Source organism: Mercenaria mercenaria, chromosome 16 (assembly GCF_021730395.1).
Source record: "Mercenaria mercenaria strain notata chromosome 16, MADL_Memer_1, whole genome shotgun sequence".
Classification (NCBI taxonomy): domain Eukaryota; kingdom Metazoa; phylum Mollusca; class Bivalvia; order Venerida; family Veneridae; genus Mercenaria; species Mercenaria mercenaria.
Genome location: NC_069376.1, coordinates 42,446,496 through 42,499,882, shown reverse-complemented (window position 1 = coordinate 42,499,882; position 53,387 = coordinate 42,446,496). Strand labels below are relative to the sequence as shown.

The window sequence follows — 53,387 nt, the reverse complement described above, 5'->3', positions numbered from 1 at the left end:
CAGTACTTCTAGAACCCATGATGGAATCTATCCGGCTTTCGAAAGGAACAGATCTTATTGTGACAAGTTGTAAGTGTCGTGAAAATCAAATATAAAATGTCACTTCTATCATGTTCACATTAGGTAAAAATTACCAACTTTTGGCTCTTCCAGAGGTCAATCAGGGGCTATCACTCAAGAACCTATGAGTGGACCTGACAGATTCATCATGGAAACAAGATTTATTGTTGCTGAAAATATTTTGGAAATTCTTATCAAATCAAACCATAAATGAAGTCTGTATATGGCTGCAAAATATGGGATCCGGCCAATTTTCGAAAGGAACCGAGATATTATGCCAATACAAGTTGCGTGCAAGTTTGATTACAGTCGATTACAAAATGTCTCTATCGCATTCACAGACCAAAAATAGCAAATTTTGGCCCTTTAAGGGGCCATAACTCTGAAATCAATGATGGGATCTGACAAATTTTCAAAAGGAACCAAAATATGCCAATACAAGTTGTGTGCAAGTCTTATTAAAGATGATCGCAGAATGTGGTCTCTATCGTGTTCACAGTCCAAAAATGGCAAATTTTGGCCCTTCAATGGGCAATAAGTCTGGAACCCATGACGGGATCTGGCCAGTTTTCAAGAGAAACCGAGATATTATGCCAATACAAGTTAAGTGCAAGTTTGATAAAAAATCAAATATAAAATGTGGTCTCTATCGTGTTCACAAGGAAATTACGGACGAACGGACCACTTATGATCATTAAAGCTCACCCTGTCACTACCGGACAGATGAGCTAAAAAGATAAAGGACGTTGAAAACCGAATCTATACTAAAAGCTCAACAAGAGACACTGAAATGAGATCCATTTAAAGAAAAGATGGAACAGTATTTCATTTTGTATAACTTTACGTTTATGTCATGACATTTTACAGCAAAGACGTATATACAACGAAGTAATTAAACGAACGCACTTGCTTTATTTGGTAAACGAATTGTATTCTATAAACTAAAGCTTTTTATGATCATCAAAATAATCCCTTCTTGGGAAACAACCAGGCAGTAAACAATTTGTTTACTAAACAGTTCTGGATATCAATAATTTCACAAGCAAGCGACTGTTTACTTTTCCAAAAGTTACAATATTCCAAAGCTGATTTGTGCTGAGTTCATTGCTCTATGTTCAAAACGTTTTTTCTTGTATGAAAAAAAATATAGAGACACTGTCATTCAACACTTCGTTAGTGAAAATGTATTTGGAACCCCCAAACAAGTATCACCTATACACAGTCCATTTAAAAAGCATCTATAATCTATTTCTCACCTATCCCTCTTCTCCGTTAACGAAATGAAACTAAATTGCATTCGTGGCATGAAAGTGTTTACAGTATCTTTTTGATTTGCACATAATAGAATGAAATATTTAACAAATGAAAATGAAACAAAAAACAAAATTACTAATAATGAAAATCAAACTTTCAAAATACTCTGTTTCCTACAATCTATCGTACAGTTCATCATACAGTGCATTATTGTACAAAAGTGTTTCCGCTCACAGCAGCGTCATTCTTGTATAAACACAGGGCCTGTTCCGCAAGCACGTGCACAATGTGTCATGATCATTTCTTCTTTCCGGTTGCTTTTTGTGCCGCTTTGGTTGCTTTTCCCGTCTTCTCGGATTTCTCTACTTGCTTAATGACGCCCACAGCGACTGTCTGTCTCATATCCCGGACGGCGAAACGCCCCAAAGGAGCATACTCGGCGAAAGCTTCAACTACCATGGGTTTCGATGGAACCAACTTTACCATGCAAGCATCCCCTGTTTTAACGAACTTCGGATTATCTTCCAATTTTTTACCGGAACGACGATCAATTTTTTCCTTGATTTCTTCAAACTTGCAAGCAATGTGTGCTGTATGGCAGTCTAGTACTGGGGCGTAACCGTTCCTTATTTCACCTGGGTGATTCATTATGATAACCTGCAAGACATCAGTTTAAGTTTTTAATGAATTGCCCTACAGGTCAAAGATAAACTAGATGTGTGTCCAAAGGACACGGGTACCCCCACTCCTGTCACTGTACATGATTTCATGACTCCAGGTAGCATATGCAACACAATTAACCCTAGGTCAAAAACTTTTTGTGATATGTGCGACACAAACCTTTATACCCTTTTATAAATATTTGACAAAGTCAAGGGCAAAATCTCTGGTCTGGCTAAGTGATATCTCTAACTAGAGCTATCACTAGTGGCGATGAATGTACCCGCCCCCGCCCCACACCACTCTACATTGTAATTTGACGCACACAATATTGCATATGTATGTGCAGTGTATGTATATTGACTCTACGTATTATATATTTTAGTAACAAATAGTGTCCCATAACTCTGCAGAATATTAAAAAAAAAGAAAACTAAAGAGTTATCACAGGAGTGACGAATTATACCCACAATATATGGCCTTGTCACAGAACTAAGCCAATGTCAAAGCTGACCGTGCTTGATCTTTGACCTACTGACCTGAAAAGGTTTAAATGTTCCGGGTCACTCTGACCTTTGACCTTTGGAACTCAAAATCAATACAGGTCATTTGCTGGTCACGACCAACCTCAATATAAAGTTTCGTGATCGTAGTCCCAAGCTTTCTGAAGTTATTGTCCGAAAAGCGTTTAAATGTCCCCGGATCACTGTGACCTTGACCTGTGATCTACTGACCTCACAATCATTAGGGGTCATCTGCTGGTCATAACCAACCTCTCTATCAATTTTCATGATCCTAGGCCCAAGCGTTCTTAAGTTATCATCCGTAAACCGTTTAACTGTTTCGTGTCATTACAACCTTGACCTTTAACCTACTAACCTCAAAGTCGAACTTGACCTGTTTTGTATAATGGTACACCTGTGTACTAAAATTTATGATCCTAGACTCAAGCGTTCTCAAGTTATCATCCGGAAACCGTTTAACTGTTCCGTGTCACTGTGACCTTGACCTTTGACCTACTGACCTCAAAGTATAACTTGACCTGTATTTCATGATGTTACACCTGTGTACCAAAACTTATGATCCTAGGCCCAGACCTTCTCAAGTTATCATCCGGAAACCATTTTACACTGTCACTGTGACCTTGACCTTTGACCTACAGACCTCAAAGTCGATCTTGACCTGCATTTCATGATGTTACACCTGTTAACCAAAATTTATGATCCTAGGCCCAAGCCTTCAAGTTATCATCCGGAAACCGTTGAACTGTTCCGTGTCACAGTGACCTTGACCTTTGACCTACTGACCCCAAATTTAAACTTGACCTGTATTTCTGATGTTACACCTGTGTACCAAGAATTATTTAAATCGGTCAAGCTTTTCAAGAGTTATTATCCGGAAACCATGAAAACTAACGACCGACCGACCAACCGACCGACCAAGCTCACTCCTATAAACCCCCAACCCCAAACTTTGTTTTGTAGGGGTATAAATAGCATGCACCATGCACAAGTTGAAGTAAGGTTGGTACTGATCACTTGTGTAAAGTTTCAGTAAATTATGTCTGTTCGGGCGATTAGGTGCGCACAATATTGCATATGCAGACTATGTACTAGTATAGCATAGTAACAAAAACAAGAGCTGTCACTAATGGTGACAAATGCCCCCGCAGCACCTTGACCTTTGACCTGGTGACCCCAAAGTCAGTAGTGGGGGTGTACTCAATAAGTACTATCAGCATGTGAAGTTTAAAGGTCCTGGGTGCAGTGGTTCGCGAGTAAAGTGCCTTCATGCAAAAAGTTAACGTTGGCTCCTGTGACCTTGACCTTTGACCTGGTGACCCCAAAGTCAGTAGGGGTAGTGTACTCAAAGTACTATCAGCAGGTAAAGTCTGAAGGTCCTGGGTGAGGTGGTTCGCGAGTAAAGTGCCTTCATGCAAAAAGTTAATGTTGGCCCCTGTGACCTTGACCTTTGACCTGGTGACCCCAAAGTCAGTAGGGGTGGTGTACTCAATAAGTACTATCAGCAGATGAAGTTTGAAGGTCCTGGCTGCAGTGGTTCGCGAGTAAAGTGCCTTCATGCAAAAAGTTAACGTTGGCACCTGTGACCTTGACCTTTGACCTGGTGACCCCAAAATCATTAGGGGTGGTGTACTCAATAAGTACTATCAGCATGTGAAGTTTGAAGGTCCTGGGTGCAATGGTTCGCGAGTAAAGTGCCTTCATGCAAAAAGTTAACATTTGCCCCTGTGACCTTGACCTTTGACCTGGTGACCCCAAAGTCAGTAGGGGTGGTATACTCAATAAGTACTATCAGAATGTGAAGTTTGAAGGTCCTGGGTGCAGTGGTTCGCAAGTAAAGTGCCTTCATGCAAAAAGTTAACGTTGTGACTAACGAACGAACTAACGAACGAACGAACGAACGGACGGACGGACGGACAGTTGAAAACTAATATGCCTCCCTTCGGGGGCATAAAAAGCCGATAACTCTGCAGAAGATTTACCTAAAAGAGCGTTACATGCACAACTAGAGTTTGTACTGAGCACTTGTGTAAAGTTTTATTAAATTATGTGCAAGGGTTCGGGAGATTAGGCGCACACAAGACTGCATAAGCAGACTGTATGTATATAGCATATTAACAATTTGAAAGAATTTAACATGCACTTTGCACAACTAGGGTTACTACTGATCACTTGTGTAAAGCTTCATTAAACTGTGTTAAGGGGATGAGGAGAGATGGTGCGCAAAAGATTGTGTCTACGTACAGACAGACGGGCGGACAGACAAGACAACCAGGTGCAAAACTTCACAGGCTGATTAATATTCCTGCAATGTTTCATAATCCTAGGTCAAATACTTCGAGAAAAATGCGACAAAATCTTGGGCCCTTGACTTCAGTCAAAGGCCAAAACTCTGGTCTGCCTTATGAGATCCAAATTGAAACATTAGGTGCAAAACGTCTTATGCATGTCCGATGACTGGTCAAATATGTATTGCGATACGCACACCAATTCGTACGAACGAACGGAGAATGACCGATGGATGGACAAGGGCGAAAGACAAATACTCCTAAAAAATTGGGGTGTGGAGGCACAAAAAGGAAAATTCTAGGAAACTATTTTTAAAAAAGCTTTGAAACTTAGTAACTGACAGATATGTTTTGAAAACACAGAAAAATAGTTGTTTATACTATTATTTTCCATTCAAAGATGAAAATTGTTTGTCACGTGGTAAACTGTCTTAATAAAGATTTATAAGAACGGTCGTATAAACCTATGTGGTGTAGGCAGGACAAGGTGGCAGGCAAGTTTTTATTGCTGAAGCAAACCAGGTACGATTCTCAACTCGGACGATTTTTTTCAGACTTTTTAGGAACAGTATAGAAACAAATATTCAAGTTCTAATATTCATAATATGACCCAACTTTAATACTTTTTTAAAACAAGATCATTATGAGCGAAAATCTGAAGTCAAGTCCCTTCAACGTATAGTAAATTTTCAGCTGGGCCATCGGTATTAAGACCATATCTACTTGGAACCTATATTCCTTTCATGCAGACGACTGCAACATCATACAAATACGTATTTCGCTTCTTGGACATTTCTTGAAGCATTGGAATTCAAGAAAGACGCATTTCTATAACAATGTCATGAGTGGAAGCTCCTTACCGTATATTATCGCTTATAAGACACATGTTAGGGGTCGTATTTCCAGTTCAAAGAGTGGGGAGCATCTTTTAAGCGTTTACTACAAGGAAATTAACAGAAAAAAAACAGATTGCATGTCCCACGTCTTATAAAAATATACGTTAGATGAAACCGAAAATGTTACCTGAGCAACGAAGTGATTTGCTCCTTTGGGCGGATCGTTCTTTGAATCTCCACATACATTTCCTCTCTTGATATCTTTTATAGAGACGTTCTTCACGTTGAAACCAACGTTGTCACCTGGTAAAGCCTCAGGGAGAGACTCGTGGTGCATTTCGACCGACTTGACCTCAGTGGTCAGTTGTGATGGAGCAAATGTAACCACCATGTTTGGTTTGAGAACACCCGTTTCAACTCGACCCACTGGCACTGTTCCAATACCTGAAATGTAAAGAAGGAATATAGCCTCACTAAAACTACAAGGAAAAATGTAAAATGATTAATTTCAGTTTGCTTACAAGCCGCAAATGAAAACAGTACATGAATCACAAGAGTTTATCCCAAAATAACGGTTTTTAACCTTTAGCCTGCTGGCGGCAAGTGATTTTTCCTTTGTAAGCACTCAGTGCAGACCAAGATCAGCCCAACCCTACTTCCTGCAACCGTACAAGCTTTCGTGCCAACACGAAATATTTTTAAGATACAGATGGTTAAAGTGGCATTATGCGCATCTTACAGTACGTAGTGTGTTTTTGGCGAACGTTTAATAAAAGCTAGTTTTCGGTTGCTGTGCATTCAAATGTGTTTAACATTTTGTTTAATTAACAATAATGCCGCATAAGTATTTGAAAGTGATGCTTTAGAAATGAAGAAATCGGACTTATAAAAAATAGTTCATTTCTTCAGTATTGTACGCAATGATCTCCCTTACCTATAAGTAGAGATTTCTGAGGCTGAAGGGAAGCAACTCCTGCAAGCAGTTTGACTTTTCTTAAAAAGACTGCCCCAGTCAAAATAAGTAAAGTCATATTTAAAAAGTTATTATTTCGTAATGGTAACAGGAAGAGTTTGGTATACTGGGTTAAAAGCTATAACTTCCTCCACCCTTTTTACACACATATCTATTTGTGCTGTATTTTTACTTGAAAAATGCATATAATTCCACTTTAAGTACTTTTCATAAAATTAAGGATAAAAACTCAAGTCTGGCTAACTAAATCGCAAACAGAACATCCTTTTATACTTCATGACACTTAAGTTAAAAACTTTTAAGATACAAGCAACACCAATTGATGCCCTTTATGCATGTTCTTTTACTAAATCAAGGGCCATAACTATGGTCTGACTGACAGAAATTCCAAACAAAACTGCAGGTACACAACTTCACAATACTGAATAATATTCCTACTTAGTTTCATAACCCTAGGTCAAATACGTTTTAAGATACATACGACGCAAATGATATTTCGATTATGTTAAGGGCCAAAACTCTGTTTTCTCCAACACCAGGTGCACAATTTCACATGCTTAATATAATACTACTGTAATGCTTCGAAATCCATAGTAAATATTTTATAACATGCATGCAACACAAACTTAGGCCCTTTTTGTTAATTTTGACTAAAATAAGTTATTGGCCGCAAATCTGACCTGACTGTGTGAAATTCCAATTAAGATTTAGCAATATAACATCAAATCAGAGAAATATTTGATACAAGAGGGCCATGATGGCCCAATATCGCTCACCTGGTTAAATGGTTGCTATGAAGATTTGCATTTAAGCTTGACCCCGGGGTCAAGATTTGAACAAACTTTGTAGAGATCCACTAGCCAATGCTACACACCAAATATCTAAGCTCTATGCCTTCTAGTTTATTTCTAGACATTTTTGGAAGATTTTCCTATGTACAATCAAGTAACCCCTGGGGCGGGGCCAATGTTGACGCCGCGGGGGGGTCAAGATTTGAACAAATTTTGTAGAGGTCCTCTAGGCAATGCTACATGTCAAATATCTAAGCTCTAGGCCTTCTGGTTTATTTTAGAATTTTTTTTGAAGATTTTCCGATGTACAATTAAGTTACCACTGCGGCGGGGTCAATTTTACCCCGGGGTCATGATCTGAACAAAGTTTGTAGAAGTCTACTAGGCAATGTTACATATCAAATATCTAAGATCTGGGCCTTCTGGTTTATTTTTAGCAAATTTATGAAGATTTCCCTATGTACAATCAAGTAACCCCTGGGGGGTCAAGATATGAACAAAGTTTGTAGAGGTCCACAAGGCAATGCTACATGTCAAATATCGAAGTTCTAGGCCTTCTGGTTTATTTTTAGAAAATTCTGAAGATTTTTCTAAGTACAATTAAGTAACCCCATGGGGCGGGATCAATTTGATCCCGGGGGTCATGATTTGAACAAATTTTGTAGAAGTCTACTAGGCAATGCTACATGTCAAATATATAAGCTCTAGGTCTGGTTTATTTTTAGAAAATTTTTGAAGATTTTCCTATGTAAAATCAGGTGATCCCTGGGGCGGTGTCAATTTTGACCCCGGGGGTCATGATTTGAACAATTTTGTAGAAGTCCACTAGGCAATGCTACATGTTGAATATCTAAGCTCTATGCCTTCTGGTTTATTTTTAGAAATTTTTGACGATTTTCCTATGGAAAATCAATGACCCCTGGGGCGGGGTCAATTTTAACCCCGGGGTCATGATTTGAACAAATGTTGTAGAGGTCCACTAGGCAATGCTACATGTCAAATATCTAAGCTCTAGGCCTTCTGTTTTTTTGGTTTTTTTTAATTTGAAGATTTTCCTATAGAAATCTATGTAAAATCAAGTGACCCCTGGGGCGGGGTCAATTTTGACCCCGGGGTCATGATTTGAACAACTTTAGTAGAGGTCCACTAGGCAATGGTACATGTCAAATATCTAAGCTCTAGGGCTTCTGGTTTTTGATAAGAAGATTTTTTAAGATTTTCCTATGTAAAATCATATGACCCATCGGGCGGGGTCAATTTTGAACCCGGGGTCATGATCTGAACAAACTTGGTAGAGGTCCACTAGGGAATGTTTCACACCCAATATCTAAGCTCTAGGGGTTCTGGTTTTTGAGTAGAAGATTTTTAATGTTTTTCCTTTCGGTTGCCATAGCAACCAGAGTTCTGCATGGAATTCAATTCTTTGAACAATTTTTGTAGGGCTTCACCCAAGGAACATTCCTGTGAAGTTTGAATGAAACTGGCCTAGCGGTTTATGAGGAGATGTTGTTTAAAGTAAAAGTTAACGGACGGACAACGGACGACGGACGGTGAGTGATCACAATAGCTCACCCTGAGCCTTTGGCTCAGGTGAGCTAAAAAGAACAACATCTTTACCAACAATGTTCTTGTCCAATATATATTTTTACCTGCTTTCCCATAAGACTGGGTACTTAAACAAGAGCTGTCTGTTGACAGCGCACTCGACTATTCGAAGAATTGATGGAAGTATGGTGTCAAAATATATAATTACCATAGATTTTCAGACAAAAATATAGGTAAGAAAAACAATGCACCTGTATTTGTGGATTTTGGGTAAGTCTTGTACTAGATATGATTATGTGTGGCCATGAAGGTAAGGAAGTGTTACAAGTTTCAAAGCCATAAATCAAACAGTTTAGGCAATATATGGAATGGTATGCGACACTTAACTAATTTCCATTTCCAACAAAATGCAGTAACTATACTAAAGTCCTTGTCCTAGTTATGTAGTCTTGCCTACATGTGAAGACTATGATGGTAAACAAGTTGTCAAAGTTTCAAAGCCATATGACAAACAGATAAGGGAAATTTGGGACTGGAATTTATAAAATTTGACTGATTTCCAAATCCAAAACAAGAGGACCATGATGAATCGCTCACCTGTCCCCACATGATCCAGTTTTGAACTGAGTATGACGTCGTTTTTTCTATTATTTGACATAGTGACCTAGTTTATGAGCTCATGTGACCCAGTTTTGAAACTGACCTAGATATTATCAAGATAAAAAGTCTGACCAATTTTCATGAAGATCCATTGAAAAATATGGCCTCTAGAGAGGTCACAAGGTTTTTTATTATTTGACCTACTGACCTAGTTATTGACGGCACATGACCCAGTTTCGAATTTGATCTAGATATCAATGTGAACATTCTGACAATTTTCATGAAGATCCATTGAAAAGTATGGCCTCTAGAGAGGTCACAAAGTTTTTCTATTTTTAGACCTACTGACCAAGTTTTTGACCGCAGTTGACCCAGTTTCAAACTTGAACTAGATATCAAGATGAACATTCAGATCAACATTCATACAGATCCCATGAAAAATATGGCCTCTAGAGAGGTCACAATGTTTTTATATTATTTGATCTACTGACCTAGTTATTGACGGCACGTAACCCAGTTTCGAACTTGACCTAGATATCATCAAGGAGAATATTCTGACCAATTTTCATGAAGATCCATTCGAAAGTATGGCCTCTAGAGAGGTCACAAGGTTTTTCTATTTTTAGACCTACTGACCTAGCTTTTGACCACAGTTGACCCAGTTTCAAACTTGTCCTAGATATCATCAAGATGAACATTCAAACCAACTTTCATACACATCCCTTAAAAAATATGGCCTCTAGAGAGGTCACAAGGTTTTTATATTATTTGACCTACTGACCTAGTTATTGATGGCACGTGACCCAGTTTCGAATTTGACCTAGATATTATCAAGGTAAACATTCTGACCAATTTTCATGAAGATCCATTCAAAAGTATGGCCTCTAGAGAGGTCACAAGGTTTTTCTATTTTTAGACCCACTGACCTAGTTTTTGACCGCAGTTGACCCAGTTTCGAACCTGACCTAGATATCATCAAGATAAACATTCGAACCAACTTTCATACATATCCCATGAAAAATATGGCCTCTAGAGAGGTCACAATATTTTTATATTATTTAACCTACTGACCTAGTTATTGAGGGCACGTGACCCACTTTCAAACCTGATATAGATATCATTAAGTTGAACATTAGGACCAATTTTCATGAAGATCCATTGAAAAGTATGGCCTCTAGAGAGGTCACAAGGTTTTTCTATTTTTAGACCTACTGACCTAGTTTTTGATAGCACGTGACCCAGTTTCGAACTTGACCTAGATATCATCAAGATGAACATTCTGACCAATTTTCATAAAGACCCCATGAAAAATGTGACCTCTAGAGTGGTCACAAGCAAAGGTTTACGGACGGAAGTACTTACGGTATGATACTTAAGTGACTTTACAATGTTAAATTTTAGCCACATAAACCCAAAAATTAGTCACATAAACCCACTTTTGAACACTTTTTAAAGTGACTGTCATATACACCAAGAGTCCAAACACTAAACCGCTAGACACTCAAGTACCAATTTGTTAGCCCGGACGGACGCACGCACGGACGGACGGACGACGGACGCTGCGCGATCACAAAAGCTCACCTTGTCACTTTGTGACAGGTGAGCTAAAAAGGCCATAATTTAGCCAAAATAGTTGACAGAGTTATGTACTCTTGCCTACAGAAGGAAATCATAACGATGAACAAAGTTTTGAAGGCACATGTCAAATTCTTTTGACAAAAGGCTGACTTTGTACGAAAACTTTACCAAATTCCCAAGTCCAAAAAGGGCAATAATTCAGCCAAAATAGTTGTAGGAGTTATGAACTCTTGCCTGCAGATGAAAATCGTGATGATAAATAAGAGTTTACAGTTTAAAAGCCACGTGTCAAATAGTTTTGACAAAACGTGGACTTGTACGAAAACTTAACCAATTTCCAAGCCAAGAAAGGACAATAATTCAGCCAAAATAGTTGACAGAGTTATGTACTCTTGCCTGCAGATGAAAATCATGATGATAAATAGTTGTTGAAAGTTTCAAAGCCTGATTTCCAAATCCAAAAAAGAGGCCATAATTTAGCCAAAATAGTTGACAGAGTTATGTACTCTTGCCTACAGATGGAAATCATAACGATGAACAAAGTTTTAAAGCCACATGTCAAATTGTTTTGACAAAATGCTGACTTGTACCAATATTGTACCAATTTCCAAGTCCAAAAGGGCCATAATTCAGCCAAAATAGTTGACGGAGTTATGTACTCTTGCCTGCAGATAGAGACTTGTAATAAATGCCATAATTTAGCCAAAATCTTTAATGGAGTTCTGTTCTCTTGCCTAATACTGGTCATGGTGATGGTTAACAAGTGTTGAAAGTTCCAGCTTTTCTCAAAGACTGTCAAAATCTGGACTGGTACTAAAAACTTAACCAAGATGTGACGCCGACGCCAACGACGCCAACGCCAACGCCATGGTGAGTAGGATAGCTCTACTTATTCTTGGAATTGTCGAGCTAAAAATATTACCACCAAAATGTTCCCCTTTGGTATAAAAATGCCATTTGTTCAATATAAACAGGAAAATATCTTTCTAACCCATGGACTTTCCTCCCTGAAATACGACTGAATATGGCATTTCAAAAGAACAACTATATTTGTGTCCATAGGACACAGGGACCTTCCCCACCCCGATTCACACTCCTGTCACTTACATGGTTGCCATGCCCTAAACGCGTTTAAACCCCCAGTTTCCGTTATATAGGGTACTTCCCGTTTTAAGGTAGTGCCCCTATTTTCAACTGGTTTTCTGTTTGTCTTGTATTATCTGTTGCGTATGTTTTCTTGTTTGTTGTATGCGTTTTTTTCCTCCTCCGACTTTCTGTGTGATATAAGGGGATGTCTTAAAGTGTTTCTGACACTTCTTCCAATACCAAAAAAATGAAATCTTAAAGCGGCATGTCTCCAGATCGTTCGACAACAAAAAATATTTTTTTAGATATTTTGAAATAAATGCTATATTTCTTAAGACTTTAAAAATTAATTACTGACAAACTTCATGTTACGGAAACACATGAGAATTTGCTGTTTTTACTACTTTTTACGATGAAAATCGAAAAGCGTTTGTCACGCTTTTACTCCAGGTAAACTGTCTCGATTATAAATATTAATATTCACTACTTCAGCTATAGCGCTATTGGTTACGACGACGGAAAAATGTCTTTATTGCCGCGGCGGTCCGGGGCTCGATTCCCGACGCGGTCATCTTTTTTTCTTTATTTGGAATTTTTAAAATACTTTAGAAACAAAAATTCATATTCTAATATTCATAATATGACCAAAACTTCAATTTGAAAGAAAGATTATTTTTAGCCAAATCTGGAGGCATGATGCTTTAATGTGTACACGTACAAGTATTGAACTTGAAACCTCTTGTAATTACCTCCAATCTTGTATACGTCCTGAAGTGGCAGACGTAGGGGCTTCTCCGTTGGTCGGGTAGGTGGAAGAATAGAATCAAGAGCCTCGAATAGTGTTTTTCCTGAAGCTTTTTCATCTTCCTTCTTTTCCGCTTTCCTCTCAACACTCCATCCCTTGTACCATGGCATTTTGTCAGATGCATCAATCATGTTGTCACCATGCCAACCAGAAATTGGTACAATAGCTACGGCAGCAGGGTTATACCCCACCTTCTTCACGTAACCGCTAACTTCCTTTTTTATCTCGTTAAATCTCGCCTGGAAAGTGAGAAGAAAGAAGATTGTATTTCATGCCTGAATGATAACAGTTTTATGTAACAATTTAAAATGCACGTCTATTAACGTAAATACAAAGTTCTTTTTTTACAAGCACATGATTTGTTTTTGTTTTTGTTTTGCGTTTAACGCCGTTTTTCAACAGTATTTCAGTTATGTAAATGCGGGCCGTTAATCTAACCAGTGTTCCTGGATTCTGTACAAGTCAAGACCTGTTCTCCGCAAGTAACTGCCAACTTCCCCACATGAATCAGAGGTGGAGGACGAATGATTTTAGACACGATGTCTCATCAAATCGTCACGGAAAACATACGGTCCGAGGATCGAACTCACGACCCCGCGATCCGTAGATCGGCGCTCTCCGTATTGAGATAAGCGGGCGGGTGTTTTTAAGTGAAATAGATAGATGTTGACCCAAGACAGTCCAATCAGTGGTGTCTCTTATTGGTAAAACCGCCGATCTTTAGCAAGCCAGCTTGATTTCCTAATTTCATGTGGTTCTTTGCCAGCAATTTTGATAACTAGGCTACAGCAATGGGGAGGGGTGGGTTTCAAGTGATTCGAAGTCAGTAACTTTAATTGAAATTGCCATAAAGGCCCCTGGTAGATATGCTCCTAAGAAGGAGTTTAGCTGCAGAATTTTCTTCTCCTACCACTTAACCCTTAGCCTGCTGGCGGCAGATGATTCTGCCTTTGCGACCAGTGCAGACCAAGATCAGCCTGCACATCCGTGCAGTCTGATCATGGTCTGCACTGTTCGCTATTCAGTCAGTAAATTTTCAGTGAAAACCCCTTTGAGTAATAAGTGGTACTGTCCAAATTGAAAGATGGACCTGTCCATTATAGAAATATAGCAGGGTAAGGGTTAACGAGCATACATTGTAAAATGCCACAAATTAAGGACAGTAGCTCCAGTGACAAGAGCTATAGGATCGCAACGCTCGGCTATTCAACAAACTTGTCAATTGAATGAAAACTTGAAGTGCCAATTTTGTAAAAATGCAAAACAGTTATGAGACCTGTACAATGCATGTCAGCTCATCACAGTGGACAACCGTGTGAAGTTTCAGTACGTTCCCATTAGTGGGTACCAAGCAATCAGCTTGCATACAGAAACTTTTAAAACTCGAAAAATGGGCATAATTTTGTAACATGCAAAGTAGAGTTATGAAACCTGTGCCCTGCACGTCAGATCATCAAAGTGAACAAGTGTGTGAAGTTTCAATCTATTTCAACAGATGGTTACTAGGATACCAGCTTGCATACAAAAACTCAACCTAGGCATTGGAACTAAAATACAAACTTCAAAGTAGGCACTATCTATTTTAGATATACGTGTAGTTAACTGCATCAAAGTACGCAGTGTGAAAAAAATATTTACGATATCATTTTCTGTAAAAGGAGTTATTTTTAACTGATAAAAAAATATCCTGGGTAAAATCGGACAAAAAAATTAAGACAACTCCGCTAAAAGTTTATTGTAGGCTTAGGTGGCTATGTGCATAGTATTTCATGCAAACCATGCACCTTTTACCTCTAGGCACGAAAATCATGCACAAGAGCAACACAATGCGGAGCAATATACGCCCGAATATGGCCTTTGACCCCTAAGTTTGATATTGAACATGAAGCGAGCCATCCGGAACATGCGTTATGCACGTCGTCTCGATGTGGTATTTGTACCAATTTTCTTTAAAATCCTTCAAACAGTTCGAGTTACAGAGAGGACATGAAACAAAGTAATGTGACCTTTGACCCCCAAGTGTGACCTTGACCTTGAAGCAAGCCATCCAAAACATGCGCTCTGCACGTCGCCTCGATGTAGTGAACATTAGTGTCATGTTTCTTTGAAATCCTTCAAGGGATTCAAGAGCTATAGAACGGACACGAAATTGCTAACGAACGGAATGACGGACAGGCGGACACCGGCGTTATAACATTATACGTCCCTTCAGGCGTATAATAATTCTTGTAAATATTCCTAGCAGTTTCATGATTCTAGGTCAAATACTTTTTAAGATATATGCAACACAAATTTTAAACACAATGTGTATTTACTTTACATGCTAAATAATCCTCTTGAAAATTTTCATAATGTTTAGTCAAATACTTTGAGATTCATGCGATACCAATACAACTTTAAGACCCTTTTTATGTCATTCTGGACAGTAAAGGGCCAGAACTCTATTGCAGTTGTGTGAAATCTCAATTAAGACACCATGTACTCAACTTCATATGCTGATTGATAATCCTATGAGGTTTGATGACTGGAACTGATACTTAGAGATATGTAAGACACAAACTAGGACGGACGGACAGAGGGACGGAAAGGGACAATTCTACGTGACCCCAACCCCTTAAAAAAACTGAGGGCGGAGGAGGCACATAAATGGTGGAGGGTCACAAAATATCAGAGAAATGGGTAGGCGCAATGCACTTAATCAAAATATGCCCGTTTGTAGATTGAATGGGCCACTGCAAAAGATGAGACAAAAGGCAGTTTTTACACATTTTTTCATTACATTGGCACTACTAAATAAATTAGCTTTCAAAAATTCCTAATAACGTTCCTGTACTCCTGGCTGATGATTTCAATTGATATCTGTCTGTAAATCTTACAATATAAATGCCAACATTCAGGAATAAATCTCTAACAGTAAAATTCATAATTTTGATCTCTTATCTGCTTACCTCGGAATATGGTGGTTCGGTGTTGTCTATCTTGTTAACACCAATGATCATCTGCTTCACGCCAAGAGTGTAAGCAAGCAAGGCATGCTCTCTTGTCTGGCCATTCTTTGAGATGCCAGCTTCGAATTCTCCCGTACTGGCGGCAACAATAAGCACGGCACAATCAGCCTGTGAGGTTCCTACAAGTAAATTTGAAAGTCGGACTAAACAAGTAAATAAGAGCACTCGGCAATAAAACGATTGTGCCTAAGTTAATGTTTCGAAGTGGGACACCTATTTTCTTACAGTATATGTATCCAATTTCTGAAAGGAGCTGAGACTGACGTTTTTCTCGATATTTAGTTTCAGACAAATTGTAGTCTTATTGTTTATTCAATCTTGGTAGGAATTAGACATCTGGTAATCAGTCTGTAACACAATTCGATTACTAAAACCGGATAAGTTCTTTCTCTATATTCAAGTATAATCTTGCATTTATAGTAAACTAGTAACAGTACTGCTTCATGATCATTAAGTTGTTTGGGACTCGGAGTACACAAGTGGTTTCATCTTTCTCAAACCCGTTTTAGCTAGAGTATCGACTATTCAAAGAATACATAGAGCTATTGTTCTGACATACGTCGACATCCCAGTTATTTAAACTGGCATCTCAGTATCGATTATAATCTAACACATTTGTTCATGATGATCCAACTTGTAGGGCGCAGGCTTACATTTTTACAAAGTTGTTCCCCGTTAGAAACTTTTTGGTTAAGTTTAATGATATCAGTATCCGCTAGTGGAAATTGGATTGAAGCTTAAGACATTTGTTCATTGTGATAATTAGTCGTGCAGTGTACAGGTTCCAGGACTGTATTTTGCATATTTTTACAAAGTTATGCTCCTTAATTTTATGACATTTTCATGTGTAATCTCTGGTATCTCATGTGAGGGTAAAGTTCTCTCTACAACTCAAAATTATAACCCCTTTGTACTCAAATATTTCTATTGTTTAATGAGCCGCACAATGAGAAAACCAACATAGTGCGTTTGCGACCAGCATGGATCCAGACTGGTCAGGATCCATGCTGTTCGCTTTCAAAGTCTATTGCAATTAGAGAAACCATTAGCGAACAGTATGGATCCTGACCAGTCTGCCCGGATGCGCAGGCTGGTCTGGATCTATGCTGGTCGCAAATGCACTATACTGGTTTTCTCATGGCGCGGCTCATATGTAGAGTAAGTTTTCAAGCAAGAATCTCTGTTAATGTTCTTCGACAGATTTGTTTGTTGGATTTAACGTCGCACCGACGCAATCTTTCTAGCTTTGATGGTCACGGAGAAAGACGACAGGTGCCCTTCCGTGCATTATTTCATAACCGACTGTTACCTTGGTAGAACCAATCACCTTCCGTGGCTTTCTAAAAATGAATTCAACGCCACCGATAGATTCGAACCCACATCATTGAGGGCAATTGATTCGAAGTCGGCCAAAATGTTACAGACGGACGGAGGTTTACCAATCGGCCGCTGAGGCCCCGTACTGCAACTGAATTTATACCTGTAATCATGTTCTTGATGAAATCACGATGACCTGGGGCATCAATGATGGTGACATAGTACTTGGTGGTCTCAAATTTCCACAGAGCAATGTCAATGGTGATACCACGTTCTCTCTCTGCCTTCAGTTTGTCCAACACCCAGGCATACTTGAAAGAGCCCTTACCCATCTGTTTAAAGATAAATAGAGCATCAACTATTACTGTCAAATAAATTTATTACATAGAAATACCAATAAATATTATTCAAGCATTCAAAGGCACTCATTCATATGGTTCACTATACACATATAATTTTAAATTTATTTATTTTGTTGGGTTTAACATCACACCGACACAAGTCATATGGTGACTTTCCAGAGTGATTGTGGAGGAAGATCCCAGGTGCCCCTGCGTGCATTATTTCATCGCGAGCGGGAACCTGGGTAGAACCAACGACGTAAGCCAGCTGGATGGCTTCCTCACATGAAGAATTCAACGCCCCGAGTGAGGCTCGAACCCACATCAATCAGAAGCAAGTGATTTGAAGTCACCGACCTTAACCACTCGGCCACGGAGGCCCCGCATTTTTAATCTCTTCTACCTTATTGAAAAAAAAGAAGTTAGATAAGACATAGAAACTTGTAAGTAAAAAAGACCTACCTCGGCAGCCTCCTTCTCAAACTTTTCGATCGTTCTCTTGTCAATTCCGCCACATTTGTAAATTAAGTGACCAGTCGATGTGGACTTGCCCGAGTCTACGTGACCAATCACAACAATGTTGATGTGGATCTTTTCCTTTCCCATTTTTCAGTTTTCTGTTCAACTTATTTCTGCAGAAACAAAAAAGGAAACAACCTTGCCAAATGTGTATACCAAGTCTTTGCCTTTTAATGGTCATAGACCTAAACTAAATGCGCACGGGTAACATATCGAGCCCGCCAGCTGTCACGATCTGACATGCCCTTTGACCTCCAACTGTGCCCTTGACCTTTAAGATAGGAACCTGATGTTTGCGCATGACACTGTCTTAGTGAGAATAACATTCAAGCAAAATATAAACAAGATTCCTCCATGCATGTGAAAGTTATAGTCCGGACAAGCTGTCAAGATCTGACAATTGTGACCTTGACCTTGCTATAGGAAACTGCGGTTTGTGCAGGACACTTCGTCTTACCGAGGATAACATTCATGCCAAATATAAACAAGATTGCTCCATGCAGGTCAAAGTTATAGTCCAGACAAACAAATCCGGACTGACGCACGGACAGACGCACGCACGCACAAACACCGAACAGTGACTGCTTGCGCAAGCGGGCTCAACAAAATAATCTTTTAAATTCTTCAATAACTAAATGTGTGTCCATACGACTCCCTGCCCCGCGCCCCTTCCCCACACCTACCTGCCAATGCAGATGATTTCTTCACTCTAGGTAAAGTATATTTTAAGATGTCAGTAATACAAATTTTTAAGAACTTTATGTGTATTTTTCACTTAGTAAAGGACCGCAGGATTAAAGCTATAGCTCATATATATTTAAAACTAGAATGTGTTTGTAGGACAAATGTTTGCAGTCTTAATGGGGTATAGCCTAAACAAACATTTTATGAAAAGGATTCATTATTCTAGGCCATATACTTTTTGAGCTATGAGCATCACATACAAAAACTAGATGCCCACGTGCAACATGTCGAGCCCGTCAGCTGTCAAAAGGACTGGGAATTGCACACGACACTCTGTCGCATTGAGGCAAACATAAATGCCAAATAAAAAAAAGATTGCAAAAAGTTACAATATAATTTATTTGTAGTAACAACAAAGGGAAGTAAATCTTAAAAAAAATTATTTTTTTTAATTATAAGTCCACACAAAAATCCTTACCAGTAGCGATACACCTCAAAATTGGATGTAACATGCATGTTGTACTACAGAAAAGTGGTCCTGATTTTTCCCTACGACCAGTAATAAAAAGGTTACAATATAAGCTATTTATAGTAACAACAAAGGGAAGTAATTCTAGGTTCTTGCACATGACACTCCGTCTCATGATGGTGAACAATTGTGCAAAGTTACATCAAAATCCATCCATGCATGAAGAAGAAATGCTCTGGACAAAGTTGCCATTCTTGTATCCTTTGACCTCTAAGTGTGACATTGACCTTAGACCTAGGGACCTGATTCTTGTGCATGACACTCCGTCTCATGATGGTGAACAATTGTGCCAAGTTTCATCAAAATCTCTCCATGCATGAAGAAGCAATGCTCCGGACAGTCGTTATTGAATTTGACCTTTGACCTCTAAGTGTGACCTTGACCTTTGAGATAGGAACCTGGGGTTTGCGCATGACACTCCGTCTCACTGAGATTAACACCCATGCCAAATATAAACAAGATTGCTCCATGCATGTCAAAGTTATGGTCCGGACAAATTAATCCGGACGGACGCACGCGCGCACGCGCGCACGCACGCACTGACGCACGCACATACACCGAACAGCCATTTGGACAACTATGTCTTCGCTTCCGCAAACGGGCTCGACAAAAAATCCACTATTTTGGCTATTTCAAGGGCCATAACTCTGTAATTAGGGCTAAGATTCTCAAGAAGAATGCCAAGTGTGCACGGTAACATTAAGATAAAAACTCAAGCAAGGTTTCATGAATTAAATCAAATACTTTTTAAGCTAGGCACATAATAAGGTGAAAATGTGCATTTTATGACTATTTCAGAGGCCATAACTTTAAAAATAGGGAAAGGGGCCAGCCAAAAAATAAGAGGTGGGCAAGTTTTTATCATGATAAAAACTCATGCAAGTTTTTCATTCATTTATATCATATACTTTTTGAGCTAAGCGCGTCACAAGGTGAAAATGTGCATTTTTTTACTATTTCAGAGGCCATAACTCTGAAAATAGGGGGCAGACCAAGATGAACAAGGCAGTCTGAAAGACAGCTAAATCCCCCGCCACTGTTATGGAAAGTGAAAGGGTAAACCTTTGACCTTGGGCTGTGACCTTGACCTTGAATTGACATGGCTGACTCATGAATTCTGCAAATCGTCTTGATGAGGTGATCATTTGACCTAAGTTTCATGAAAATCCTTCAAGGGGTTTAGGAGATAAATAGCCCAAACCTTTGACCACCTCGAATTGTGACCTTGACCTTGAGCCGGCATGACTGACTCACAAGTTCTGCACATCGATCATTTGACCTAAGTTTTATAAAATTCCTTCAAGGGTTTCAGGAGATATAGAGTGGACACGAAATGATTAGCTTAAACCTTTGCCCTTGAGTTGTGACCTTGACCTTAGGCCGACAAGGCTGAATCATGAGTTATGCACAGTGTCTTGATAAGGTGATCATTTGACCTAAGTTTCATGAAAATCCTTCAAGGGGTTTAGGAGATATGGAGCGGACACGAAGTGTTACGGACAGACGGAAGGACGGACGGAGACCATTCCTTTATAACCCACAACTCGTGGCGGGGATTAAAATAGAAGGTGCGCAAGTTCATATCATGATTAAGACTCATGCAAGGTTTCATGAATCTACTTCAAATACTTTTTAGGTAGGCGTGTCACATGGTGAAAATGTACATTTTTTTAGTATTTCAGTGGCCATAACTCTGAATATAGGGGGCGGAGCAAGACGAAAAATATGAGGTGTGCAAGTTCATATCAAGATAAAAACTCATGCAAGGATTCATCAATTTATATCAAATACTTTTTGAGCTAGGCGCGTCTCGAACTTCTGACGGACGGGCGCAGGACAAGACCAAATCTATATGCCCCACAAACAGTACACCTAAACAAAATATTCTACTAAGAAATTTCAATTTTCTTAGTACATGAAGGGCCATAATTCTGACACAAAGCATATCAGAGTTATGGTTCTTGGCCTACTATCCAATGATGATAAACATGTCTGCAAAGTATCCAAGCTATTGCTCTTGTAGTATCCAAGTAAAGAGGACTTGTACAAAAATTTAACTAAGAAATTCCAGTTTTATACAAAAGCGACATTTAAGCGAATAGGCTGACTCATACGTTCTGCACATCGTCTCGATGATCATTTGACCCAAGTTTCATGAAAATCCTTCAAAGTGTTTAGGAGATATAGGGCGGACACGAAATGTTAAGGACGGACGGAAAACATTCCTATAACACCACCAGGACACAAAAAGGCTCAAACCTTTTGACCTCGATTTGTAACCTTGACCTTGAGCCGACATGGCCGACTCATGAGTTCTGCACATTGTCTTGATGAGGAAAGTCATAATGATTATCTTTTAAGGGGTTTAGGAGATACAGAGTTTGACCTTGAGTTGTGACTTTGAACTTCAGCCAACATGGCTGACATTGGTTCTGCACATCGTCTTGACGAGGTGATCATTTGATCCAAGTTTCATGACATCCTTCAAGGGGTTAAGGACATACAGTGCGGACACGAACTGTTATGGACGGATGGACGAAGACCGTTCATATAACACTCCCACACTTCTGCCAAACGGCTTCAAAGAAGAAGTGTGGACAGACGGTGAGCGATCACAATAGGTTGTACAGGCGAGTTAAAAAGTAACCAAACAGAATTCATGCTTGATGTACTGATAAAATTTAACTGTTCCGCATCATTTCGTGGTACACATCATTATTATTTTATAACTTGCGATTGCCAAAATGCAGTGATTTCTGAAATATAATTCCAAGTTATTAGTCAGAAACATTCTCCATAACCCTTACCATGCTGGACACAACTGATTCTGTCTTTGCGAACAGTGTAGACCAAGATCAGCCTGCACATCCGTGCAGGCTGATCATGGTCTGCACTGTTCGCTATTCAGTCAGTAAATTTTCAGTAAATACCCCTTCAAATGATAAATGGTACTGCCCAAAATGGAAGCTTGACCAGTCTATTATTGAAGTTTAGCATGGTAAGGGTTAAGATACTGACATATCAGTTGAAACACAATGTACCAAATGGTACATCATGCATCAGCCGGGCTGCAGATACATATGGGTTCGGCACGTTCTGAAATTGAGAAAAATGCTTGATCAACACTAAAATCAACTATCATGTGTCTGGGACAATAATTCAGGGGACAATAATTCAAATGTTTGCAGTCTTAAGGGGGTATAGCCTCAACAAACCCTATATTCATTATTCTATGACAAATACTTTAAACTATGAGCATCACAAACAAAAAATCCACTACTTTGGTTGTTTCAAGGGTGTTCACTCTAATTAGCGCTAAAATCACCAGAAGAATGCCAAGTGTGTAAGGTTGCGTCATGACAAAGACTCCTGCAAGGTTTAATGAATTTTACATCAAACACTTCTTGAGCTAGACATGTCATTAGGTAAAAATGTGCATTTTTTATATTTAAGGGGCCATAACTCTTAGAGGATCAAGCCAGACGAAAAATAGTAGGTGCGCAAGTTTATATCATGGTTAAGGACTCCTACAAGGTTTCATCAATTTATATGAAATACTTTTTCGGACGGACGGACGCACGCACGCATGGACAAGACCAAATGTATATGCCCCAACCCCCAACCCATCACTTAGAGAGGGGGACAAAGCACTTTTCTCGATCTCATCACGTGCCGGACTCCTATCAGCCTATGCAGAGAAACTTGACCTGATGAATCCGAGCCACGTGAGAATTTCTATTGTCTGGTTATTTGCACTAATAGACCAAACTATTTTCATTTACTGAACTAGAAAATAGTTGTATGTATCATTGTAATCAAATGCTTACTGTACTCATCAAAATATGAACTGTATTTAGACAAACAGGAAAATTAATCATACATTAATGTACCCGAACACGTGCTTTTCTCTCTTTTTTCAAAGGGACGTTGAAACGAATGAAAATCTCTTTCTGATATTTTCTAAGTTTCTTCCATTACAAAACGACTCTTCAAGCAATTATTTCATTTATTGTAATGTAAATATAATGTTTAGGAATTAATTTCAAAGTACCCCACCCATCTTTCCGCTTACTAACAATTTCAGTACCCCACCCATCTCTCCGCTTGAATCCAAAAAAGAACTTACAAAGAAAATAAATAATTCAGAACTAAAAAATATCATTTCGTGTAGATTGTATATAGCTGTATTTGATCTTATTAAGTTTTCAATAATTTAAAATATTTAATAGAAAAGAAAGACAAAAAAGAAGAGATATTTACCAAGCTGGTGATTTTCCTATCTGAGTCTACGCACGGAAACGCACATGTGGAAAAACTGATTTTTATTTCACAGTTTCCCGCCAAAATTAATAACAAGTCCTACTTTTCACGAAATTTTATTGCGGAACGCTTCATAGACTATACATAACATTTTCTATAGGTATGACAATTATTCAACTGAATCAGTGAATGTACAACAACGGTTGATTGAATTCAAGAAAAAAAGTATTCATTATAAGGCCGTAGCTAAAATTCAATAAGTTTAATGATTGCACATCAAATAATTCAAAAATACAAAAATGAAGTATATCTAGCCTATTAAAGCTAAGGAACGTCAAAAGAATGTTGTTTTTTTTTTTCTTCGGAAGAATAAACACAACACGAAATAAATGAATATGCATGTGTAGTACTTCGGACCACGGAGAATAGTTTTTAGTATTGACCGGCAAGCCATTCAAAAAGTATGTAATTATAATAATTGAGCCGTGCCATGGGAAAACCAACATAGTGGGTTTGCGACCAGCATGGATCCGGACCAGCCTGCGCATCCGCGCAGACTGGTCAGGATCCATGTTGTTCGCTTTCAAAGCCTAATGCAATTAAAGAAACCGTTAGCGAACAGCATGGATCCTGACCAGACTGCGCGGATGCTCATATTATGTGAAAAGGGATTTACGTTGAAATACCTCGAATGCTAATCGTTCGGATCCAAAAAGAGATACCTATAATTGCGCAAACTTTCATAGGAGAGTAGTACCCTATTCGGTTCACTTGCTAAAACAATTTTGAAACTATACTATAATGCGTATAAGTAAAGCAAATAAACAAAAGCGCCATAATAGCTTCCGGATTTTGAATTGACTTCTCACGCCTGTTCTGTTTGACCCCTCAATCTCCGAACGTAAAAAATGTATGAACAAACTTAAAATTTGTCTTAAAAATAGATATTTATATAAACTAAACAAACATTCTTCTGGTGAAGTTACACATATAGGCTTCCGGTGGCGATTAGCTTACATACAAGCAAATCATTCATTTCAGCAACTACTGATTTGTTTGTTTTTGGGGGTTTTTTTTAGTGCACATATGAGATCTAGGCCTATTTGAGAAAACTAAATTCTTCCTTAACCCTTGCCATGCTGGACGCAATTGATTCTGCCTTTGCGACCAGTGTAGATAATGATCAGCCTACACATCCGTGCAGTCTGATCATGATCTGCACTGTTCGCTATTCAACCAGAATCTTTTCTGTAAGCACCCCTTTTTACAGTTAATGGTGGAGATTTTTAGTACATTTATGTGGGCAAGGGACAGTAAAATTAATTTGAAAATTCCACAAATCTGTGCTGATACCATTGCGAAAATTTTTTATAAAAAATCCACTTTCCGAAAAATTCCTGGGAAGTTTTGAGCGGATGTATTGCATATACTTAGCATTTCATCATGTGACTTTTTCAGCCTAAAATGCACACCTTGCGCGACCTATACCGTATCATCTGCAAATGACTGACTTAAATTTTAAACATTTTTAAAGCATGTGGCCAGACAAAAATAATGGTGGGAAGAGAACTGTCTCATAACCGTTTACTTTTTCCGCAATTTTTATCTGAATCCTGGTGGATGGATGACCGTTTCCATTTCGTCTGACTTCCGTTACCTCAGGAAAGATGTTAGACCCAGCCGTTTACTACGGTGCCCCTTAAGTGACATGTTAAGCACTTTTTTTCCACTTAGGTAATGTGAGACTTTTTTTATTTCGTTTAAACGAAATCATTTCGTTTTAACGAAATAACTAATTCGTTTAAACAAAATAACTAATTCGTTTTAACGAAATAGTTATTTCGTTTAAACGAAATGATTTCGTTTAAACGAAATAACATTTCGTTTTAACGAAATAACTAATTCGTTTAAACGAAATCATTTCGTTTAAACGAAATCATTTCGTTTAAACGAAATAACATTTCGTAAGAAACAAAATCATTTCGTTTAAACGAATTAGTTATTTCGTTAAAACGCAATTATTTCGTTTAAACGGAAATAGTTATTTCGTTTAAACGAAATGCTTTCGTTTAAACGAAATAAAAAAAAGTCTCACATTACCTAAGTGGAAAAAAAGTGCGTAACATGTCACTTTAGGGGCACCGTAGTTTACACAGAGCTAGGAAAATCGATACGATCATACATTTATTTTACACAATAATTACTCGTATGACTATAAACATCATTAATAGCCGGTTGAATATAAATGACTTTAAAGTACATCTGTCGATTTTATTTAGAAAACGTAGCCAGATAATTGGCCCCTACCACTTTAATATATAAAATTTGTAATGAATTTTAGTAAGGGATGTTCTCATATACAGGAAGTAGCTCTACGTGTCTAAAACACTTAATCAAGATATATTAAATTTGTTTCTTACCTTTAAGCAATATCGCAAACTTGAGAATCTGTGATGGTGTTTTACGTTGTTTTTTATTGATATACCAGTTTAATTCAGTATGTCACAGCGAAAAAAAAATGTTATTTTCTCGTTAATTTTCAATAATCTAAACTGTTTAATTTCCTTGCAGATTTACTCCACGAGGTATTGCACGCCACTATATAGCGCTTTTCGCATGCGCAAGATTTGCATCTGAATACTATTTTATCATATGTGACCGCGCGTATTTTATTTTATCTCGCTAATGTAAGCTTAAACTTTTTGTAAGTATTAAAGTGAAATCATTTCTTTCGTTGACTTTTTTCTTTATAAGCGGCTTCGCGGAAGGTCACCGACTTCGAAACACTTGAACCTTACTACTTGTGGTTTAGATTTTTTCATGTAGGATTTTAGCTATCCAGCTCCTTGGTTTTACCCATGTGCCCACGGAATTCCGCCCTTTCACAACAAATAATGCTGTGTTGCCATTGCAAACGTTTATTCTCCATAATCAAAACAGTTTTTCCAGTCTTTTTTTTACCTGCGGCCTAGAGGCCGTAGGTATTATTAGTTACACTGCTTGTTGGTGACAGGATACGGGATATACGCTGTCGAGGAAATCCATATCAGGCTAGAACGATGCTCGAGCCTGATATGGATTTTCGAGACAGCGTATATCCCGTATCCTGTCACCAACAAGCTATGTAACGATTTTATCTTGCCGACTACCCTTTACTTACACGCTATTATGTAATATTGTGTAAATTAACAAAGCGGCAGCCATATTTTTTAAATCAAAATTCATATCTGAAATGTACTAGCAGGATATGAAATATATCCTGTCTCCATGAGACGTCTATTGACCAATAGAAATGCAAGAAACTTGTAGGAGGCAAGATAAATTGGAATGCAACAAGTAGTGTAGCACATGGGGACTGGGTGATTTCACATGACTTTTTACCGATATGCGATTGGCTTATCTCATTTATGGAACGCCGTTTTTGCAATATAGCTGCCACTCTATCTGGTATATAGAGAAATGTTTGTGAATTGAATTCCTCATTTATTATTTCATATAATTTATTCAAACTTTCAGCAATAATCAATATTGATACCTAGTTGTGCATAAGGGACTTTTTTAAATTGCTGTTTAATTATGGTCCTCGAAGTCAAAGGGAAGGCATGTGACAGCCCTTGAAAAGTATTTCAATAGTCAAGGAATGTGACCACTTGAGCTAAAAGTTATGTTATTAATGAAAGGAAAATATAGTTATTTTGCTCGAAACAAGAACTTTCAGGATTAAGAAATGCATATTTTATAGATCTACCCGTAAAGCATGTAAAGTGGAGTAATATTTTCTTCATTAAAGCGTAACGGTATAATAAATGTACAAAAACAAAACAGGAAATCTTTCGACTTGTATACATGTATGAGCACTGCACACATGTGTAATAGAGGCACTTCATTTTTTATCTAAGTACAACGTACTATATCAACATCAGGAGAAGGCTATTTCGTTCCATAAATTTAATTTCTTGCGAGTGGATGTTCAATAATTATTTGAGCCGTGCAATGAGAAAACCAACATAGAGGCTTTGCGACTAGCATGGATCCATCATCATCCAGACCAGCCTGCGCATCCGCACAGTCTGGTCAGGATCAATGCTGTTCGCTTTCAAAGTCCAAAGTAATTAGAGAAACTGTTAGCGAACAGCATGGATCCTGTCCAGACTGCGCGGATGCGGAGTCTGGTCTGGATCCATCCCAGTATACACCTGACGTCGTACCGACGTTGGTTAGACGTTGGATTTTGGTCGCGAGGTCGGCGACCTGAATCCAACGTCTAACCAACGTCATATCCACGACGTCTAATAGACGTCAGACTTAGACGTATAGAGGACGTTGGAATTAGGTTGGATAGAAAGTCTAATAAATGTTTTAGTTATAAATCTAATTAATTCATGATACTTGTTTTCATAAAGGCCTGGGCATGCGCTTATAAATAAAAGTCCATTAGCACATCAAACATTATTAATTTAACTATGTTACAATATCGCATGATATTGTCTATTTTCGGAAACGGATTTTTTCACGAATTTAAACTGTTCAAGAAAAAAAAAATGCATTCTATTTTAACCGACGTCAAATGCCTACTGGGATGCTGGTCGCAAAGCCATTATGTTGGTTTTCTCATGGTACGGCTCATTTATTCTGTGGTACTAGTGTTGTGCATTTGTTGAGTTTCCACTTTTTCTATATGTATAATGTTTTTTTGTTTACAGAAAAGAATACAAGCCCCTACACTGGTAAGTTTAAAAACCCTGTATTGTCTAAAACATGCATTCGTTCTTTTTTTTTTTTTTTTTTTTTTTTTTTTTTTTTTTTTGATTTAACGTCGCACAGACACATGATAGGTTCCAGCTTTAATGGTGGAGGAAGACCCCAGGTGCCCCTCCGGTCATTAATTTCATCACGAGCGGACACCTGGGTAGAACCACCGACCTTCCGTAAGCCAGCTGGATGGCTTCCTCACATGAAAAATTCAACGCCCCGAGTGAGGCTCGAACCCACATCGATGGTGGACAAGTGATTTGAAGTCAGCGATCTTAACCACTATATATTAAACATATATATTTTTATTCAAGGCGTTCATTGTAGTTTTGTTGAAAAAGAATATATCAGAAAATATATTTATAGTAGGCAGTAGTTATTTCCACTCTTTTTATGAACTACAAGTAGATAGGCATATTTTATTGTTTAAATATGACGAAAAACTTGAAGCGAAATGAAATCTATAGCATACAATAATAATGATAATAATGAAATAATAATTATAGTCCATAAAATAAACAAACGTGTTTTTAAACATGGACGAATCCAAACGGAAGGAAAAGAAGCATTTTATAGGAATATTTCGATGGCAAAATACAATACATATCCGTAGCCCTGGCCAACCTATAAACCGGTCCAGTCTATTTTGTAAGTGCAACAACTAGGTTGACTCATTTAAACGAGCTGTAAATACAAGCTGTTTATTTACAACGCTTAGAACGCAAAGACGTGGCGACGTAAGGAGTAATGTTTGACGTTCCGCTGAATTACGCCTCAGTTGCAATAGGGCCGTGACTTTCTGTCTCTCCATGCCATTTGAAATTCAGTAACCAACCGAAGCAGCGCAGGAATGATATTTCCTATATCCAGACTGGTTCTTAGGCAAAAACTAACTTTATTTACATGTAAAGAGCAATATGTTTTGACAGAAATGATAGCAGCGAAGCCCTAATCCTGATTGTTACTGTACCAACAGTGCATTTAAGTTTCAGTTGTTGTTATTCCATACTATTTTATTTTTTTCTGCAGTGAGAGGTAAATCGGTAGTTCTCTCCAACATAATGGATATATGTTTATAATAAACAAGCATGCGGTGTTTAACATCATTAAATTTTGTTGCGTCTCAACATTACAGACAGACAGACAGACAGAAAGACAGATATTTTTATTCAAGAGTTCTCCATTGTACATTCTCTATAACACATAAGTTACATAAATAGTATCAACGTGAAACTACACATAGATTACGTAAATACTATCAACGTGCAATTATAAACAGTTTGGATACGAAGTTATATAAATGGAAAAGGAATAAATAATTGTATAAACCTTTATGAATGGAGATGGAGATGAACAAATTTAAATTTTAACATTTTAGAGCATTAGAACTAGCACACCTTTCTTTCTCAAATAAAGCCAAATTAATAAGTTCTGTTCTGTTAGTACTAATTAACAATTGGATATACAAAATGTATTTAAAAACTTATGGTCTAACATGATATAATCTATTCACATATTTTCGTCTTAAATCAGAATAATACGTGCAAATACATATAAAGTGATACTCGTCTTCAAAAGACAATGTAATATGAATATAATATTTTGCATAAAAAATGGAGTCCATTTTCATAAAACGTGTGTTTTTTTTACGAAATCCTTTGTCATGAATACGCTCAGTTGGTCTCAATAAAAAAGAGTTAAAGTTTTGGTAGGTGTCAAAATAATCAGATATCACACCAAAATTAATTAACTTAACTTTAATTACTTTAAAAGTAGGATGTGCCAATTACTTTTTTCTTAATTAGCCTGAGAAAGAATGACAGAGTTAGCAAAGGAAATAAGCAATAAGAATCAATAATTACAATTATAGCTTTCCGCTACACTGAAATGGTTTTCTTTTTTTATATAAATGGTGGCGTTTTCTGGCCAAATGTATCAAACGCTATTAGACACTTATCAAAGGAACATCGATTTTGTCAGGTAAATCGCGTCGTTAATATTATTTCCAGGTATTATATCCATTGATGTTTTGTTGATTGTGGAACGTCGAACCGATATATAATATGAGACTCTGGTAAAGTTAGATAATGTGTAATTTCTAGATCTCATTTCTAAGAACTGGAATAGATCTAGAATCTACTGTAAAATTAGAAATTGTTATTGTCTCTCGAAAACAAACAGATTATTTGAATTAATAAAAATTATAAGATGCCGTGTGAGATAAAATTCTATAGACTAGCTTTGAAGTAATCACCAAAATTTGAATGATAAATCTAGTTGGAAATTAAAGGCATATTAGCAATATAAGATGTTGATTTATCACTAAACTAGCCAACTTTAGAACAACGTAGAATTAATGCTACACTAATCGTGCTGTACAAGATCTGGACCACAACCACCTAACACTATCTAGAAACAAGAACTTCTTTGAGCCGTTCTCACATCAGATTTTACTAACGATATTAATATAATCAGAGAAACACAGTCGGAGTTAAAGTTTCATGACATCCAAACTGTTAATTATCTTTTATCGTTTACTGCATGTTCACTGCAGGTTTCAAACGAAGTTACTGCAATCAGGAAGGTCTAATACCTATCAGTTGTTCCAGCTGCAATACAGTCTTGCTGCCTTTTGTGCAACATCAACCATTCCATATAGACAGTTAATATCATGAAGTACGGTAGTCAGTTAACAAATTAAATCGTTATTGACAATGGATTACTTCCCTTTATTCTTTTACGCCATTTGTAATAGGAAAATAGAAACAGGTGTTGAAAACTTAAACGACATAAACGGTAAGAGGTGTAGAGTAGTGGTTAATTGTTTCCATCACGTTTCGTTGCCTCAGAATTTTGAGGAATTGGAGGGGTAAGGTATCCTAGTCCAAGCAAAGAAGTATAAAGATTTTTAGCTCTTTCATCCTGGCTACCATTGTGCACAGGTGCCAGACACATAACCAAATATTTACTTAATAGACCTATCCAGTATATGTATATAATAGATTTTATATACATATATAGGTCTATTAAGTAAAATATTTGGTTATGTGTCTAGCACCTGTGCCATTGTGCTGTGTCCTTGGTGAGTCGCGAGGGTGCAGGTGAACCGTTACCGTACGCAAACCAAAGTGTAGATCTACCCAAAAATAAAAAAAGTGAAAATGAACGGTCCACAAGAAGTCAAAATGTTATGTACCCATTTTGTCTATTAGAAGTCAAAAAAGGTACCAATGTTCTTTCAGTTTTATTAGTCAAAATAGATCTAGTTGTCGTTCAAATTCAGATTGTTTTATAATTATATATGTGCCCGGGCAATCTAAACATCAAAACTTTGAGAAACTAAAATAATGAAGGATAAATCACAATACACAGTCATTTAAATTTATTGGTTTTATCGCTTGCACTTATTTTTGGATATTATTTAATCTTTTTTTACATTTATAAACCAATGAGGATTCAATTCAATCCCCTTTCGATAAATGAAAGTTTTTAGCTCACCTGTCACATAGTGAGCTTTTGTGATCTCGCAGCGTCCGTCGTCCGTGCGTGCGTGCGTAAACTTTTGCTTGTGACCACTCTAGAGGTCACATTTTTCATGGGATCTTTATGAAAGTTGGTGAGAATGTTCATCTTGATGATATCTAGGTCAAATTTGAAACGGAGTCACGTGTGGTCCAAAACTAGGTCAGTAGGTCTAAAAATAGAAAATCCTTGTGACCTCCCTAGAGGCCATATTTTTCAATGGATCTTCATGAAAGTTGGTCAGAATGTTCATCTTGATGATATCTAGGTCAAGATCGAAACTGGGTCACCTGCGGTCAAAAACTAGGTCAGTAGGTCTAAAAATAGAAAAACCCTGTGACCTCTCTAGATGCCATACTTTTCTAGGTCAAGTTTGAAACTGGGTCACGTGCCATCAAAAACTAGGTCAGTAGGTCAGTAAATAAAAAAAACCTTATGACCTCTCTAGAGGCCATAATTTTCATGGGATCTGCATAAAAGTTGGTCTGAATGTTCATCTTGATGATATCTAGGTCAAGCTCGAAACTGGGTCATGTGCGTTACAAAACTAGGTCAGTAGGTCTAAAAATAGAAAAACCTTGTGACCTCTCTAGAGGCCATACTTTTCGTGGATCTTCATGAAAGTTAGTCAGAATGTTCACCTTGATGATGTCTAGGTCAAGTTCGAAACTGGGTCACGTGCCATCAAAAACTAGGACAGTAGGTCAAATAATAAAAAAAACCTGTGACCTCTCTAGAGGCCATATTTTTCATGGGATCTGTATGAAATATGGTCTGAATGTCCATCTTGATGATATCTAGGTCAAGTTTGAAAGTGGGTCAACTGCGATCAAAAACTAGGTCAGTAGGTCTAAAAATAGAAAAACCTTTTGACCTCTCTAGAGGCCATACTTTTGAATGGATCTTCATGAAAATTGGTCAGAATGTTCACCTTGATGATATCTAGGTCACTTTCGAAACTGGGTCACGTGCGGTCAAAAACTAGGTCAGTAGGTCAAATAATAAAAAAACCTTGTGACCTCTCTAGAGGCCATATTTTTCATGGGATCTGTATGGAAATTGGTCTGAATGTTCATCTTCATGATATCTAGGTCAGGTTTGAAAGTGGGTCAACTGCAGTCAAAAACTAGGTCAGTAGATCTAAAAATAGTAAAACGGAAAAACCTTTTGACCTCTCTAGAGACCATATTTTTGAATGGATCTTCATGAAAATTGGTCAGAATGTTCACCTTGATGATATCTAGGTCAGTTTCGAAACTGGGTCACGTGCGGTCAAAAACTAGGTCATTAGGTCAAGTAATAGAAAAGCCTTGTGACCTCTCTAGAGGCCATATTTTTCATGAGATCTTCATGAAAATTGGTGAGAATGTTCATCTTGATGATATCTAGGTCAGATTTGAAACTGAGTCACGTGTGGTCCAAAACTAGGTCAGTAGGTCTAAAAATAGAAAATCCTTGTGACCTCCCTAGAGGCCATATTTTTCAATGGATCTTCATGAAAGTTGGTCAGAATGTTCATCTTGATGATATCTAGGTCAAGTTCGAAACTGGGTCACCTGCGGTCGAAAACTAGGTCAGTAGGTCTAAAAATAGAAAAACCTTGTGACCTCTCTAGATGCCATACTTTTCTAGGTCAAGTTTGAAACTGGGTCACGTGCCATCAAAACTAGGTCAGTAGGTGAAATAATAAAAAAAACCTTATGACTTCTCTAGAGGCCAGAATTTTCATGGGATCTGCATAAAAGTTGGTCTGAATGTTCATCTTAATGATATCTAGGTCAAGTTCGAAACTGGGTCACGTGCGTTACAAAACTAGGTCAGTAGGTCTAAAAATAGAAAACCTTGTGACCTCTCTAGAGGCCATACTTTTCATGGATCTTCATGAAAGTTAGTCAGAATGTTCACCTTGATAATGTCTAGGTCAAGTTCGAAACTGGGTCACGTGCCATCAAAAACTAGGACAGTATGTCAAATAATAAAAAAAACCTGTGACCTCTCTAGAGGCCATATTTTTCATGGGATCTGTATGAAATTTGGTCTGAATGTCCATCTTGATGATATCTAGATCAAGTTTGAAAGTGGGTCAACTGCGATCAAAAACTAGGTCAGTAGGTCTAAAAATAGAAAAACCTTGTGACCTCTCTAGAGGCCATACTTTTGAATGGATCTTCATGAAAATTGGTCAGAATGTTCACCTTGATGATATCTAGGTCACTTTCGAAACTGGATCACGTGCGGTCAAAAACTAGGTCAGTAGGTCAAATAATAAAAAAAACCTTGTGACCTCTCTAGAGGCCATATTTTTCATGGGATCTGTATGGAAATTGGTCTGAATGTTCATCTTCATGATATCTAGGTCAGGTTTGAAAGTGGGTCAACTGCGGTCAAAAACTAGGTCAGTAGATCTAAAAATAGTAAAACGGAAAAACCTTTTGACCTCTCTAGAGGCCATATTTTTGAATGGATCTTCATGAAAATTGGTCAGAATGTTCACCTTGATGATATCTAGGTCAGTTTCGAAACTTGGTCACGTGCGGACAAAAACTAGGTCATTAGGTCAAGTAATAGAAAAGCCTTGTGACCTCTCTAGAGGCCATATTTTTCATGAGATCTTCATGAAAATTGGTGAGAATGTTCATCTTGATGATATCTAGGTCAAATTTGAAACTGAATCACGTGTGGTCCAAAACTAGGTCAGTAGGTCTAAAAATAGAAAATCCTTGTGACCTCCCTAGAGGCCATATTTTTCAATGGATCTTCATGAAAGTTGGTCAGAATGTTCATCTTCATGATATCTAGGTCAAGTTCGAAACTGGGTCACCTGCGGTCAAAAACTAGGTCAGTAGGTCTAAAAATAGAAAAACCTTGTGACCTCTCTAGATGCCATACTTTTCTAGGTCAAGTTTGAAACTGGGTCACGTGCCATCAAAAACTAGGTCAGTAGGTCAAATAATAAAAAAAGCCGTATGACCTCTCTAGAGGCCATAATTTTCATGGGATCTGCATAAAAGTTGGTCTGAATGTTCATCTTGATGATATCTAGGTCAAGATCGAAACTGGGTCACGTGCGTTACAAAACTAGGTCAGTAGGTCTAAAAATAGAAAAACCTTGTGACCTCTCTAGATGCCATACTTTTCATGGATCTTCATGAAAGTTAGTCAGAATGTTCACCTTGATGATGTCTAGGTCAAGTTCGAAACTGGGTCACGTGCCATCAAAAACTAGGACAGTAGGTCAAATAATAAAAAAAAATGTGACCTCTCTAGATGCCATATTTTTCATGGGATATGTATGAAGTATGGTCTGAATGTCCATCTTGATGATATCTAGGTCAAGTTTGAAAGTGGGTCAACTGCGATCAAAAACTAGGTCAGTAGGTCTAAAAATAGAAAAACCTTTTGACCTCTCTAGAGGCCATACTTTTGAATGGATCTTCATGAAAATTGGTCAGAATGTTCACCTTGATGATATCTAGGTCACTTTCGAAACTGGGTTACGTGCGGTCAAAAACTAGGTCAGTAGGTCAAATAATAAAAAAACCTTGTGACCTCTCTAGAGGCCATATTTTTCATGGGATCTGTATGGAAATTGGTCTGAATGTCCATCTTGATGATATCAAGGTCAGGTTTGAAAGTGGGTCAACTGCGGTCAAAAACTAGGTCAGTAGATCTAAAAATAGTAAAACTGAAAAACCTTTTGACCTCTCTAGAGGCCATACTTTTGAATGGATCTTCATGAAAATTGGTCAGAATGTTCACCTTGATGATATCTAGGTCAGTTTCGAAACTGGGTCACGTGCGGTCAAAAACTAGGTCATTAGGTCAAGTAATAGAAAAGCCTTGTGACCTCTCTAGAGGCCATATTTTTCATGAGATCTTCATGAAAATTGGTGAGAATGTTCAACTTGATGATATCTAGGTCAAATTCAAAACTGGGTCACCTGAGCTCAAAAACTAGGTCACTGTGTCAAATGATAGAAAAAAACGACGTCATACTCAGTTCAAAACTGGGCATATGGGGACAGGTGAGCGATTCAGGACCATCATGGTCCTCTTGTCAAAGAATCATAAATTACATCTATAGGGAAATGACGCAAATGAAATTGTGCGTTTTTAGCTCGACTATTCATAGAATAGCAGAGCTATTGGACTCGCCTGGGCACACTTACTTACTGTGATTAACTAACTTACATTGCACAAGTTACATGACTATTTTGCTTTTTTACAAAATTATGCCCCTTTTTCAACTTAGTAATTTTTGGTAAAGGTTTTGTATGTAAGCTGGTCTCTCAGTTACCACTTATGGGAATGGATTGAAACTTCACACACTTGTTCACTGTCATGATCTGATATGCACAAAGCAGGTCACATAACTCCTTTTGTTGTTTATGTTTTCAAAATTATGCCCTATTTTCGACTTTAAAGTTTTTTGTATGTAAGCCAGTATCTCAGTATCCACTAATGGGAAAGGATTGAAACTTCACACACTTGTTCACTGTCATGATATGAGTGGCAGTGTAAATGTTCAATAACTCTACTTTGCATTTTACAAAATTATGCCCCTTTTTCAACTTAGCAGTTTTTGGTTAAATTCTAATATGTAAGCTGGTATCTCAGTACACACTAATGGGAATGGATTGAAACTTCACACACTTGTCCACTGTTATGAGCTGAGAAGCACTTTGCAGATTCCATAACCCTGTTTTGCGTTTTTTATGCCCCCAGCATCTACTGATGCGGGAGGCATTTAGTGATTGTCCTGTCCATTCTTTCTTTCATTCGTTTTTTCGTTCGTTCGTCCGTCAGTTCAAGGTTAACCAAATGGGACCATTTCGTCAAGCATCAATACCCAGTACTAGAATGACTTGATACTAATGCAGATGTAACCTGTGACCATTCCTCATCTTCAGACATCACATGACCTCAGTTTGACCTTGACCTCATTTTGGACTTAGGTTGCTTTATATGGGCCATCTCTTGGATAAGCAAATGGGACTGTTTCGTCTAGCATCAATACCGCTTACAAGAATGAATTGATACTAATACAGATGTAACCTGTGACCATTCCTCATCTTCAGACATCACCTGACCTCAGTTTGATCTTGACCTCATTTTGGACTTGGGTTGCTTTATATGGGCCATCTCTTGGTTAACCAAATGGGAACATTTGGTCTAGCATCAATACCGCTTACAAGAATGTAATGATACTAATACAAATGTAACCTGTGACCATTCCTCATCTTCAAACATCACCTGACCTCAGTTTGACTTTGACCTTGTTTTGGACCTAGGTTGCTTTGTATCGACAACGATGCCACTGGGGGCATCAAGCGTTTATTGAATGCAGCTCCTTGTGCTAAATTATGCCCCTTTTTCGACTTTGTATTCATTCATTTGACAAGGTTGTTGAATAGTCAAACGTTGCTATCCTCCGACAGCTCTTGTTATACCTGTACTTTTGAATGGCGTTATTAGATGCAGTCAGATATGTATAATAGAATATGACCATTTTTAAAAACAACTTGTTGGCATGATGCAGTGAAAACCTGGTTTTCGTGGAATTTCCCAGTTGTCTTGTTCTTAAAAGATGCACCAAAATATAAGACTGGACTGAAATTATATTTGAAAACTATTTATTTCAGCATACCAAAGATTTATTTTGTCTTGTTAAAATTTGAAAATGGACAAAATTTTGTGATTTCTTCTTCATTCACCACAGAAGAAAATGTTGGAGATATTTAGCAGTTTAGCAATTCACTGGCCTTACCTTGGATTGTCCTTTAATGTGTTTAATACATGAACTTAATCATTTTACCTGTTGACATTCCAGATACACTGTAAAAAGCACATTTCTAGAGGATGTTACAGTGACAAGCGTCGAAATCATGCAATCAGAAGGGAAGGAACTTGAGGAAGGTGAACATATGACAAGCACTGAAACCATGGAAACAGAATTGAAGGTACCAGGGGATGATCAGGGGATGTCAAGCACTGAAAACATGGACGAAAAAGTTAAGATACTTGAGGAAGGTCTGAGGACGACAGATGCTCAAAGTATGGAAACAGATGTAGAAAGTGAATTGATGACAACCACCAAAACAACGGAAACAGAAGTAGATCTGAATAAAGAAGATCTTGTGTCTGGTTTTAAATCCACGGTTTGTTCTCAAGAGGCCACTAGGAAAGAACCTTTGATAAAAGACATAGACATAAAAAATGTGCATTTAAGTACCGGTAAAACAGGGAAGGTCACATGTAATATTTGCCAACGTGAATTAAGTAATAAACACAAATTGAAGAGTCATATTGAAACAGTTCATAAGCCAAAGGGTAATCTGATGTGCAGTATCTGTAAGATGAAGTTTACTTCAGATGGACATTTAGAGAGACATATAAGAATTTTCCATCTTTCTAAGAAACAGCTGACATGTGAGGTGTGTGAAAAAGAGTTCAAACAGAAAACAGAATATCAGAAACATATTGCTACCCATACAGGACCAGAGTGTACACTTTGTAAGGAGTCATTTGGCTCTATAAGAATTTTGATGCAACATAGAAGGACATTTCATGGCCTTGAGAGGCCTTTTGAGTGTTCTATATGTAAGAAGTCCTTCAAAACTTCAGGCAACCTTGGTGATCATCTTAAATATCATATGGGTGAAAAAAAGTTTGAATGCAGTTTTTGCCAGAAGCTATTTGTCAGGCCACAACATCTTGATGAGCATATGAAAATTCACACTGGAGACAAACGTTTTCAGTGTGAGAAATGTGATTATAAATGTACTTCAAATGGCAATTTGAAAAAACATATGCGTGTTCATACTGGAGAAAAGCCGTATCAGTGCACACTTTGCGAATATGCATGTTCGGAGAGCTCAGCACTTAATGTTCATATGAAAATGCATCTTGGTATCAAAGAACATGAGTGTACCTTTTGCCAAAAAAGATTTAGAACTTCATCAGATTTGAAAAAACATATGTTAGTTCATACTGGGGAGCGAATATATAAATGTTCAACTTGCTCAAAATCATTTCCATGTGTAAGCACATTGAATCAACATATGCGTTATCATTCTGGAGAAAGACCACACAAATGTGACATATGTATGAAGGCTTTTGTAAGAAGCTATGAATTAAAAATTCATTATCGTGTTCATACAGGAGAACGTCCATATTCCTGCAAAATATGTAATAAGTCATTTAGAAGCGGAGGTGGTTTGAAGAAACATATGCCAGTTCACTCTATGGAAAAGGCATTTCAGTGTGAACAATGTTCAGCTAAATTTGCACATAAGGAATCCTTACGTATTCACATTAGAGCACATTCTGGTATCAAACCATTCCAGTGTAAGCAATGCAGTAAAGAGTTCCATCTTTTAACGTTACTGAAAAATCATATGCGGAGACACACGGGAGAAAAAAGTCATACCTGTGGGGATTGTGGGAAGATGTTTTACAATGCAGGTTGTCTTGCAGTTCATGCAAGAGTACATGCTGACCTTAGACCGTATGTCTGTCAGATATGTAAAATGTCCTTCAGGGAACCAGACAAGTTAAAAGAACACAGAAGAACAAAACACGAGGGAGTCCGAGCCTTTCAGTGTCAGATATGCAAGAAAGAATTTACATCTGCTGCCATTTTAGAATCTCATAGGCACACGCATTCTTCTGATCGATGTTTTGTTTGCGGTATTTGCAACATGACGTTTAAGCGCAGATCCACCCTAGAGAAACATACAAAAGTTCACAAGGAGTCTGAAGCATACGATGTGTCTTGTGATATTTGTAAGAAAACGTTTGCACACAAAAAACACTTGATAATGCACTTGAAATCCCATTTGAAAGATGGTGCGTAGGACATTTGTGCTAGTGAGTGGCTGGCTGCATTAAAAAAAATTGTTATCTTTTTATTATCTGTGTGTTTGCTATAAAAGGTCACTGTTGTAATTATAAACTGTTGGCATGATGATGTTTAATTATGGAATGTGGTCACTCAATTTAACTGTATAGCATAGTTCTGATTTAATGCTGATGTAAAGTGGGACATGATTTCACACAATTTAACATATGTGCCACGCCATGAGAAAACCAACATAGTGGCTTTGCGACCAGCATGGATCCAGACCAGCCTGCACATCCACGCAGTCTGGTCAGGATCCATGCTGTTCACTTTCAAAGCCTATTGGAATTAAAGAAACAGTTAACGAACAGTATGGATCCTGACCAGACTGCGCGGATGCGCAGGCTGGTCTGGATCCATGTTGGTCGCAAAGCCACTACGTTGGTTTTCCCATGGCGTGGCTCATATTTCTTTGCATCTTTTAAACAGACTCAGCCAAACAGAATCTGGTGGTCGCTGAGAGAGTTATGTGCTCCCAGAAAATTGACAGTTTGCATATGTTATACAGGGTAACCACTTACCTTGAAAAGTTTTTAGGTAAAAATGACGTTTTCAATGTCAGTGAATTGTCAGGTTAAATCATGATAATGGTCAGTGAAAAATAAAATTTTAGAAAAGTCAGGGAAAAATGAAATTCTGGACCCATGTTATAAATGTTAAGCGGCTATGGCAGTCTTTAAGTAATATTTCCAAACACATTTTGGTGTAATTTTGTAACCAAGTGTTTGTCTTTCACAGAGAGATTTCATGAATAATTTCATTGGCCGTCTGTTTTTTCTTTCTTTCGTTTTTTTATTATATCAGCTAGAGTTTCCGTACTGCATCAACAGGATTTATACATTGTAATAAGTGCTATATTGGTTTTGATATATCGTTTTTATATGATTTTAATAAGCGCCTGAACCACTTTACCTTTTAACATAATTATGTAGAGTTAATATAAATGCTTATGTTCTGTAGTTTGTATAGTGACATTGTTTGTTACAATATTCTTAAAGAACTAACGTGTACTTGTATATAGTAATTTGTGTTTTAAATTGTTTTTAGTTCTCACTGCTCATGTATGTATTTGTTGGAAATTGAAATAAAGAAATAAATCTTCAATCAAATTTCATTGTGTCCTTTTGCAATAGATAATTTAAATGTAAAGCTGCAGTTATTTTTTTTCTTATTATTATTATTATTTTTATTTTGGCATTAAGATAAAAAATGATATATTTCATTATTAACTGCATTTACAGTTACAATAGATCTTTTCCTTTTAAGGGCCTTTCATCTGAAAAGATAAAAAAAAACACTGTGGGTTCAGCTAAGATACATTTATATAAAGTCCAGTGTTTGTCGACAATTTTTAGATTGCTTAATGTACTATCCTTACGGTGTTTTGTAACCCATCAGGGGTTCAACATATTCCCAAGACGAAAACCTAGGAGGCTGTGGAAGACCTCGGGTATGAAAAAATGAGCAAATATTGCTTAACGGTCTTGGTAAGTATGTCTCCACACCACTGTGGTGGGAGACATATTCGTTTACTCCGGTCTGTGTGTCAGTCCGTCTGTAACAAATTTTGTCCGCGCTCTTAGTCAAACATTTCTCATTCGATCTTCACCACACTTGAACAACATTCCTCGGCCAAGTAGAATAACTAGCTAATTCGGCCCAGGAATTATGGCTCTTGAATTACCGAAAATCGGCCTTTTTACTCTTGTCCGCGAATAGATATCATTTGATTTTCACCAAGCCTTAAACAAAACGTGTTTGCCAATAAGTCCTCTGACAAGTTTGATTACTAGCCAAATCGCCTCAGGAACTCCAGAATTATTGCCCTTGAATTACGCAAAATCAGCCTTTTTACTCTTAAAAGGTTTGTTGGAGATATGCGCTTTTCTCAAAAGTACATCTAATTGTCATGTATGTAACAACAAAACTGGGTTTAGAAACATGGAAAATTTGTAAATAAACAAAGAACTAGAAAATGATGTCGGTATTGCCGTTTCACATATCAAAAGAGTATATACTGGAAATTTAAAAATAATGTTCTCGCAAGAAACAGCAGGTCCAGTTCTAAAACAATTTTATATGAACGTTTACTGGGTGACCTTTGACGAAGATTGTACAATGATTTTGTTTTGTCAAAAAGAAAAAAAAACGGCCGCGGAGGTGTGTGGTCACTTTTCCCTTCTTATAGACAGTTTCCTTGCATAATCATCTACTAAAGCAGTAACCGTTCAGGCAAGCAGCGTAAATCGGATGAGCGATCTAGGGCCATCGTAGCCCTCTTGTTTTTAAAGTTGGAGTAAATGCTATGGAAGATTTTAGTCCGAGCTTTGTGCGAGACGTAGTGAATTTAGAGACCGGATAATATGTCTCAGAATTTATATAGTAAATGGATCAAAAATTCAACCAAAGATAATGTTCCATGTAGAGCCTTGACGTTATAAGAATTTCATGTAAACTGGTTACGTTTTTATGCCCATGAAGGCGGGCATATTAAAATCGCACTGTCCGTGCGTCCGGTAAAATCTTGTCCGGGCTGTAACTATTCCATCCATAAGGGGATTTTCAAAATACTTAGCATAAATGTTTACGACAATCAGACATGTCATGCGCAAGACCTAGACCCCTAGCTCCAAGGTCAAGGTCACACTTAGAAGTCAAAGGTTAACAGGGTCTGTTTTTTGTCCGGTCCATATCTCTGCCATTCATCAAGGGATTTTGAAATTACTTAACGTGAATATATTCATAACGAGACGATGTGGCATTGCGCAAGATCCAGACCCTTAAAACTGCATGCTACCGGTGTACCCTAGATATTGAGACAGTTCTATCTGGGCATCTTGGTATACTGTCAAGTGATCTTGGCTAAAATACAGGCCACTATTGGATCCTGGGTACCGCTATTTGTAAAGTTGCTATACATAAAGACCACTCTGGCTATACTGGGTGTAAATACAGGTCATCTGGGTTATATATACGGAAGACTATGGGTATACTAGGTGTACAAACATGCCTCTCGTGGTATTCATTAACTGTTTTCCATTAATTTCGGATTTTTTTCCAGTTATAGTCAGTATCAAAAGTCTCTATGGGTTAATAAGGCCATACCAAATTGATTTGTCGTTCGTCGGAACTACCGCATCAATGATTTCATTCCCGAGAAAAAGAAAAAAAAATTCACCCGCCCGCACGTACATAAAAATCGCCGAAATTTTTTTTTCCGACTACTCGGTCCGGAATGATAACGGTAAACAGGTTTTATCGCTGTTTTAATGCGTCAAAGTGATATTGATCGGAATCCATGCGTTCGTAATACATGTAGCTGATGACACAAACTCAAAAAGTCAGGAATTATGGTGTTGTTCATCATTTGTTTTAAATCTAAAGTGTCTGTGCTAGTGCCACACATGGCCTCCGATGTGCCGGTAGGTGATGAAGTAGGCACGTTCTATGATTGTTCAAATTATACAGTGAAAAGAACAAAGCCCGACTTGTAAGACGCGCACGGCCACGGGGATTCAAATTGAAAATATTTGGATTAAACATAGAAATATTGTTCAGATAAAGTTTTCAAACCATTTGTTTTCAGTGTGTTTAGTTAAATATTTTAGATCTAGAGCCAAAGCCAGTGCTTTCTTGAAAAAAAAGTTTGTTCACAGATCCTGACTGATCCATCACATTGTCTCGGGCCCAAATCGTTTTGAACGTAACTTCTTTAGTACGGCAGTCAGATATTCTATCAAAATGCATATATTCATTTTTAAAAACTGTTTAGCTTTTCAAATACGTTGTGTAGATACAGTATAAAAAATAATTTCTGTCGTATTGTAACCCCAATTTTCCCTGTTTGTATATTAATTGGCTGTGAATTGATTGAAAGAAAGAATCTGAAAAAACAGACCTTCCCAACTCAAAATTTCTTGGTCAATCAAAGCACAACAAATAACACTTTTAAAGAGTGGCCATATTGGGATCATTTTTGTCCGTCTGTTATCATTTTTGACTGAAATGAACCTCTTCCACAAAAACTTAAGCTAAGCTTATCTGTTAAGAAATTATTCCAGTGGATTCGAGCAATGTCGAAGCATTTGTGTGCCCAACTCCGTTTGGTCTCATTGGTCAAGTGATTTATTACTTTCCCCTCACCTCTACCGTTTGGAGTTTCACTAGGGGCACAAAGTTGCTCATGTGTCGAAGCCATCTAACTGGGTTTCAGAAGATATGTTATTCCACTTGGGTGCCTGTTTTGTCTGCCGTTAAATGGGCACGCCTTCAGATTAATGTAGAACAATCAGAATTAAAAATAAGACACTCATCCCTCAGTAATTATAGATACAAAATAAAAACAAAGTGATTCAGTGAGTTTTAGCAAGAATTTATTTGCAAAACCATTCATGTAGTCTTGTAAGAAAAGCTATCTACTGTCTTAGTCACACTGTAAATGTTTAAGTTCTGTGTTATTCTTAAAGAAATGTTAACTTCATGTATAATCATAACTGCAAAAAAAAAAAAAAAAGTACCCGCTCGCTCCATGTAAAAGCTACCCGCCTCTGAAAAAATCAAAATTGAGAAAAAAAAAAATTTCGCTCGCTCGCTCCCATTTTTTTGGAAAATTTTCCGAAGAACTATTAATCAATTTGGTATGGCCTAAAATATAAGTTTAATCTGCTTTCAGCACTTTGAAAGAGGATATACTAAAGCTTCTTTCGTCTGTTAGTGACTACTATTTGGTTAAAATCTAAATATTCAAAGCCTGTATAAAATGATATGACATGTGGAGATGGTATCTACTCTAGAAGATTAAAGGGGAGCAACTCTGAATTGACAAATAAACTGAAGCCAACATAAAAGCTGATTAAAGTTGAAACACAACTAAACAGGGCATTTTCCCAACTGATCAGGCTGACAGAATATGACCAAGCTTTGTTTAAAACTCTGTCATGGACATAGTACACACTTTTATCATGGCTTACATGTAACAGTTATGCCCCCTTCAAAGATAGTGTGATATTGTTTTGCACTTGTCTGTCGGTATAATGTCTGTCCGTGTCTGTCAGTAGACCAATCCGTTTCCGGATGATAACTCAAGATTGCTTGGACTTTGGATCAATGAGAGTTGATAGGGAGGTTGGTCATGACCAGCAGATGACTCCAATTGATTCAAGGTCAGTAGATCAAAGGTCAAGGTCACAGTGACCCTGAACAATTAAATGGTTTCTGGATCGAGAATGCTTGGGACTAGGATCATAAATGTTGATATGGAGGTTGGTCATAACCAGCACAGGACCCCTTTTGATTTGGGGTCAGTAGGTCAAGGTCAATGTCATATTGACCTAGAAAAGTTAAACGGTTTCAGGATCATAACTCAAGAACATTTGGGCCTAGGATCTCGAAAGTTGATTTGGAGGTTGACCATGACCAGCAGATGACCCTTATTGATTTTGAGGTCAGTAGGTCAACGGTCAAGGTCACAGTGACCTGCAACAATTAAATTTTCATTTTCTATTTTCCATTAATATTTAACAATATCTTGATATTCACATGAACAACTATTCTACAATGCATACATATAATGCAACAGTTTCAATGAACAAATCACAGACTTGATTAAATTGTTAAAAAAGAGCTACTCGGATCATTCTAGATATATATAAGACTTACGTTTCTCCATCAGAAATTTTATTCAAAGAATTAAATTGGATGAAGTTTGATTAGCAAGTAGCTTACAAAAAAGCACTACTTGTGTACAAGTCTGTTAAGGCTAATTCCTTTCCTGAGTATAAGGGAGAAAATTTACTCACAAAAGTAATCTAAGGTCTGTAAGCAACAATGAACTGGTAGTTCCTAAACCAAAACTGGATTTTGTTTTAGAAATCTATGGATTACTCAGGTCCAAAATTATGGAATGATAATCCTCTAAGTACATGTATTCATACTTCTGAATCACTTGAAACCATTCCAAGCATCATTATCTTAAGTGGCATTTTTTCTGTTTGAAGTACTTGAATTGTGTTTTGTAAAACATACTCAATGGAATTAGTTATTACTTATTGAGCTTAGACTATGATTTTCCACTTGCTTTAATTTTGAACATTTGTTTCCACTGAACTTTGTTGTAAACCCTTGTATAATAATATCACATTACTATTACAATTTAATATTAATTTACTATTGTTATATTGTTATATCACTGTTGTAAATTGTATGTGTATATGTATATATGTTGAGGCCCACATAGTAGATGAAGACACCCAGTGTGTAGCCTCGTTAAATTAAGTTGTTACTTACTTACTACAGTACAACCTCTCCAGAGTGGCCCTCTCTATAGCAAAAACCTCTCCACAACAGCATCATCAAAATTTCCCATCTGTCTGAAACATTGACGTTTGAGTGTTCAATTTTGCAAGAAATCTTTCAAAACGAAAGGTAACCTCACCGAGCATCTTACATGTCATTTGGATGAAAGAAAGTTTGAATGCAATTTATGTCAAAAGTCTTTTGTCAGGCGACCCCATCTTAAAGAGCATATGAAAATACACTGTGGAGAAAAAACATTTCAGTGTACCAAATGTGAGTATAAGTGTTCTGCAAATGGCAGCTTGAAAAAACACATGCGAATACATACAGGGGAAAAACCTTATCACTGTAAATCATGTGATTACCAATGCACTGAAAATACTGCATTGAATGTGCATACCAAAGTGCATCTTGATATTCGAAAACATGAATGCAGAATTTGCCAGAAAAGCTTTATAACAGCGACTGGTTTGAAATCACACATGTTAGTTCATACTGGAGAGAAAAACTTCAGATGTTCTGCCTGTTCAAAATGGTTTGGAAATAAAACTAGATTGAATCAACATATGCGAATACATTCTGGAGAGAAATCAAAGCAGTGTGACATTTGTGAGAAGACATTTATAAAAAGTTATCTCCTGAAACTTCATAAACGTATACATACCGGAGAGCGTCCTTATACATGTGAAATTTGTAAGAAGTCATTTAGGGAAGGAAAAGGTTTGACAAGACATATGGCCGTTCATTCAGATGAAAAAGCATTTCAGTGTGAAAAATGTTTAGCTAAATTTTCACATGAGGAATCCTTACGAATTCACATTAAAACACATTCTGGTATCAAACCCTTCCAGTGCATGAGTGTGGTAAAGCTTTCCTTTTGGTGAGTTTGTTTGAAAAAAAGCATATGCGAAGACATATAGGAGAAAAAAGGCACACATGTGAAGATTGTGGGAAAATGTTTTATGAAGTTTTAGAAGGGGTAATTATTAAATACTTAGAAAATAGGCCCAAAATTTAACAAAAACGTTTGTTTGCCATTTCACCTACTAACTTAAAAACAACCCTTGTACACATTAACTATTTTCATTATTCTATAAGATGATTTACATTGACTACTTGAAGAATACGAAGGACTATTGCACGCATCTGTTCGTCGACTTCCGCATACTCTTTGTTAATTATTCGTAAGATGTTATAGTGGGAACTTATTGAAACTAGTTGTTCAATGTGATGATCTGACATGCACTACAAATGTTCTATAATTCCAGTTTGCTTTGTTTTTACAAATGTATGACTCTTTTCCGGATTCACTAAATTGAATTGTGTACTATTTTTGTACGTACGCAGGCATCTCAATAATCAATAGTTAGAATGAATTATCTGTGAGGATCCAACGTGCAAAGTAAGGATCAGCAAGTCTGACTTTAACTTCATTGCAGAGTTATACCGCTTCATTGAGCTTTGCTGTGGTATGTAAGCAGGTACTTCACACAGCATTTTTACGAATGAAATGAAACTTCAAACACTTGTTCACTCTGATTATCCGACATGCAATGCACAGTCTCAAAGATTCTCAGGTTATTGTTTTTTTTTTCAAAAAGATTATCTCGCTATTTTGACTTGTCTTAGAAGTTATGGTTAAGTTCATGTATGTAAGTAGGAATTTAAGTGTTATTTAGCATCAGAAGAGGGGAAATTTTCATGACTAAAACATACGTCTTAACAAAATTTCTAGCCGTTTTGTAAGTGTTTATGACATTGATTCATTCAGTTAGCTTTCTTTAGTGACAGGACATTTAAATAGTCGATTTTTATTGCCCCCTAATTAAACTTGATATTGGTCCTTTTTCATCGAAATGTATATATCCAGTCGTGAAATTAAAACAGAAGTCAGTATATTATTAAACAAGCTAGTGAGTCATTTCCTTTTAAAAGCTCTGTTTAGAAATGTGAGATCGGGAGACAGGAAACAAAGTTTTTAATGTAACCCTACTATTGCACTAACAATCATGCATTATCAACAATAGTATGTATTCTTGCACTTGCGGTCTATCTTACGTAGTAATAGGCGTGTGCGTCTGAATTTCCTACAAAGGTGCTAACCATTCCTTTTCGTGGCCATTCCTCTCCCACTGGTGTTTTATATTGGAAAATCTCACTGCTATGTTTGAGAAAAGAAATTATAAAAAGGGAAACATATCCAACAGGAGAAAAACGCGAAAGCCTACAGCAGTGTATGCATAGATGTGAACATTATTTAACTTTACTCAAAATATATAGACATATTATAATGTATATTTAACGTAGAAGAAAGAAACAAACAAACAGCTGGGCGTTGCCTTGTCACTGTCAATAGTAAAGCCACCACTGGGGTATAAACATGTTAGTACATACAGAAAGGTGATAATGTGTACCAGTCGTGTGTTAGCCCTGTATAGCAACACTATGTATTAACCATGTCGCTCAACGTATTTCCGGCAGATCATGGAGCTATGCCTTCCACGAGGATTTTAATTTGGGCAATTGCTAAAGCAGTTATTACTTGTGAAGTGTGCGTCAATATGTAGCGAACTATGGCAATCTTCAGCATGCATTGACCATTTGCTCAGTTTTAACTTTTTTTTCTTCATTAGCAAGAATATGTGTATACTTATTTCAAAAATTCTTAAATGAAAAGTCTCGTTTCAAAATTGTTAGCAGTAACATCAGTTTGATTAAAAACACTAAAAAAAATTAGCATTCATATTGATCAACATATGAGTGTATTTCTTTAAAGTATACACCCCTATTCTACAAGCATATACATTAAAAAATAATCTAAAATAAATGCTTGATGGCCATGCTTGGTTTGCCGGAAGACATATTTGAACATGTACCATTGTAAAATATATAATCATTACTTAGAAAGAAACATTTTTTTTTAAAATTAGCAGTTAAAAGTTTTAGTCTAAACCGCAAACGTCCAAAGAGATTAAGTCATCCAAACCGGTGTACACTTGTTATCCAAACCGTTACATTCATGTATATACGTTTCGTGTCCTTTTGAAGCTTAGGTGCTTATGTACACATCACAGTTAATGCATACTTATACTAGAGATTATCATATAGTATATTAACATCCATTTATTCCAAATAGTACGATTTTATAGATAATCGGTGGGCCGATGGTCTAGTGGTAACACGCTTGACTATCAATCCAGAGGTCCGGGGTTCGATTCCCGGTCCGGGCAATGGAAATTTCTGAGATGCTCTTGAGTGTCTCCCATCTAACTAGAGGCCTGTACTGGTTCTTCCCAGGAAAGACGGCTTCGCGTGTATCGGTGCTATACACCGGACACGTTAAAGAACCAGACTGTCTATTCGCAAAGAGCTAGGCTAAGTTATCTGGACACGTCTGTATCTAAAACGTTCTCTCTGTCTGTTCTGGGGGCTTTATCTCACTCTGTCCTTCTGGTCAGATCGCTCTGTGTCTGTACTAGTAGAGGATGAATTTCGCGCCCTGTGTGGCTGCGTCTGCTATATGTAAAGCGCATTACCAGTGTTACTGAACAGAGTTTGGTAATGAAACGCAGCATTAAATATATGTATGAACTTACATGGCGTTACGTTGTATTTTGCTTTGAGCGGCCATATTGGACGTATTCCAAACACACGGCTACCGTTGTAGTTATGATACAGTGAGCCTGTCCACAAAGAGAAATACGGCCTTTTTTAAATATGCTTTTTACCATATAAGCATGCGAAATATGCTATCGTGGCATGATGAAATTTCATTTAAAGCAACTGAACCATGTTATAATTTAGTTAGATTTAATTATTACCCATTTTTACAAAGAGGCAAAAGTACGTAAAATATTTTGAATAAATAAACGAGTAAATTTCATAATTAGGAAATTATAAGTAAACATCCTGCTCTTTATATGATCAAGTAATTGCGAAAAGTTCATAAACAGACACATTTGCGATTCGCCCTAGTAAATAATCGATTAAAGTATTTTGTGACTTTTCAGTGCTGACATATTGCAATATGGTATAATTAAAAAAACAGCAGATTGCAATTTTTTTTTTTTTTTTTTTTTTTTTGTTGAAATTTCGATATGTAATTAACAATACAATTTCAGTAATAAAGCCAAATCTAAAAATTCTGCTGTCACGCATTTTAAAGATTTAACGTTTATTTTCACAAGAGTGCAATTATATATGTTTATAAATGTATTTTGCTGAAATTTACATTATACATTTTTGTATAAATTCTAAGATATGATATTGTAAGGTCAATAGGTGGATGGGCTCTCCGACCCCTATATTATACATGTTATGGAGATAATAAACGAGGAAACTTACAGGGGGCAGGGTCCATTTGCTTGAAATCAAATCGTTGAAATTATCAACGCTTGATTTACTAGTATCCGTAACATAATAAATAGCCAATATCACGAATTACTTAAAACAGAATGTTACGCACTGGTTTAGAACGAAATCATAACTTTTCAATATACATCATTTGATTGCCAGTGTGACATATCGTATTCTAAACATAAATGAAGTTTGACATTTTGTGAGACAAACACAACAAAACGTTTTGTTTTAGGGTTTTTTTTGGATTTCACATTGAAATATGTTTCCATTAGATTACACGTGTATAAATGTTGCAATCCAACCATTTTTATTTGTTGTTTTCTGTTGTGCTGTATTGTGGATTATAAAATGCACGAACTATGGAAGACTGACAGGACCACTGTGTTTTCCAGTTGTAGGACATTTACCATTCTTTATTTACCATCCTGAGCAGACATTAGCAAGATGGCAACAAACCTACGGTAACGTGTATACGATACGTCTAGGGAGCTGGGAAACAGTCGTCGTGAACGGGTTCAAAGCAATTTCTGAAGCAGCAAAGCGTCCAGATGACACATTTTCCAGTCGACCGCCATTTTTAACTCAGAGAGCGCTAAGAAACTTAAATTTTGGTGAAGAATCACTCATCATCTCGCCATTTGATATTTCCTTTGTCAGACATCAGAAGCTGACGTCATCGGCACTGCGTTTTTTCATGAAAACTAGTTTCGATTCAACACAAAATATTGTCGCTGACGAAGCAAACAAATTAGCGCGTAGACTTCTACATAAATGTCTGTCATCAGAACACGATGTAGATGTAGCAGACGACATTCAGTTAGCAGTTGGGACTATTTCTTTCAAAATTTTCTTCGGAAATGATAGTACAGAGGAAACTGAAATGAACATTAAGAAAATTATACAGACGACAAATGACGTCATTAGAATATCCGGAGTCGGAAACCTGGTGGAAGTAATGCCGTGGTTAGAATATGTTTTGCCATTGAAGGTTTCAGAATATATTCATAACCTTCAGCGGATTGCAAATATTCGTGACCAGCAGATAGCCGCTCACATCTGCACATTTGACGAAAACCACATTCGTGACGTCATCGACGCAATGTATACCCTAGAATCAGATTCTTCAGATGGATTTAATCAGAGAAACGCAGGAATGTGTTCACAGAGTAAATTACTTTGTACAATACAGGATTTCATTGGCGGTGGTTTTGAAACAAGTACCGCTCTGATGATCTGGTTGGTGAAATATATGGCAGCTTACCCAGATGTCCAAAAACGGGTGCAAGATGAAATAGGCATCGGGAGGAACATTTCTTACAAAGACCGAACAAAGTTGCCGTACACCGAGGCTGTTTTACACGAGGTTATGCGAGTCTCTTGTGTCTTACCTTTCGCCCTCCCTCATTACACAACGAAAGATACACAACTGCTTGGACGGCTGATAAAAAGAGACACAGTTATAATTTTCAACCTTCATTCCGTTGCGTTTGATAAAGATCTTTGGGGTGATCCCGAAACTTTCCGCCCGGAGCGCTTCTTAACAGCAGACGGCGTGGACAGAGGAAAATGCAGTCTTGTTCCCGCGTTTGGATTTGGAAGGCGAAAGTGTATTGGTGAAAATCTGGTACGGATGGTGATATTCGTATTATTTTCTACATTGTTACAAAAATGTTCCTTTACGCATGAAGGCGGAGATATAAACTTTGAGCCAGTTGCTAATTTAGTTTACAGACCTAAACCATTCCGTGTTTCTGTAAAAAAGCGAATTTAGTTCAAATGTTATACGCCATGTATTTTTTTTGCGCCAACAGACCACCCCTTTTATATGGTAAAGTTTACAAAAAATATTACAAGTTCCATATTTAAAAATTTCAAAGTATGTTTTCGATGTGGCACTTTCAGCTGCTAGGCAACGATGTAGAACAGACTTATATGCCATTTTTGTGTAGTAAGACGTACCGGAAACGGTGATTTTACCGTTAAGCAAGAGCTGTCTGTTGACATCGCGCTTGAACGCAAAATATTACCAGAGATTTTCAGACAAAACAAGGAAAATAGATATGACAAATATCGATGCAATATATGAATTAATTTCGGAGAATCTAAAAAAAAGGTGTCTTAATATTGCATGATCGTTAAGATAGGTATATTTACTTTTGGAATATTCTAGCTAAAAAAGTTGTAAGTAGAAAAGTTATGTACTCTTGCCTATGATGGTAAGCAAGTGTTTAAAGTTTCAAAGCCATATATCAAACAGTTTAGACAAAAGCTAAATATCTTGGACATAATTACATCCTAAGGGTATCCATGACGATGAACAAGTATCAAAGTTTCAAGGCCACATGACAAATAGTTCTGACAAAACGTGGACTTGTACGAAAACTAAACCAAGTTCCAAGCCCAAAAAATGCCATAATTCAGTCAAAATACTTGACAGAGTTATGTACTCTTGTCTACAAATAGAGACTGTTACAATAAACAAGTGGAAAAAGTTTCAAAGCCATTTTGTCAAAACAGTTTACACAAAATATGAACTGGTTCGAAAAAACTCACAAGGATTTGTAAGTTAAAAGGCAAAATCCTTGATAGAGTTATGTACTCTCGCTAAAAACTGGACTGGTGATGGTAGACACGTGTTGAAAGTTTCAAAGTAAGTTAAAAGGTAGACTGGTACGAAAAACTTATCGCCGTGGTGTGTAGTATAGCTCTCCTTATTTTTCGAATAATCGAGCTAAAATGCTTTCTTGACACATCGAATTACGTTAACAAAAGCATTGTATGCTTATAAGAATTTTTCACCGGTTGAAGGTGAGAATGGAAATATTTGGCTCAAGGATAACTTTTAGGCGGTGACGAGGCTTTGCCAAGTTTCCTCAAACCAGTTATCGTAGAGCCAGATATTTAC

General features: G+C 37.3%; 3 protein-coding genes across 4 annotated transcripts; 2 read left to right on the top strand and 1 right to left on the bottom strand.

Annotated features, from left to right (window-relative positions):
• Positions 1-883: 883 nt before the first annotated feature.
• LOC123541155 (elongation factor 1-alpha-like) lies at positions 884-26,097 on the bottom strand. Of its 2 annotated transcripts, none has more exons than XM_053526851.1 (7): positions 26,076-26,097; positions 18,126-18,295; positions 17,486-17,654; positions 15,946-16,124; positions 12,942-13,236; positions 5,807-6,063; positions 884-1,971 (listed from the first exon to the last, which is right to left on the bottom strand). In XM_053526851.1, exons 2-7 carry the CDS (start codon positions 18,267-18,269, stop codon positions 1,612-1,614), a joined length of 1,404 nt encoding a protein of 467 aa, XP_053382826.1. In that variant the 5' UTR covers positions 18,270-18,295; positions 26,076-26,097; the 3' UTR covers positions 884-1,611. The 2 variants fall into 2 exon arrangements, with proteins under 2 accessions (XP_053382826.1, XP_045182489.1); XM_045326554.2 differs by lacking the exon at positions 26,076-26,097 and adding an exon at positions 23,656-23,797.
• Positions 26,098-31,160: 5,063 nt separating this feature from the next.
• LOC123541449 (zinc finger protein 883-like) lies at positions 31,161-40,999 on the top strand. The gene is made up of 2 exons (XM_045326942.2): positions 31,161-31,276; positions 37,760-40,999. The coding sequence occupies exon 2, from the start codon at positions 37,815-37,817 to the stop codon at positions 39,783-39,785; it is 1,971 nt and encodes a 656-aa protein (XP_045182877.2). The 5' UTR covers positions 31,161-31,276; positions 37,760-37,814; the 3' UTR covers positions 39,786-40,999.
• Positions 41,000-50,741: 9,742 nt separating this feature from the next.
• On the top strand, positions 50,742-52,420 carry LOC123539941 (cytochrome P450 1A1-like). The gene has a single exon (XM_053525904.1). The coding sequence runs from the start codon at positions 50,742-50,744 to the stop codon at positions 52,251-52,253; it is 1,512 nt and encodes a 503-aa protein (XP_053381879.1). The 3' UTR covers positions 52,254-52,420.
• Positions 52,421-53,387: the final 967 nt, after the last annotated feature.

Coding starts and splice junctions, on each gene's coding strand:
- LOC123541155 (XM_053526851.1), bottom strand. CDS start 18,269: ATGGGAAAGGAAAAGATCCACATCAACATTGTTGTGATTGGTCACGTA. Junction 17,655..18,125: donor TTGAGAAGGAGGCTGCCGAG/GTAGGTCTTTTT, acceptor ATCTTTAAACAG/ATGGGTAAGGGCTCTTTCAA. Junction 1,972..5,806: donor CAAATCACTTCGTTGCTCAG/GTAACATTTTCG, acceptor GATGTCTTGCAG/GTTATCATAATGAATCACCC.
- LOC123541449 (XM_045326942.2), top strand. CDS start 37,815: ATGCAATCAGAAGGGAAGGAACTTGAGGAAGGTGAACATATGACAAGC.
- LOC123539941 (XM_053525904.1), top strand. CDS start 50,742: ATGTTTCCATTAGATTACACGTGTATAAATGTTGCAATCCAACCATTT.